Here is a 72,089-nt window from a genome sequence, read left to right as displayed (position 1 = left end):
AAAAACTGGAATGACAGGAAAACTGGCTGATCCTGATACATCCTCAACCATTTTTCCAAGTTTGTTTCAGATCCAAGCAAAATTATAGATCATCTGATCCAAAACAGGAACAAATTGGAGGTTTGTGACATTTTCATCACTTAGGAATAACAAATGAAGATCCAGATACACAACAAACGCCAAATTATCTGAGAGTCCAGTGAAAAGGGAGGGTGCAAATGGATTTTTTTCCATCTTCAGTAGTTATGGTGTTGTTAATAGAATTACAAGAAAAATGAACCTGGGGAAAAAACACTCAGGTATGTTTCAGTATTCAAGAAATCTAACAAAGTACAGCAAGTAAATATAGGTCTTATTTTTGTTGAGCTGTTTGGCGGAGGCCTGAGTGCTTTTCTAATTTCTGTCTTTTGTCTTGAGAGTTTGCATAAAAGCAGGACGGATGCATCACACAAGCGAAGAAATAAACACTACTTATAAATGCAAGGTGACACACCCATAATTATAAGTAATTAAAAGACAGAGAAAGGAGTGCACAGGCTGATAAAGACAGTCACAAAATGCCACCTGGGCGGAAAAAAATGTGTGGGAACGGCTTTAAAGCTATCTGTGGCCACGATGACATTATGCAAAACGTAAATTAGGCCACAGTGCACATGGCTCCAGGAAAATCAAGTTGGACAACTTCTTGTCAAAAGGCTAACTTGACTCTGGCAACAGTGACCTTTAAAAAGTAACTTTGAGCTCAGGTCATCCCAGTCGGTTGTGTCACACTCATGAGGAGATTTAATATAAACCAGCATAACGTGACTCAAAGTGTTGTGCACAATAAAAGCGAGCAGCTTGTGCTGGTGACCAGGGCTCAACAGGATAAGCAGCACAGGAGATGGATGGATGGTTTTGGTGATCATGACCCGAAGAACACGACTCTAGAGGAGGGTGGGGACGGAGACCGACTGGTAAACAGCACAGAACAGAGACTTCGGATTTACAGACGAGCTCCCCTTTCAGCACAATAGTCCAATAAAACGTCCAATTAAATCTCTCTCACTTGCATGTTGGGAGGAAGCAGCAGTATTTGGATTGAACCTAAGCACACACACACACACACACACACACACACACAGAACATGCAAACTCCACACAATGTGACCTACTTGCTGTGAGGCAGTAGCGCTCATCACTGCGTCACTGTGTGTCACTATTTGGCACCATATAAACACAACTGAATTGAACTGAATCACTGCAGCTGCCCATCGGTATATTTGGCAAATTTCACAATCCCTCCCCCCATCACTCATGAAAATGCTGTCATTTTATTGCGTTGACGGACGATGGATCGTAAGCAATCAATTAACCAGCGAGAAGGTTCAGCTACCACCGGGGGACAGATGATCAAGTGTGTCGTCATAATGAATTCAACATACTAGAATGAATTCTTGAAAGACATTTGATTGATTGTATGGTGAAAAAGTGCTACAAATAACCGTCCCTGGCCTTAAGGTCTTCACTGAATATGTAAGATAATACACATTGGCTCATTTTCTGGGTTCACTCATTGAACATTTTTCTAATGGCAACAGTTTTGACATAAGAATTCCTGGGTTGAGCCTTTTTAACACAACTGCTCAGTGCAAATTTAGTGAAATATAAACTCTCGGGAGAAGGATGTACTGTTCATGAGGCATTTTATTTTTGCTGAGTCAAGCAAAAAAAAAAAAAAAAAGAAGATTAGAGAAATCATAGACAAAGCAGACCGGGGTGACAAAAAAGTAAAAATGAGTGCCGATTATGACTTCACCATCATTTCAATGCAAAAACCACCACTAATGTACAAAATGTTTTTATTCCAGCCGTGACAAGTGAAAATGTCTGTTCGCTATATTCTGCATTCATACACTAAAAAAAAAAAAAAAAAAAAAAAAAAAAAAATCCATGAGGAAAAAAAAAAAGTGGTTGCCTGGAGCTGAAAGAGCTTTCTTCTCTTTTATTGGCGATGTTGTGAAGGATGATCCCGTCAGCGGCACGGACATCCAAAGCGAACTTTGTAGTTATGACATCTGTGGGATGGCTGGTCCTCCGCCCGGCAAACAAATCCCTTACTGGGACAATAGCTATAAAAAAAAGAAAAGGTTAGTACATCAGTTGAGCATTGTGTTTAATTTCACTGCCTTTAATTATTACATTTAATACAGTAAAGGAACCAAGAAGGCACTGTTGAAAGTTTCCAACATTTTTAATTTGAAGGTTTTACTATTATTAATTAAAAAGTCTCAAATTTAGATCAAATTTTAAATAAATATTTAAGTATTCGCAGTGTTAATGATTTGGAAACTTTTAAAAGTAAATGTTATAGTGATCAAATGCTGAGAGATCATAGAGTTGTTTGCAGTACGAAGGGTTGTTTTCCTGTGAAAACACTCACATATGGATGTTGTCTCCTGTGTGGATGGCTGGGGTCAGTGTGTCGACAGTAACAGCCTCAATGGCCACTGGGTCGTCGCAGATTTCGCCGGGGAAATCCACCCGCAGGTCGCTCAGCAGCTCATAGTCTCCCTTTGCAAAAGCGTTGTCTCGGCTGAAGAACCTGGTCCAGTTGCACACTGCAATGATCAAAGGACCACAGTTAGGATGATGTGCAGCAAAGTGCAGTTTGTTTTTTTTTTTTTTTGCATAATGTACGGAGATAATACCTCTGTCACAGAAAGGAGCATGGCAGGCAAAGCGAACGCGGTAATCACAGCAGCGGCCGTCGGGCTGGTCCTCATTTCTGCAGATAAATCCTTTGCTGTCTTTCCTGAAAAGAGATGTGAACAGTAAGAGGCTGGTTTTGTTTCTTGCGATGTGAAGAGATGCACATTTTAAAACATGTGTACGTGAAGAGCTGCCAGAGGCAAAAAAATTAAAAAAATAAAAATAACGGATAGAATACATGACTTACTGGAAGATGACTTCCCCCGTTGAAGCCACGCTGTTCCCCTTCACAGTGGTGACGTCAATGTCAGTCGGATTGGGGCAAACAAAACATCTCTTCTCTTCAAGGAACTGTGAATGGAGCTCCCAGTCTCCCTTTTTGTCGGGGTCATCGCGGTCGAGCCAGGGCGTCCAGCATTCTGCAAAAAAATAATTAAATAAATAAACAACTGAAATTTGAAAGTTGCAGGCAAATATTCTGGGAAGCATGCAGTTCGCTGTGCTCCACCAACAGTTCAGATGTGGATGGCGTGACTTGCTTACTGATGTTGGGTAAACAGAAGGCATCATCTCCTAAGTTGGATTTAAACAAGAGAAAACAACATGTAAGATTTTTGCACCGCCCAAAGTGAACCACTGCATACTGATGGACGTCTTCTAAATGTCAGCTAAAAGGAATTTCTTACCTAATCCGGGAGGTGGGGGAGGGAAAGGGAACGGGTAAGGGTATGGAGGGTATGGAGGGTACAGAGGATACGGAGGATACGGGGGATACGGGGAAAAATATCCTGTGGGGTAAACAATAAAACGTTATTCATAAAATGTTTTATATATATGTTGGGAATGTTAAAGAAAATATCTTACCGTCATCCCAAGGATAAGGATAGCCTGGATAAGGTCCAAATGGTCCTGTGTAAGAAAAAAAAAAAAAGATTTCTATCCATTCATGTTCAATAACCCTTTGATTCAATGACAGACATGACAAGGAAAAATGACGACGTTGCTCATACAGCCGCTCAAGAATGCGACAGGAAAAATGTTCAAAGCAACAAATATCATCTTTTACACTTATGAAAATTTAATCACAAACTTCTTACTTGAAGCCTCTATTTTAGAAGTTTCACTGTACAAAGTAAACTACTGAAATTGTTGGAATGTGTTTGAACATTACTTCAAATGAAAGTCTCACCATGAAATGGAAAAGGAGGTCCCGGAAACGGTCCTGTGTGACGACAATAAGTCAAAATTATTATGCTGATGAACACATGATTACAATCTGAACAGCACAATGCAAAAAAAAAAAAAAATGCTTTAATAACTGTGATTGCAGACCTGATAAATTAGGGATTATTCTTAAAACAGCAAGTCAAATGTTTTACTGTGTAAATTACTGAACTGTTCAGTGTGTTTTTATATGCATCAGTAGAAATTTAAACCCCACCTTCTCCTGGAAATCTTTGTCCAAATCGTGATCCTGTGTTCCAAATAGTCAGAGTAAGAGATAAATTCAGAGAATAAGCTCCCAATTACAGAAAAAAAGTGAAAGGATTTTGTTAAAAATATAAACAGCCATTATTCTCATGCTTGTGAGCTGTGGATACATTCTATAAAGCACAGCAGTGTTCAGTATTGTGAATGAGAGTATTACCTCCAAATGGAGAGTTTCTAGAGAATGATCCCGGTCCTGAGTGACAAACAAGGTAAAGGATATATTTCATCTTGAATGAGAACTCAAAAAAATGCTGAAATGTTAAAGAATCGTGTTTTTATATATCAAAATCAAGGTGTCCCCGGTAAAAGATCCATATTTGTGACAATGGCAATGTTGTTCACACAGAAAAGCAGCGTGTACTGTCAGATGTTCCAGTTCACAAAGAGAAAAGTTGCATTGCTCAGTATTTTGAATATCAGCAGGAAATATTGCCTTACCGTCAAAAGGATTTCTATGGAAAGATCCTGGACCTGGCCCAAATCCTGACCCCGGCCCTGACCCAGGCCCCAACCCTGACCCTGGTCCTGACCCTGGCCCTGACCCTGGCCCTGGTCCTGATCCAGACCCAGCTCCAGGTCCAGCTCCGGCTCCAGGTCCTGGTCCCGCTCCAGGTCCAGGTCCAGCTCCAGGTCCAGCTCCAGGTCCAGCTCCAGGTCCAGCTCCAGGTCCAGATCCCGATCCAGGACCTGTGAAAAGGAAAATTTCAATAACAAAAAGACATTTTCAACAAGCACTCAAAAACAAAGCAAAAGCATGTATAGATGTAAAAGAATACTGTTGCATATACAAAAAGCAAATAACTTGCAAGACAAAAGTATGCGACAGGGAAGATGCACATCTGTATCTACAACATGTCAGATATTATAGTTTATTAAATACAACTTGACTGTGATTTTCAGTATTGTGAATATTTCAAAAAGAAAGTTTTACCTGCTCCAGGAGAGGTGAATGGTTCTTGAACTGTGTGACAAAGGTTTACGCGTGTGTGTGTGTGTGTGTGTGTGTGTGTGCTGTACCAAGTGAAACACAACAATCGATAACAGGATAAAATCGTGTGTTACCTCCTCCTGAAAGCTGAGAAAATCGAGAAGATGGTCCTGTGTGACAAACAACAATCAGAAATGCTCATTTTTAATAAACATCTTAAAAAATCTTTGCAAAAATGTAAACATGTTTAAGAACTGTCATAGGGGTTCTGCCTTTGCTCCGATGGCCTGAAACACTGTAAAAAGTGACCAAGGAATTATTCACTGTGTAATTTAAACATAATCCAACCGTCTTCTGCAATGTTTTATCTAATCTGTGGTTTTGGACCCATTTCCAGCTGAGTCTTGGTGGAAACCAGATACAGATAGGAGAGATATCCAGTCTGTCACAGAGTAAACAATAAAACATAATAAACATTGATAATTAACCACAAACAAATGTTTTTGGACTGTGCTAGGACATCAGAAATGCACACACACGCACAAAGAAAGCATGCATAATCTCACTTTGTACTGAAGAGTAAAGATATTAAAGGTACATATTTACTTCATTTAGATTTTTTAGAGGTTTGTTTACCAATATATGCACATCAGTGTCTTTAACTGCTGCTGTTTGTGACCTTCACTGCTGTCTATTCAGAAATATGATTTGGGAAATTAAACTGTAAAAAGAAAAAAAAAAACTGAAATGTTCAGTGTTTGTGTCTTACCTCCTTTGAAGGTATAAGCATATTTTGGATATTGCACTGTGTGAAAAACAAAAAATTTGTTTAGCAACACTCCCGATGGATGGATGGATGGAAGGATGGATAGATCGATAAATTTTCCAATTTCTCACCTCCCTCTAGAGGGTAATGTTGCTTTTGGAATGATCCTGTCACGAGGAAAATTAAATATTTTGAGCCAAATCATTAGAAAAAAAGTCATATTGTGATAATAAATCTTAAAATTGCAAAAATTAAATGAATTGCAGCATGAACTGAAAATAACCTACCGAGAGCCAAGGCCACAGATGTGGCAACAATGAGCTGTAAAAGGAAAGAGAAGCTTGTTAAACTGTTGGTGCCGGTGATAAACAGCTGGGGATATCTCAAAGTGGACGAAACCTTACCAGTCGGATCATGATGGGGGTCGGATCCTGTCTCAGGAGATCTCAAATCGACGTCTCGGTCCTTTTATACAGCAGCCTTTTGGCCACACAAACCTGAGGCGCTGCATAACAGAGACCGTCTCCCCCACGCCTGAAGAAAAACACAGATATCCGCAGATGTTCAATAGACGCCCGTCGGCAAAACAAATGTTGGCTGGAGAAGGTTACACGTGGATCACATACAGGCGAAAGGTGCCGACAAGTGACCTTCAGCACTCTCGTTTTACTTTCCCGCCGTTTATTCTTAGTTCTTATAGGACATGATCATATGGAATGCTTTTGCAATTTCACTGAAAACACAATCTCAGTGTCAGCAATCATCCTGAACCAAAAAGAAAAAGGATCTCAAGTTCAGCATTTCTTCTGTCATTTAGGAAGCGTAGGACTTGTTATTGTTTTGTGGACAGTCTATCAGGCAGAATTGTTGTTTATTTTGTATTAGGCAGGCTAAATAAGAGTATTTTCTAAATTAGTGGGCAGAATTAATCTCTTCTTCTATCCTTTAGTCAGATTAAATAGCAGGAATCATGTTTAGGTTTCCAAAAAAAGAAGACCTTTGGCTCGAAATATTTACGATACACAACATTTATACACAGATGTTTACTGATCAGCATTTCCTCTTGAAAGGTTTGAAATTGCCGTTGATATGATATTCAATCATATAATGATTACACTTCTGTATAGAAACTGAGAATACCACAACAAAATAACTGCATTTTCAATACATCCAGAATAACTCTGAGTTCAATTTTCTGCAAAGTAACAGTGTAATTAAAAACACGTCTGTTAAAAAACAAAGAAAATGTGACTGAGAGGGAGGCGCTCAGGTTTCATGGTGTCAGTACTTGATTCCAGCTTCCAAAGCTCGACATGAACGGCTGCAAAGGTTTTTAACAATGTTCCTTGAAGTGGTTGACATTTCACTGCGAGACAAACCTGCCGACCAGCCGGTGGTCTCAGAGGGAAAGTCGGTGATTAAACAAAGCCAACAACAGTCAACATGAGTTTTTAGTATCAGTACAGAAGCGAGGGAAGAGACCGTCCGTAATGAGCAAAGAACAAAGCAAAAACGCGACGGACCAGTTCTGATGCTTACTTCCAAAGACGTATCACTTCACAAGATTTTTTTTTTTTTTTTTTTTTGTGTTGAGGAAACTAATTCGGCTCGGGTCAAGAAAGGACTAATCCTGACTTCAAGCTCTGAACTTGGCAAGACGACTAAAGGATTGTGCAATTCAGGCAGCTAAACTCCTCAATATTGGGGAGACTTTGTTCTTCCCTGCGGTGAAATATATGTGTTATTCAGGGGTGCTACGAGCAAGCTGAGCTCGATCCCACTGTTTGCCAATTTCATCCAGCACCACATCTCGGGCGTGGCGGGGGGCAGGCAGAGCTCGTTTCATGATCTCTGCTGGGGGTCTTCATCTAAGACACTGAAAACCACATTCTTCAAAAATTCAAAAACGCTGGTAGCTGCAGGCCCGGTTCTCACAGCAGTAAGGTTGTGGGTTCAAATACCAGTCGATCCTTTCTGAGTGCAGTTTGCACGTTCTCCCTGTTTGTGCACGGGCTTTCTCCTGTTTCCTCCTGCAGTCTGAAAACATGCATGTGAGGCCGGTGACTCTAAATTGCTATATAACATCTGTACAGGCTTTCTCTGCAAGCAGCACAGGATCACTTCATTTTGATCTATTTCGGTAACAGCCTTCGTTTTCCAGCACTGTCGTCAGTTTGTTAGGCTTGCTGAATTTCACAGGTATGGATGATTACAGAGGGTTCAGAGATCGATGCTGGTCTGAGTTTCCTGTACAGATAATTATACTTATTCTTCCACAGTCGTGCAAATAAAATTAAAAAAAAAAAGTTTCAGTTTACTCTTCTTTTTGTTTTCTAAAGACGGTGTTCTTCTTGTAACACTATCAGTTCAGCTGCAGGCGCAGAATGTTTTGACGGAGGTTGGCTCCCAAGGTTGTGTCTTGTGTTGTCTGCTGTGACACCAGTCCAGATTATTTGTTCATGTTTTCAGTGTATTATTTCTGGGTTCTGACGTGTGTGTGTGTGTGTGTGTGTGTGTGTGTGTGTGTGCGTGACCTGGTTTCCTAGCGGTCCGTCTCGCTGATGAGACATTTCTTTGCCGAGGCCTGCTGCTGGAGCGTCCTCCCTGCAGTCCAGACGGACTAAACATGCGGGGCATCGTCAGCTCCAGAGCTCTGCCTGCTGCTGGACGTCTGCATTTCTCCAGGAAGATGTATTCAGACACCAGACGCTTCACTTGACTTTCCCAAGAAAACTTTCAACGTTAAGGTGCTTTTTTTCTCACGTGAGCTTGTTTATGAGATTAATAGGTTTCTCTGCATCTGTACAAACATTTAAATTTGCTTTCTGATGAAGTTGTGGTTTCTAGTCAAAAGTCACCTTTATGTCTTTGGTATTACTGTGCATTAAATCCTAACCAGTCCTTGACTGGACTTGCACGTAATCTCTAATGTCAAACAAATAATTCAGCCGCCTCTGGAGTCCTTGTCTTGCTGTTTGTGTTCTTGGTGAAAATCGCCTGTGATTCAGGTTCAGGGTCTTGATACAGGTTGTATCATGTTCTGAGCGAGGAAATCCTCCTGCTGCTTCGTCAAGGCCGTCTTCCTTATCATGTTGTGGTGTAGGAGGAGCGGGGGGAGCAGACTGCAGCCCCAGAGGATCACACTGCTGCTCAGCCGCTGCTGCAGCTGTTCAGACGGCAGAGGAGACCTTCCAACAAAATTACTCTACTTCACTATCATGATCATTTTGCCCGGATTCATTAAAGAAACTACACACTTCTCTCTTCATGAAAGATCGAAGCACTAAATTTGGTTGAGCGGTTCTTGAAATGGAACACTGAGAACGGTCACAGTCATAAGAGACTGGTTCGTATCAAAGCATGTGACGATGTGAGCTCATCTACAGATAGCTCTGACCTTCTTAAACAGAAACTTTTGACTACACAGAAGCAGGTTCAGGTTACATGTGCACTGGGGATCATTAAAGTTGATCCCTTCAGTATCAGCGTTGGACAGGGATAACATGCAAACTGCAGAAAAAGAAGCTCCTGCACCACCAGTACACGACTCGTTCTTACCCTGAAAAACCAAACAGATGCTGACCACAGTCGAGCTGAACTTTACCCTCTTTTAATCATCCAGACAGACCATTTAATTTAGGAGGCACAGCGGTGCTTTTCCCTTTTCCCTCGTAGCAAGAAGGTCACGGGTTCAAATACTTGTGCGTCTGCGCTCTGGTTTCACCCCGAAGAAACGCACGGTCAATTGGTAATCTCAAACTGCCAGTAGTTGTGTCTGTCTGTGTGTGTGTGTGTGTGTGTTTTGCACTGTGACGGACTGGCAATCTGCCCAGAGTGTGTCCTGCCCTCGGCTGTAGTGAGCTGAGATGGGCTCCAGTGCCCTGCGATCCTGCTCTGAATAAAGCGATACTGAAGATGGATGTATTTACTGTATCCGTTTACTGGAACAGGATGCAACAAATAACCAAAATTTAAAGAAAATAAATTTGTTATGTTGTGAATCTTGCATGTCGGAGGGTTTGAAGGCAGAAAATATGCTTTGCGCAAAAGTTTGTACGGCATCATCAATTTCCTGAGGTCACCATCACACACACCACATGCACATATAAACACATGGCTGCAACTTAATTTGGCGTACAAGGAAAAAGCAACTTATCTATCCTGTGTAGTTATTGGTCACACTTTAGAGCTAAATAGAATCACGGTATTTTGAGTATGAAACATTTGTATTTTTAGCGGTGAAACGAGAAGCGCACATTTACCCAGGACACATAAGGAAACCACGTTATATCAGTGTGTATGGACTGGCACTGGTTCCCTGTGACATTTGGAAATATTCTTTTAAAAGCTCCCAGCAGGACGCCTTCAACTTGTTCCCAAATTCTAATTTTTCACAGAAGGCAATAGTGTCTTCACGGTTTGGCCCCCTTAGCTGCAGAAGTCTGTTTCCACTTCCAATCTTTCATTCAGCATAACATTCACCACATTTTACTCAGCCTCAAAGATTGGCTTTATTGATTTAACCCTTCAAACTTGCTGTTTAAATACATATTTTCAGGCGAAGTAATTTTATTATTATCACTAAGTTAAAGTTCATTTTCTTTGGCCTCTTGTAATCCTCAAATATTTTTAGGTGATTTTAAATATACACAGATATACACACACACGACTATCATAAACAATCTTTTTCTCCATATCATCTTCAGAAGAACAGTTTGACAGATGAAACTTCACAGCTGCACCAAATCCTATAATGCAGAACAACATTTGGGCTCATTTTTACCCGTTAATGCTGCTGTCATGCTTTACCTGCAGTCATAAAAGGCTGATTCAGGTGGAAGTGGAAGATAGGAATTGAAGTTCTCAGAGCAAGAACCAGCGATCGCCTGTTTAGAAACTTCTTGTATGTCGTGGAGAATTTGTCTCCAAAGTACATCAAGTATTTTCCCATTGAAGAGGTTAACTGCTTTTGCCAGTTCTTACTTCCGGAGATGGGCAATCACCCAGTCCATGTGCACGTTCCAGATTAATTATAAGCCTGCCTCTCTGGAAAAGGACACCGAACATGTGAGAGTTTGGACAAAAACAGTTTGGGAGTGTCACGAAAAGTAATTTCACAGATTTAAAACCGAAATAGTTTAAACACCTCCACATAGTAGGTGAGGAACACTGATGATTCATCCCTATATCATATGTGAATATACAGCTTGGAGCTGCTGGCTGCAATGAGGAGAAACTAAAATGTCAGAATTATGCTTTAAGGAAAGTCAGGCTGCTCTCAAAAACAGTTGAAGAGCCTTACTTTTAGAAGCATGTAAACAAATACAAGCGATTCAGGATGCAGTAGTCTTGAAATTGGACCAGCTGTAAAAATCAGACTCATTCACGCACCGAGACGCCGTTTAGAATCTTCAGTGTTGGAAATACACAGTGCCTCTGAGAGTCTTCAAATCTACTAAAACTGTGTGTGTGTCTACTTCCTCACTAGCCTTTTATCTATCTCTAATGGCTGCACTGTCTCAAGAGCGTTTCGCTGTTTCGGGTACAAAAGGGGAACGTGAACATCCGGTTTTCGGTGTTTGCCCTCTGTAAAGTGTGTGCGCACTAATTAATTGCCCTTTGAGAAGAATGCCTTCCTCCCTCTGTTCAATAGCAGCTGGGGACGGTCTCTGTCTGTTCATACATCAGCATTAAACTTTGTCATATGAAAGGGCCGGCGTAATATTTTACTCTAAATTGTGCTTTGGACTGGATGCCAAAGTACAAATGACAGCTTGGTGTAGCCTCATTTATCATCCCTCCCCTCAGCATACACACACACACACACATACACACACCTCCTTCTGTCTCTCTACTCCAATAAACCCCCAGTTGCTCTCTCCGCTTGTCTCCCTGGAAATCAATGGTGTCTCCGTTCCACCGCTGATGAAGGAGCTAAATGAGTCTCGCTGTTAACCCTCAGCCCCATTTACACAAATTTAACCCTGCAAAAACTATCTCAGTTCAAACTCCTGATAATTAACTTATTGCTTGACATTCACAGACATACATTCACAAAATGATTTATTAGTACTATGATTATATAGCAGTGACTCTTTCTATTACGTTTATCTACTGTTTCTATGATGTTTCACACTAATTTCAATGTTTTCTGTATGTTAATGTAAATGTGGACATGATTAAAGTTAATAGTTACAAGTTATACAATAATCCAAAAGAAGTAAAACTAGTGGGGCTAAATAATGGACAAATGTGTACCTAAATAGGCACAATAAACACGTGTTGATCCTGATCACTGAGGCCCAGAGTGGCTCTATATTAGTGTTTGTGTTACGTCCCCCTCTGTTCTTCCTGCTGGTTGTTGAACACCATCTTCTGAAATGCTGCCAGTAAACGATTGAAAACTGCAGTTTATTTTAGTGATACTGGAGGATTCGGGAAGCCGTTGAAACAGCAGCTGTGTTAAAAATGAATTTCAGGAGGGCATACCAAAACGACACACTTTGCATAATCCCCTTTCCAGTCGAAACGGCGCAGGAAAGTCTGGCGATTAGCGAAAGAAATTGGGACATTGCATTTGTGAAGCCAGGTTTTTGCAATCAACTAAAATCCAGCTTATTATTAGCAGCACAAAGGCACTCACACCCCCTTTCAAACTTCTGAACTAATTCATGAAAGTCAACATTTGGGGTTTTATTATCACAACCAGTTCATATCCGACTACTCAGCTACTAAATGCTCTAATTTCTTCACCATGTCAGGAGTGCCTGAAATGAAAACTGACTTAAGAAGATTGATTTGTTGCATGAACTGTATAAACCAAGGGGCTTGTTGTTGATCTACAATTCACACACAGTCAGCATAGCTGAAAACTGTCACACACTGGCCGTGACACACACGTGTTTCGCCGGACTCGCAGGCTCTCACGACACACCGCCTCTCATGAGTAAGTGACCTTCAACCTTCAAGTACTTCTTATAAAATAGTCAGTCAAACCGATGTACTTCACTGTCACATTATGAGGATTAACATCAACTTCTGTGTCTCAAACATTTCATAAAAACTTTAGAAATCGAAGCAAAATAGATGCTTCGATTAGACTGTTGTTTTTGGGTTTGTCTTTTGTTTTGTTTTTTTTTATAAAGAGTGTTGTGTGTAAATTTCAAAGGCAGCACTTCTGGATACTCGCCCGAGTCATAATGACCCAATAATCATATAATAGCTCATTGCTTCTTTATTGAAGAGGGCGAATGAATTCACATAATCTTGGCGGAGGAGTTTAAATGTCACTGAGGTAATCAGTGAAAAACAGGTGTTCCTACTCCTAATTTAAATCTCCTCGGTGTTTCAGCTCCGAGGGAACACTTGATTTTGTAATGTGCTGAAGTAACATTTCACAAGTAATAATTATGAAAACCCAGCAGGTCTGCGGTTTCATATTTGAAACAAGTCAATGTGTATTTTACAGCAAGACAAAGCCACATTGAAAGAAATAATAATAATCTGTGTTTTGCTTTTCAGCACTAATCTTTTACATCACAGAGAGAACATGAACGCCTTTCTGTGTGGGATTTGCATGTTTTTGCTCTCTGCATGGGCTTCTACTCCACTTTTCTCCAATGTTCCAAAACCGTGTGTGTGAGGTAAATTGGTTTCTCTAAATTGGCCGTAGGCGTGAATATGAGTGTGTGTTGTTTGTCTCCGTCTTTGCTCTGTGATGGACGAGCGATTTTTCCAGATATAACCTCTCTTCATCCAGAGCCAGCTGGAACAGCTGGATAAAGTGGAATAGAAGACAGATAAAAGGATGGATCGATTGCTCCTTCACTAGATAGCCATTAGAACATTTATGAACGAAGTTGGTTTGCTGTTAAGGGCGACTATCAACTCTAAAACTACTGAGTCCCTGGAGACCATGAACTGGGAGTCACGCCTGGGAAGTTGTTTTTCAAAAAAGTTGTGTTTACAGAGGTGCCAAGCACCATTTTTTTTAAGCAAACGGACATGCAAAATGCGTCAAGAATTTTCTGCGGTCACTCGAAAACATTGTCGCGTAAACAGGCCCAACTGTTTGGAGCCATGTGCGAGCCACGGAAACCAGGAACTCCATCCTCTATTCTCTATGTACACAAAAACCCTTTCGAGTGTCGTCTTCTTCTTCAGTAACCAGCAGTTAAAATCACATCCAGCAGAAAGTGTAGCCTGAGGAGGACTGCGTAAAGCAGAGGTAGGAAGATGAAAATGTGCTGGGGGTTTAATTATCCCTGGAAATTAACTTCACATTGCATGAAGGGAAGAAATGCTCAGCACTTACGAGACACCGATTTTTATAACGTTCCCTTTGAAATGCAGCTCTGAGTGTCTGCCTCATTTCCAAGTCACACATGTTCATCTGCTGGTATCTCCTTTCGCTTTGTGTTGGTATTGCTCATTACCACGTGCAAAAAAAAAGAAAGGAAGAAAGAAACCAGTGAGAAAGAGAGAGAGTCAGGCTATTATCGGAAATTACAGCAGCCTTTTCTTTTATTCCATTTTGTACATTAGTCTTTTGTGAACCTTCCTACATCATTGTTAAAAGCTACGAGGTGTAAATTGAAACTGCAGTAAATAAATTTAAAGCCTGTACAGACTCCGCAGGGTGATTTTATTGATGCATTAATTCTTGGAGAGTCCATGCCATAAAATATGCATGCATGTATTTCCAGGATGTGTAGCTGAGAGGCTCATTGATATTTTTCTCAGGCCAGAAAAAAAAAAAAAAAAAAGAAAGAAAAGAAAATGCACACAGCCTGTTCCCTCCCCCAGTGACCTGTTCTTTAATACATGCTGTACACACACGCCTGCTCCTGTGCTTACAAGCATACAAACCTTTTTACTGCCCGTCACTGTGCCTCTGAGTGAAGTGTGTCCATCAGTGCTGCTTTCATACGTCATCACTCCACTTGCGTTCTGACAGCCGTTCAATCAAACTCTGTCTGGTTAACGGATGGAGCCGTTTACCATAGGGACGGCTGTTTCCATGGTAACTGTGGAGATTTGTGACCCCTACAAGCTGAAGAGTACGGTGTTGACTTTTGTTTTTTGGAAGAAAAATAGGAAGAAAACATTCACTAAGTGGTAGTTTATCCGTTGTATTTCTGTTTCTCTCACTCATTTGCAGAAATGAGTGAGCCTCTCAAAATACTAATTGTAAATGAGGAACAAAAAGTTGCTTCAACAGGCTACTCATTGAGTGATATGATGCGTCATGGCAGCAGATGATCTATGCACACCGAGTCTTGACCTTCAGTCAGAGGAGACGGGGCAGGAAATGAAAACTAGAGAACTCTGCAGTGTGACTTGCTGTGGCAACTCCTGTAACACTGGAGCAAACAGACACTCTCAGATTAGGCTGGATGACATTTAACTGAAGCGGATTCACTTCTCCAACTGGTTTTGCCTCTTGGGCCACTGCCATTAAAGAAGATAATCTATATGTTTAAAGTCTTACACAAAACCGGTTGAACAATCTGCACACTGTCCATCACAAGCATTTGTCTATTAGGCATGAAATGATGCATTGCTGTGCTTTGCAGTGATTGGAAAAAAAACAACTGAGCAGATTTTTGAAGACCTCACGACATCAGAAACTTCCTGTCATTGGCTCAAGATATATGAGGAGTGGAATCTTTCTAAGTTTTCAGCCTAAAGAAATTTGCACGGGCTTTTCAACGATGACATTTAAAATACTCTTAAAGACATATATGGGAGTGTCTTACACTTCAGCACAAGCTCTATAAGTTTATAAAAAAAAATGTGACTAAATGTTGAGAGCAAAGATGAAGAAGTGACTGTGTTTAAAAATAAAACAGTCTCTAATTATTCTGGTGGGTTTGAAAGTATGCACCGATCTCTGCAGCAGTTTCTGCGATGCCCCTCTCCTTGCCAACTCATCTTATATTCACAGTCATTAGAACTGATTCATGACCGAGTGGCATTTACATCACACACACACAGGAAAAAATGCACAAAACATGAATAGAATCTAATGAAAAACAATCCTAAATTTTAAGATCGTGATCTATGATCACTCTTTCAGTTTGTGATTCTTTAAATTTGTGATGGTTTGCATGCAGAAAGGGTTCTTTGCCTGGTTCGGAGTCTCTCTTCCCTACAGTAGAAAGCATCCGGCATGGAGCCCACTCGCTATTTCCACTTGACATCCTCTTTTCTTTGCGGTAATTAAAGAGAGGGTCCGGGCAGGAGCAGTGACAGGAGGTCCGCCGAGATAGCCACTGGTCTAATTAGACCCACACGTCTCCATTCGCTACTGTGAGAACACCAGTCACCTCTGTTTTAGCACCAGCGGAGGTTTTACAGTCCTACTGGAGGAAATCTGTTTAATGAAACACATTCTGGATGAACAAGCTCCACTTATTTATTTCCCGGTTTTTTCCAATCTCCAGAGTTACGTCTGATATTATGATTAATCACCTTGGAATAAGATGCTTGTAGGAAAACTGAAATCACGAGCAGTGAACAATAAGCGTGCTGCGACATATGGCCGCCGCTTGCACGGAAGCTGGTCCGTCACACTGTGGCGTTTCGTGTGAACGCCGGGGCGGGCTCGACTGATAAAATATTAACCAGAAAGACTATTTATGCGTGCGTTTTCATTCATACCCGACAGGCTTGTCAAGTAGGTGCTATGAACTGATTCATTACGCTGGAGGATTATGTTTACTCAGCGCGGCTCAGTGTTATTTCTCATCCTCAGCCCCTGCGGTGGCCATGCTTGTTCATGTTGAACGATGTTATAGCGAGCTGCCAGTCTGAGCTCTGCTGTGCGGGGCTCGCCTGCTGACAAATGGCCTGAAGGAGAGGTCCAAGGAGAGGCCTGTCAGAACGAGTCAGCGTGAGGAGGGGCCACTAGCGGGCGCCATTACACTGAATAGTAACGATGCTTCTTTGTGTTCTTCTTGCATAAAAGTCCCATGATGTCCGAGGAGGACAATTTCGGTGAGACTGACAAATGTGAAATAATATTAATAAAAAAAGCACTGCACATACACACAAGAAAAACTTAATTGCCTTGGACTGAAAGTCTTGTTTGTGCAGATTGATGAGCGTTGTCCTTGTGAAGCAGGTAAACGATAATGAAATATTACTGTAATGTGCGCTTTAGAGACGGCGTGATGTTACAGTCATCTCAACAGCAGAGTGACACTAAAGCTTTCCTCTGATTCATGCGTCTTCTCTCAGCATGTCCTCAAGCGAGAGGCAGAATTCCAAAGAGACGAACGCAGAGACTGAAAATCGCACAGGAATGAAAGAGTCGCTTGGAAATAAAATGGCTTTCAGTGAGGAGGAATTCACAGAACAACTTGGGGGACGTGTCTGTTTCCTTCCCTCGCAGCTCAGTCAAGACACACGACGAGGGCCGGGACGTCCTACAGCAAGGACCCATAAAGCGCTGAGTGTGGGAGTTTCACCTTCCAGTTGCCGCTGCGCCCCGACACTGCGCAGTACCAGGCGTTTCGCTGTAAACATCCCGGAGTTCTGCTGCAAATTCCCCATTTGGATCAACAGCCCGAAGAGGCTTGTGCATCTGAGAGAGGCGTCTTGGTGCAGAGTCGTACTGAAGCTATTCTGGTGGGAAACGTCGTACACACTTCCAGCAATATCACAGTCAATGTTTCATAATAGGAACAAGGCGGAAGCGGCGCAACATCCATACCCCCCCACACCCCCTCCTGGTTCAAACACAATTACACAAGGATACACATACAAACACACACACACACACACACACACACACACACACACACACACACACACACACACACACACACACACACACACACACACACACACACACGAGTATCCCTCTTGGCTTGCGTCGTGATAGAAGAGATGTCTCACTCTAGGGGCGCAGTATTGCATTGTCAGAGGTGTGTGACAGATATTAATGTCACAGAGGAACATGATGGATGGAATTCCTTTATGATGTTGCTTTCTATCTCCGGTTCCGCCTCGCAAAATCTGGCATGCTGCAGACAGCCCTTTAATGAGCTCTGGAAGCATCCATATCCGCTGACAGCCCTTCCTCGGCAGCCTCTTTGCTTAAAAACGGCCAGACCGGCTCCCGGGGAGACGGGAAGAGCCTGAACGAGAACACCCAGACATGTCGTACTCAACAACAGGAAGCATGGCCCAGATTAAGGATATTAGTCTTTAATTATGAATGAAATAGTAGCAGTTTAACGGATGTTATGTGGTAGCCTGTGCTGCGTTTGGGGGCCTGTCTGGAGTCTGCATGTTCTCTCTTCCCCACAGCATAAAAACACGTGTATGAGGATAATTACTGACCCAAAAATGATGCGGCTGTGTGAGTGAGAGTGTGTGTGACCCTCTGTCTCTCCGTGTATCTTCAGCCCGTCCACACACAGAAGCGATGGACCTCAATTGGATAAAGCAGCATAAAGAATGGATCAATTAGGTGTAAAGAAATCCAGACAGAGTCAATGTCTTTTGTGGCTCAAGCAAAAGCATCAACTAGAATCATAAAACAGCCAATATTCCCTCTTCAGAACGCACAATTATAATCTCGCCTAAGAAACATTTATATTTGAAGTTTTAAATACACAACACCAAACTGAAAGTGCATTAAACCATAATGTAACCAGACCAGGGCCTCAGTATATCCATCATTATAGAAAAGTCATAATCAGGTCAACGCAGAAATGTGCTACAGGTCACTCACTCTCTTACACAACTCATACTGTGACATAAGAGTGCCACTTAGTGACAGCCTTTAATTATCAGTAATTGGATTTAATGAAGCCTTCTTTTGTCAACTTCGATTGAGGAAATTATACGTTGGAGATATTTTGATTTTGTAATTTTCAGTGTGGGTGAAGTGTCAGCTGACCTTCAAAACCATCGTGGAAGAATTGATCACAAATCACCTACATATGAAGGCCTCCAGGTGTGAGGAGAGGGATTATGATCGGAGGTTTTCAGGTTCAAATCCCAGTGCTGACTGGCTACCCTTTAGCGCTCCGGCCTTCGATCATCAAGGAGAAAACATGGAGACTCAGCAGGAGCTCTTCTCTCAAGCTGTCAGGACAGTGAACTCTGACCTCCAACCAGCGCCTCACAGAGACAATAGACACATGGCTGTAGGTGTAGCACTATTGCGCATCACACAGACTGCACATTGTCTGTTTGAATGCATGTCCTCATTTATTGCACACCCGCTGCATTTTGCACTGTGCACATTCCATGGGCGAGTCCGTTTAGCCTGTTTGTCCTTCTTGTATAGTATCAGTGTTCCTATTTGTGCTTTTTCTATTGTGTGTTTCTTTGTATTTTGCAGTTTTTTGCCTATTTCCACCTAGTTTGACAGGTTTTTTTGTTCGCAGAGCTCGGTGGACAGTGGACTGCATTGCATTCGTGTACGTGTATGTGATATAATGTGAATAAATGCATAATCTAATGTAATCTAATGTCAAGAATAATTACCTAATCAACCAATTTCAAAACTCTGGTTTTAACCATCTTCATGCTTTTGTATAACAGCACAAAATAGTTCTCTCTGCTTTTACTGCATTAAAACAACAGCTTCACTCTCACCACACATAACAATAAAATACTGATTTGAAAATTTGCACTGTTGTGCAATACCAGTCACTTCACTGTAATACTATTAAAGGTTCACCAGTTAATGCACAGTCATGTCTCAGCACTAAACATTTTGTATATAAAGGTCAAAGCATGATAATAAATGGAAATAAGAACATATACATAATTCTGATTAAATTTCAAAATGAACAAGTTTAGCCCAAATTAGGTTTGCACAATATTACCCACTATGAATTAATGTTTTGCACTGCGACAGAGACACGACTTATTCTTCCAGGCTACTGCTTTAATCTCTTGCTCCTTATTCTAACCCTGCTGTGGCTGGACTTTGTTTTTAGTTAGTTAGTTTTTCCATCACATGAGCAGTTTCAGCTCTCACCAGCTACATTTCAAAAACAGAAAAGTTATTGACTTTTTGTTTTTTGTCATTTTTCTTAGATTTTTTTTGCCTTATGACTTCTGATCTGAGGAATCCAGCTATGAATAGATTAAGTGTGCCAATTGCTTAAATTATTTTAAATGCGTCTATTTCCTTATTTGTATGCTTTCGGTTGTTGTTATATTTAAGATTCCGACATTTCAGCTTTCCTGAGAATCAAAAAATAATCAACTGCAGGACAGTCAGTCTTTTGCAATATGTATATTGTGCATGTTTATATGGCGGAAACAATAACTCTGCGATAAATGGTGCAGCCTTAGTCAAAATGGGAGAAGACGATTTTCTTTTGACAGGAAGAAGTGGCCGTTTCAAACAGGCGACGGCCTTGAAGGGTTGATATGATAGAACAGCACAATAACAGCAAAGACAGCGCACCACAGAAGTTCAGTGCGTTAAAAAAACAGAAAAGAAAAAAAAAAAACGCCACCAGTATTCAGAACCTATAGGAGCACAACAATAAGCAGAGACTTTAGTCCCTGAGCTGGAACTGTTCTGAAAGCTAACCACCTAACAACTGTAATTGTACTTTTGGAGAAAAAAAAAATCTTGAGCAAGTCAGCATTGTGAAAGATAATATGGTAGCAACAGGACCTTTCCTTACGAGCCAAAGAAGAACAGTCAATATGGGACAAGACTTATTCTGATTGCTGTACACAGTCACTGGAAATTATGCTTCGTTTGATCGTAAAGAATTACAAAGGCACAGTCTGGAAATGAATAAAAGCATGACGTTTGTTCCTGCTCTCTCTCAGCAGCACTGTGTCGGTGAAAGAAGGCCATCCTTGAGACTTTCTTCATGTGGGAGTCGAGGACAAACTCCCCCAATTCTCACAGTGATACAGTTCTTTATTCAAGCCTCTGCAGAGGAAACAACACGGCGTTCGGTGCCACTGTTACCACACCACAGACAAAGCTGTTGATTCATAAATCTGGAAGTATTGTGAAATTATGGTCACACGAAGAGTTTTTTTTTTTTAAACTATTATTATCATTCTTTTTAAAATACGTTCCTGTAGCCTTCATAGCCTCAAATGTCAGATGAGATGTGTCCTAATTATACATGCGAAACAGCTTATTAACTTTTTTGTTGAAAAGAAAGCAAAAAAAAACTTTGAAAGAAAAACAGCTTTGATTAACAAATAGAAAACACATAAGGGTGGAATATACAGCACAGAGCTTAGAGACTTCACTAAAACGGTCAAAAGAGCAGAAAACTAGTTCAGAAGCATTTCCGCTCTGATTCACTTTCTCTTCACTGCGTTAAAAAGCACAACGAAAACATATCAACTGATAAAGACTGATAGATATAAATAAATATAAACAGTATAAACCAACATAACGTGACAAAAAGCTTTTTTAATCCTTTTTTAAGCCTTGAGACGGACAGATGAGCTGTCAAACATGTTCACTTATTGTCTGCTGAGATAACTTAAATAAAGCTGTTATTTAGAGATGAATGGATCAGATCAATGTATAAAAAGAAAGCGGATAACAACATTTAAATGTTGTTTTGCAGTCTTTTTCAGAAAGAACACAAGACCACCAAAAACTGCCATAAACTCCTGACTCTCCCTGCTCATCGCCTCCGTCTCGAAGATAAAAGAGAAGCTGACAAGACGTCAATCACACACGATTAGGATTTGAATCCTCAGGCACCGCCATCACTGACAAAGCAATAATCGTCTTGAAATCAACCTCACCTGCCCCCAAAACCTACAGTTCGTGAAGGGATGCATTCATGAGTATGTCTGACATTCACCAGCTGAAAATAACAAGAAAATAATAGAAAACAATATGGAGCATCAGCACAAAAATAGTTTTTCATATTCAACAACAAAATCTCAGAGCCTTTTTAACCATAGAGTCACTTTTACCACATGTCTTCTGAGTGTTAAACATGCTATCTGAAATCCATAGAATTCTGAACTGTTCCATCACATTCATGCTTTCTTTAGTTTTAGTTTTAGACAATAAAATTAGCACAGACCTGCAGTACTATTGTGTATTTTTAGCAAAGGCTTTTAATTCATGCCTTCATTCAGTACCTTTGTGTACAGTTCAGGTTACCTACCCTACATATTTTCTGAATGCTGTTCCCTGGTAATGAGCAAAGCTGTCATATGTTCCTGTTTGATTCAAACATTTCACTCCTCTCTTTCAGAATCATCCAGCTGTGAAGGTTTTCCTCACCCTGTAATTGTAGTAAAGGGCAAACTGGCTCCAACTGCATTTGCACCGAAAGAGTCAACAGAGCAGAGGGTTTGTCAAAGTCATTTCAACCTAAATAAAAGCCTTGAGCTGTCTTTTGTGAAATCAAAGGTGCAAATTTGGTGAGAAACTTTCTGACATATAGCCATAAGAACTACAGAATCCTTAGTAACAAAGATAAATAAGGTCTGCATTGGTACAGCGAACATAGAGTATGACAGGGAGGCCTCCAGCACAACACCTCTCTCGCCTCCCGTTGCACCAAAACATTTATCCAGACTCCACTATAACAACTTATCGTCATCAATGATCTGTTTTGGGACAGTGTGAGGACACTGGCGCACCGACGCCCAACCCACACACAAGAGGAATAAGCAAGTTCTACAGAGTCAGAGCAACAGGACTTTAATAGAACTGGGAATCTTCTCACTGAGTGCAAGAGTGCAAAATACTCCGTCACCATATGCCCCCCTCAGGAACAGTTCATCCATCTTCATATATGCTCAGTGCTCTTAGCGCAGGATTAATGACGGAACAGCGTCAGGAGCGTTAATGAAAGAAGGCAGACGTGGGACGCACTGAGGAGAACCGTCTGTAGATAGACGTTAATCAGCTGGTGTAGCATATGATTAAAATATACATTAAATAAATCTATCCTGTAGATACTAACATATACAGAAAGACGCTGAATGGTAGAAATGCGGCTTCATTTGTGAATTTGGGAATGTGATTGCTTGTTGTTGATTTTCCAATCCTGTTTCTGTGTTTCTAACATCATGTTTTAGACTGGTCCATGAAATGTGCATTTAATATAATTGTGTGTTTTTATATAAGTGCAGCAAAGATTTTGGAATCTGAGTTTGTGCCTTTGTAAGTGTTGCTGTTAATTAAACTGATTTTATCAGTAAAAGAGGAAACGCATGCATAGAGAATATGATAAATCACTTTACTGACCAAAAAGGAGAACTGAGAAGGCAGGATCACCTGAAATTTGTTTGTATTGTATCCAAAAATCTAATCGAACTAATGTCCTTGAAAAAAACTGACCTTGCTGCACACTTTCTTTGGCATGTACAACATATCACTTGTTGGTGTTTCTGCAGTTTTAAAATACTACTGAGCTGACATCTAGTGGTGGAAACAGTTCACAGCCACTGTACAGCACTGCTTCCTTTATCTTCAGGTACTTTATTGATCCCAGCAGGGCAGTTCTCCACTTGGTTTACTTCCTCCGAGCAAACGGCGGTCGGAATTAATTACAGAGCAAGTTCCCTGCAGTTAACAAGATCCAGTGACTTGTCAAAGAGCGAATCAGCAGTTCTTTCCTTTTTTTTTTTTTTTTTTTGCAAAGGCAAAAAATAGTTTGTTCAGTCTTTCAGGGACATATTTCACCTCCAATATCCCTGTCGCTCTGGGAATTCAGCTCAAGTAATTTCAAGAGGCCCTCCTGATACGGTCAAAGATGTATAAAAACACAATCGATACAATAGAATAGCTTTTTAAATCCGACATGATTTTCGAATTAATCTAATTCAGCTGAAGGCATTTCCTGTCTGCTTACTCCTTGGACTCATGGGCCTCATGGCACCAATGTTTTATGAGGACAGTTGAGGCAGAAAGTGACAGAGTCATTTGTTGTTCATTTCTGTTTCAAACTATCTTAAAATGGATATAAATAGAACTTCTATCCAGTGAGATGAGCGACAACTGTGGGTTCTGTACTTGTCTTGCTAACTGCTGGGATCAGCACCAAAACTGCCCCCGCACCAAGCGGGAAAAATGAACCAATGATAAACGGCATACTGCCAATACAGTCCAGAGTGATGGAAAGAAAAGGGCGCAGTTTTTTAAACACAGTGGGGGCACATCAAATCAATACATTAAATATTCAGTAAAATGTCCACATAAAATACAGCTGGAAATAATCTTTAATAACACCAAAAGTTCCAAAATAAAAAACTTCTGCGGACAGTAGAGCTGATGTCTAAGATTTTACTCTCAGTGCACGTGAGCGAGAGGATGTTAAATAATTAATATTAGGTGTACAGTAAAATTAGTGAAGAGTTAAAAAGGAAAACAATAAAATTAAAAGTATTGTTTGAACTACTTTTTCAAATAGAGTGCATAAGGATCTGCTAGTTAATGGACTATTTTAATTTTTTATATAGTTGTTTGAAGGGAACAAAAAGGTTCCAGCTTCATCTTCTTTGTCTTTCATCCGCTTCCTTCCAGAGTCGCCACAGCATCTCCAGCAGCTTATACCAAACTCATCGTAACCTGGGCTCTGTATATTTATCTCTAAATTGCACATCGATGCGATGTGGTCAGTCACTGAGTGAAAACCTCAGCCTCTTCATCTCAGCCCCTTCAGTCTGCGTCTTCCAGGAAGTGCTCATGTCTCCGAGCTCCAGGCCACACACTCTCACCACCGTCATGTGAAGCTTTCCTTTCAGTCTTGCTGCTTCTTCTGTTACAAGACACTTGAACTCATACGAACTCACTATTTTTGCTGTTTACATCTTTAGCTTTCTGTCTTCCTCACCCAATAATCCATCATAAAAAAATACACGACATAAAGAGAATGTCAAGTATAAACTCCAATTGACAATATAAATGGAATATTCAAATGCAGTACAGAAATAGAATTATATACGTTCATGAAAGACCGTTATGCACATATGGACAACGCATCCTTTATTGCCACAAATGCAGCAGTACTGTTGCCGTGTTCTGTTTTGTTATATTCCACACTGAATCATTATTCTTAAATCATATTTGGTGCAGCTATGGCTTCGGCATAACAGCTGTTCTGAGACTGTTTGTTCTAGTATTCAATGTCCTGAAGCATCTCTCCCAGGGCAGATTACCTGCATATGATGGATAGCTGACATCTTATCTTTTTTTTTTCATTGTTGTTTCTGAGGAGGCAGAGCGAACAGTGAGGGTCCTTCAGGGAAGGAAGAGGGCAGCCAGCGATCTTCTGGGCTCTGGTAGCAAAGCGCTGAAAGACTCATCTATCTGCCGTGTGCTAAAATACTGTCTGTGGAGCAGCGGGAAAAGAAGACAAGCAGTTTTTATTTGACTTTTTTCCTTTTTTTTTAAGGAAACTTGAGAAATGCTGCCTCTGCTGAGAAACAGAAATGACGTTTTGGGTGTCAAATGACAGCAAATGCATGGAGTGGTGTTCTAAGCATAACTGGGACAGAGTGATCTATGACGCTGGATGAAAAAAAGATTTACAAAAAGAATGGAAAAAGTCATTCAAGCATAATCCATATATAAATAGACATATTGAATTCTCAAATTTACATGATCTGCAAGATTTAAAAACTGTATTTCTGTTCATCTGTTAAAAAAAAATAAATAAAAAAAATAAGACACTCCCCCATCCCTCTGCCTGAATGTCTAGGTGACTCCAGTGTCTGGTTGGAGATACAGAGATAAGGCGCACACAACACAAGAGGGCACTATAGATCTACTCCAGAGTCCGTCTTTCTCCCAGCAGCCTCTGCTCAGTGTTTATGAATATAAACAAAGGAGTTTTCCATCACATCATTTGCCAAAGAAAATTCTATAATTGCACGCTGCATAAAACTTTATTTTTCATAGTAGCACAAAAATAAATTTGAATTTTACCCAAGTCCTGCCAACTAATCCAAATAAAGGAGAACCAGGCATTATGAATTCCGTGTCCAAACAGAGGACGGCCCCATGCTCAGTGGAGGTCAGTCAAGATTACGAGTATTTACTTTCTGCAGGATATTAACACCTGCATATCCGTTTATCAAACCTCCCCTCCCCAACACATGAAATCACTCACTTCCTGTGAGCGCCCTCTCTCTCACCCTCTCGGCTTTAATGTCCATCTCTGATGTGTGACGGCGTGCATCAGAGAATGTCCCTGTGCTGACACATGATTGGTGGAGGCCCCCCCGCCGCGCTGCCTCCTCCAGGAAGTCGGCATTTCTGCCCAGTTCCTGTCGTCTTCTCTGACCCCGCAGTCAAACATGTACATATTTACAGGCTGGGGAGTGATGGGAGAGACACTTTAAATTCAGATAGAGGCTGAGCTTAATGGCTGCATTGAAGGGACGGTGATATCTGTTGATTTGTGTTTGATCGTGCCAGGAAGGCGCAGAGGTAGTCGAGATTACAGGAGGAGAAAAAGAGCATGGCAGGACTAGCAAAACAAGTCGATACAGTGATACAAAGAAATACAGTCTGGCTATATCGTCTTTCAACACCGAATCATGGAGCTCAGGTCTACATGTTCTAAAGCTGGAATGCAGCATTCGGCATTTTGTCAATCATTAATCCAGGAGGACAATGACAACCTTAAAATGAGTGTGAAGTCTCCCTTTAACTCCGGGCCGCATTTCTTTTTCTCTTCAGAACCGAAAGTGGGTCCATCCCCTTGTTTGTCATCTGTGAAAGAGAGGAAAGGGCCCAGGCGCTGGAGGCGGGAGGGTAAATATTTGTTTTGAGGTCCTCTCCGTTCAGCTCCAGACCTCTTAAGAAAACTTTCGCCCGCACGGGAGCAACCAGAGCAAACAGTCCCACATCTCGCCGTCTGCCTCGCTACGGACCCTCGCGTGTTTGTTTGTTCAAACAGCCGCCATGGCAGACGGAGGAACGCTGGGAAGGAGGAAAACTGCAGGATGAGAGCGACAGAAACGGGAGCATGAGAGTAGGAGGAGGAGGTCGGGGTGCGCCCTGAAACGGAGGGCTGGTGGAGGTCTACATCACAGATGGTGCGCTCATCCTATTCCCAGAAGCTTCGCTCCCGACAGAAACGGGTCAAACAGCGCTTAAAAATAATTTTTAGCATATGTTGTAACCTGCCTGCTATCTCTGCAAGACATAAGGATACGTCTAAGACATGTAGGGGAGCTTCAGCCATGCTGAAAACTTTTTCACAGTATTTTAAGGGTCATTATGTGGAGGCCTTTTGCCTCATTATGCTTGAAGTGGGCTTAAACTATTATTTAAAAAGTAGCATCTATCAAATCCTTTAGATTAAATTGAATAAATTAAGATCTTTAACCTAATTGACATACTTTATTCAGAAGTGTTTCAAGTGAATATTCTGGTTGGAAAAAAAAAAAAAATCGAAGTTAAGGCAAAGATCCATCTGCGGCTGTGTGTGGTTGTGTGTGTTTGCATCTAAATATACGTGAGTGTGTGACTTTGCTCTCCCTTCAGCTCAAAGCCATTTTGTTGTGTGCGCGGGCGGTGGAGGGGTCTGAAGGAGCAGATCAGAGGCTCGCTGAGCACCGGGGTGAGATTAGCTCTCTCACAGAGGAATCAAACTGACCTGGGAGGCATGCCATCAGAAGGACAGATGGATAAGAACTATTGACCTGCTGACCTGAATCAGATTCTCACTAACTCATGCTAATTCGCATGCAAATGGGTACAAATGTCTGCTCTGACTTTTTCCACTCGTTCTATGAGTCAATTTCTTTCCCGTTTCCTCACTTTTTTACCACCAATTTCACTTACAGGGCAAATTTATGGCACGATTCATGCATTCACACAGACACACACACACACCAACAAACACAATCTCCCTTGTGGCGTGCCCTCATGGTGGTCGGTTGCACTTCTAAAGGCTTAATCTGCTGGTCCCACCTCCCTGGTTAAGAGAACAAAGGCCCCTCTCCCCCGACACAAAGGGAGCTCACACACCCCAACACGTACGTCCGACTCCAGCCCCAGACGGACCACCCATCCTTGAAGACCGCTGCCTCACACAGAGAAAGGACGCGGCGGCAGCGGCTGTGTATCAGTGACTAGAGTGTTCGGGGCAGCTACACTCACGTCGAGCCCCGACATTAAAGTGTCTTTTCCATTATCCCCAGAGTGGGTAGTTCACACACTCTTTGTTGGAATTTTTGTTTTTGTGGCAGAAAAGGCGATCAAGGGACACCATGTTGAGGAGTCCCCTCGCAGGCTTTGATCCGAAAGTTTGCTCAGATATGTGGTCCCGGCGGTGGAGAGATTAGACCGTCTCACCGCCGAACAGAATTACTGCCATTCTTAAAAGAGAAGGATCAGATAACCAGTTCTTCTTTAAAGAGCAACTACTTATGATAACCACTTTAAAGGTCAATGGAAGCTGCATTGGAAGATGTCAGTCATGCTTAAAAGGACAAAGTTTGAATTAAAAAGCAAACCACAAGGCACTGAGTTTTCCTAGTGGCGTTTCTGTGTTGGTGTAATTGTTTTTAAACGCACTTCTTTATGCATGCTGATGTCAGGGGGAGGGAGAAGCCTCCTTTCCAGGCAACTGTCAGAAAATAACTACATCGAGTAAAGCATGGTTAAAAAACTATTCTTCCAGTGTCTCAGAGGTTCATTACCCACATACAGAGGTCATCCAAAAGCCATCAAATAACAGCAAATCGACACAGAAGTCCAGTGAAGTTTCTTGAGTACAAAAATTTGAGTATTAGCTATATTACCGAGAAGAAGAGAGAAGCTTCAAACCGCTGCCTGGAGTTTATCTAGTTACGGCCATGAACACTGGTTCAACTCGCAAAAGAACCTGTGTATTTCTGAACAAATATGTTTCCTGGGTTTCATCACTTTAAAAAATACACAACATATGGCTTCAGTTAAAACTACCCTAGAACTGGCCAACTGGCAACATCATGGTAATAAATACAGCAGACTAAAGATACCTCAGCAACTTATTGTCATATAAAACCACAATTTTAAGCATTTTGGTGAAGCAAACCTGGCACAATGCAATTAAAGACACTAAATGGGGCTGCGTGGAAGAAGTTCTCACAACCGTGGATGGAGCCAAGCCATTTCCTGTGTGCATGCTAAACTAAAAGCAAACAGCTGTGAGCTGCTAATATTCACAGCTCCAGATTGAGAGGGATATAATTGTTGAACTTTAACTCTTGACGAATACTTGTGGATTTTTCCAAAACTGTCAGGACATTCTTACTTTTCATCATCACATTTATCTTGGGGAAAACACATTTAAATTTTACAGGAGGGTCAATCAACTTGTCTGCACACTTGTGCACACACATTGACAATCATAACGCCAAATGCAAACACGCCCGACATTTACTACAGTCTGTTTCTTGCAGAAATCCACCCAACATGAATAACAGAGGGAGTTTTTGTTTTTATGTTTAAGGGTCCCAAACCGAATCCAGTTATTTCTAGATGTGTGTTTTAATGATTGGACCCACCTTCCCAGCAGAGACCCTCCTGGCCACGCAGGCTGTATATTCCCCTGTGGATCACGCTCCACTGGCTGAGTAACTGCATTTGTTTGAGCTGAGCTTTCTTCCCGTTTACTCACAGCCTCCGCCGAGTTGCCAGCCAGATCTCCATAATCCGCAAACAATTATCATATTTGCCTCAGCAGACGACTCAGGTTTTTGTTTACTGATTCAAAATTAACAATTTACACAGCTGGGTTTGTAGCGAACACCTTTCTTGTCTGGCAGCGTTCCATCTGTAATCAGAACAGGAGGCCTGATGTTTGGGACGGTGCAAAAATGATGCACAAAAGTGTGAAAAAAGAAAAAGACAAAAACAATGCAAAAACTATTACTTTTATTTTGGGAGGGGAATTAAATGAAAAATTTCATGGATATGAGAAAAACTGCAGAAGGGTGTTGAATTCACAAGTTAAGCATCTAGCAGGAAAATGAACAAGTAACATTTATTTATTTAAGGACTGAAATTCTTGTCAAAATATTAAAACAACCCTGAGAAAAAAAACTGTGAAAGCACTGTGAGTGTGAGTGTGTGTTTTATGGTGGCTGGAAAAAGCTTTGCAAAACAAATTGATTTGAGCTTTCCTTATATTCCCGACCTGCTCTTTTCTGTGTCAGCTCGTCGGTAATAATCACTTCCTTGAGTAAACCATGTCAAATGAGGCATAGTCCCAAAGGTCATAAAACTGCCAAGGCGTAAAGAAAAAGTATAAGATGACTTCTCAAACACAAGGAAAATAAGATGCATTAGCCTGCAGTGCAAACAGAGCTAGACTGGAACCAGAGCAACTGCACAGAAAGTTTGGATTAGATTGTATATTAAGTTGCAGCTTGACTGTACATTTATAAGTAGGGAAAAGTGAGGAAGAAATGAGTGAATATTATTGTGCAAAGGAAGGCTACACAATATTTGCTGGAGGGCTCAAATACATAGAATTGGTCCAGGCCCAAGGGTTGGTAAACTTGTTTGACTCGTGTAGACGTAACTATTGATGTCCATCATAATACTCAACACATAAATCACAAGAGTAGATTACCTATTCCATGTTTATTCCATCTTTGTGTCAAAGCTTGAAAGAATCCAAAGCACATTTAATGTGTATCTCTAAACTATATCTTTTTTTAAAGAAAAAAAAATCCCTCATGATATTAAGAATAGCTTACTTAGTTTGTATTGTTAATGTTGAAAATACAATGAGCTATGCTAAAGTTTATCAGCCTAAAATTAAGATTAAGGTCAAAAAAGTTGAGAAACTGACTAAAACTATAGAATTAGAGATCTTGATTAATTTTAAAAAGAAAGAAAAAGAAAATGCATTGATTTTTTTTCAGTTGAACTACCAATATGTAATGTTAAGAGAAAAAAAAAATAGACGCAAAGAGGAGAAAAATACCAAGAGAAAGAATAAACTGCAGAGCAGCTAGTAAAACTATCAGCTCAGTTGTCCTACTTACCTATTTCCTCCCTACTTCACTCTATTTCTCTTATGAGACTGAAGCCTTCTCTCCTTCTACACAGGAGCACTCGTGTTTCTCTCATTCTCTCCATTACCGGATTGCAGCGGTAATCTCTGGCGAGTCACACCGAGATCTGCTTGGTGATTGCACGGAGGAACCCATTCACCTGGAAGTGTTCATGACTGGTCATTTTTAATGACCGCCACCTTCTTTCATCCTCACATGTTCTCTCCATCCTCTAATCCCTCTCCTCCTCTCGGGCCTTTGCTTGTTGTCACTTAGGATTTGTAGATCCGGCTGAATGCGAGCGGATGGTTTGGTAACACCGTTTGGGGAAAAATGGTGCAAATGGCATTGTTGATACCTGGTACCTGAAAGTCACCACTGCAGCCTGTTAATAGTCACAAAGACATTTACATCAAGCGTTCACAGTGGGTGGATCAGGTCTTTATAAAGTAGCAAACCTTCAGTTAAGTTTCTGGGAATTTGCTCAGTGTTGAAGCTTTAATGTAAGCCTGTAGCATCACATCAGCCGAGCCGAATGAAGCTTTATTTCCTGTTGTTTGTTTCTTTATATGTGTTTAAATAAATTTCTTCATCGTCCTGAACAACCTGCAACAAATGTCAAAAAACCGAGACGTTAATCCATTATCCTGCTGGATGATGACAAATTATCAATAAATTAGATGCCGATCAAAAATCTTTGTCGGACTCCATAGTTTTATCTGGGCCTTTAAACCGATCTGACCAGAGATTACATGTCCAGCAGGAAGTCCTAATAACTACTGGTAGTCTAGATGGTATCCCGAAAAAAAAAAAAAAAAAAGGTGTTTTATATTGATTATATCCCCCGTCGTCGTCTGTTGCATCAGTGTGTCAGGAACTGAAGGAAATAATTCTCTCTCTCTCGCAACACAAATTTACTTAAATGTATATTTTTGTCACAGCTCATCCTTTTTCTGTAATTATTTAATGAAAGTAACTAATTGAAGCATGAGCTCTAACATCACACTGACATCCAAAAAGGCCCCAATTCCAGAATCAAACCCTGGACGGTCTGGCTGTGAGGCCAACGCATTATTCAAATTTATCAGTAGATTCCCAATGAGACCAAGATGTGTCTCCGACAGAAGATCGTACTAAATAAGCCAAACCCCTTCTGGTAATTCAATGGCATTCAGTGGCATTAGTAGGCTCTGACATGTGATAACTAGTCGGTAACTGTTTTGATTTGTTAACTTTTTGACGTAATCCGCCCTCACCGAGGGTTGCACACACACATAACAAAGCCACACATTTCCCCGCCGTGAAATGAAATCTAAATCTTGCAGATAAGACGTCAGATGTGTTTCACATAATAGTAGAATCTGCACAACGTTTATGTCCGGTGTGACAGTGCAGAAAAAGATTCACAGCTCTGTGGATAAACACAGATTTTAAATAGGCAGCTGGCAAAGATTCATGCTGTTTATCATGACTTCCATCCCACACACTGATTCTTGGCTGAGTTTGCACCCTGAGAGATTGCAAGATTGATTATGGAGGCTTGTGTGGGTGTCTCATGTAAATACATGCCTGTCTTCCTCCTCATCGCAGCCATGTCTAAACCCAAACCAACCAGACACTCTTTCCAGGAGTACACTCTATGATTTTCAGACCCAATTGCAGGGTTTTCATGCTTTTCGTTATTGCATTTTAGAACAAAACGAGGTGACAGAGACACATCGGTGTCTTCTATGTCTGTCTGGGAAATGGAGCATGTGAACTGCCACCACACGGTTCTGGATCCTCCAAGGCGGACGATTCATCTGCAGGCAGACCTTAATGATCAAGCTTGAGAATGCATGTGACGAGTACAGTGTGTAAACAAAATGCTCAAAGTGTTTTAAGTGTAATTTTATGGATGAATACAATTCCAAAACACTTCCACTCAGTAAGGTGAACAAAAAAGAAAATGTTCGTCTCTGAAGCTGTGACTTTGGCCAGCAAACCTTCATAAATGCTCACCGACTGATTAGTAAAACATTAAACAGTTGAAAGAAGCAGAAAATAATGAATCACTAAAGCTGGAAAAGTTCAACCGGTGTATCTTAGAGTGTGCTCATGAAGATGAGTGTTGCAACAGAGGTTTTTTTGAATATGCGGTATGAATCCTGAAATCGAGCTACTTCGTACTGCCATAATGGCTCTGTGATGGACGCAGGAGCTTAAAATACTTTTAGAGAACTTGAAAAATATAGAATTATCTCTGATTTCATAGAAATTTGATAGTTACACCCCCTCACCTCAGAGGATGTGTGTGTTACTTGATCTGGAGGACAGTTCATTTTTTATGACCTGGAACGAAACCGTCTCACCGGCTAATGACCCGAATCATAAAATGCTTTTCATGCCCTTTGACAAAGACATAAATATTATATTTGCCCACATTTCCACTATCACCCTAAACCCTAAAAGCTTTTAAGTGTTGGAGAGCTCGACTACCAGCATTCAGAGTGTGAATAGCACTTGAAACATTCTGGTGTGAGACATTCATGTTTTCATATGAAGGGAAATTGACTTTTAATATATGGTATTAACTTTAAAACAAGATTTACTCTTTGGTAATACTTTAAGCAGAGGCTTTCAGTGTTGTGCAGGCCTCCCCTGGTAAAATGTGAGGGTCCAGGAAACAGCCTTTCCGAGTTATTTGAGAAAAACCAAGATATTAAGAAATTAAAACAATTATCTATTTATAGCGTTTATTCCTGTCCGATCCCAGCTAACTATCCACATCCACAACAAGACAAGAAGATCTAACACCAAACCATGAGTTTAAATGACAAATACAAACGTTGCGGACTTTAAATAAAATAATCTGACATACACAAGAAGAATTACTTGTAATCTCACATGGTTACCAAAATAAATTAATAATGATGTGAAAAACATGAAGAGCTCAGGTAATTTTAGCATATCTGGTGTTTCCGTGATCACTTGTAAAACTTCCATGAAACGAAAATGTTGATCAGAGACCGTAAAGAGACAAAACACGTGCTGGTTGAAGGTTGAGGAGGTGGTGGTGGGCACATCCCCGATTTAAATCCCTGATTTAGAGTGATTAAATCATTACTTTCTAATAGCCTTTGTCCTCTTTGTGTAAAATCTGTTGGATTTCACACTTCGGTCGACAGAACAATGCTGACGCCACTGCTGTACAAACAGAGTATAGGTGTGACTGGAGGCCGGTGTTAGCTTTGTCAGGGAAACTGTAAGCTGGACTGTGTGTGTTCCAGTGATTTATTCAGCTCCCCCGCTGAACGCCATGTAGTGGCTGAACACCCTGCTGGCCGCAATGACAGGCTCCATAGCAATCTGCCAGGCACACAGCAGGACAAGACAAGCTCCCAGCTTCTGTTCTGCCTCTGGAACTGCATATCCATCCCACTGCTTTTCCTCCCAACATCATCGGCTTCCTCTCTCTCCATACGGTACAACATTTGCATCTTTTTAAGCAATGGATGGAGGACTGCACTGTTTGACTTTTCCAACAGCGATACATCACCATAGGCAATAACCATCATAAAGGTGACCGAGTATTGACGCATGAATCAAAGTAAACTGTGCATTGTTTTATATCCTGCGTTTTTGTTGTTTTTTTCCATGTAAAGCAGAAGCCACACCTTTCCCATCAAGTACTTTTGCCACGTTAAGGTTAGAAAGACACAAAATACACACATGAATGAAGCAAATCAAGCATAAATGCAGGCTGAAACACTCTCCGCAAACGAATTCCTTTCTTTGGTTTCTCTTTCCTTTCACCGCAAAGCACAGACACACACGGACAGTCAATTCCAAAACACTCGGGCCGCTGACACATTCATGCGAGTTTTGCCATGGAAAACATTACAGCCGCCTTCGCTCGGCACACATCCCTTTCTCCGCTGCCGGCACTCAGCCGGCCATCACTCTCCTCTCCGACGACAGATCAATCACTGCGACCATATGTGCTGATGTCATCCTCTCTGAGAGCGGAGAGGAGGGCGGCCTGTCACGTCCATCTGCTCCGCTTTGAGAAAAACATTCCTGAGCTCCAACATTTGCATGGCTGTCAGATGGACAATGAAATCTAATTACTCTCCAATGAATAGAGACAAGATGAGGCGCGAGATTAATCTAAACAGGTCTATTTACGCACGGATTTATGTGGTCGTCTAGTGTTTATGTCCGCATGGTCAATCTGCACGATTCAATAAAAGAAATGGCCCTTATAAATAAACCAGGAGATCAAAAGTTTATTGTGGAATACAGAGATAATTAGAAGGGGTCTTTGGTGAACTGTGGTTTTTAAAATGCATTGGCTGCACTGTGACATCAACAAAAAACTGAAAACTTTACAACAGGTGTTTCAAACCCTTTTTAGCTCAGACGCAGAATGTCAAATTTAAGCTGTACCTTTTTTTTCAGTGCAGTTCATTCTTCCTGGAAGATGACTATTATGTTATTGGCACTTTATAGATAAAATTCATTGAACTCAATTAAAGAACATCAAATTTTGTACTGAAAGTAGGCGCAAGCTCTTGTTTAGGCATGAGGTAGCAATCGCCTGTGCCTGCAGGCTCCAACATGTGTTCGGCAACTCTTTCTCGCAGTATGACTTTCACACTAAAACTACATCCCCAGGAAAAAACAACTGTACCTGCTGCTCTGGAATAGTCGTCGTATTGTCTATTTGCCGTTGTGTTCTGGGTCTCATCTGATCTCATTTACTATAAAAATCTGACAGTTGGGAGTAATTCAGAAATATAATCGTCAAAAGTCCAGGTTTACAGATTTGAGTCCATTGTCAAAGTTAATTTGAATTATAAACATAAACAGTGACATCATCATTGACTGTACTGTCACTGTTGTTTCACCTTCAATGCGCTATTATGTTTTATTTGTTTACACAGACACAGATTGCATTAATACACATCACTGTATGTGGGAGAAATATAAGTATGTTCATGTGATTTGTTAAGTTTAGCTGTCGTTATCTCTTATGTATATTCAAATAACAAAGTCATCATCCAAACAGCATAATTTTGGACTAATTAGGAACAGTAAATGCCTTCTTTATGTACTGAACAAAAATATAAACTAGTGCTGTCAATTTTAATCGCGATAAATCCATTGAGGTCTGCCAATTGGGTCAAAGAAAAGAACTAGAGGATAATAGTGTTTTTTTCCTGACATTGGGACTGATTTGAGGATTAGATTCTTCATTGCAATTAATCTCAACTTTAAAAAAGTTAATTGTTGACAGTTCTCCATGAATTAATCACGATTAATTGCAATCAATGCGATTAAATTGCGATCAATGCGATTAAAACTGACAGCACTAATATAAACACAACACTTTTCACTTTCAACATTGCCATTTTATATGAGCTTAACTAAAAGATCTAAGACTTTTTCCATGAACACAAAAGGCCCATTTATCTCAAATACTGTTCACAAATTAGTTTAAATCTCTGTTAGTGAGGACTTTTCCTTTGTGGAGATAATCCATCCATCTCACAGGTGTGACAGAGCAACTTGGCACAGAGCAAAATCAACAACCTGATCATCTCCGTGCCAATGAGACGCGTTGCTCTGCGTGAGGTAAAGGCCTCGATCCAGCCATGTGACATCTGACGCTCCTGCTGTGCGAGATTAAAAAAAGCTTCTACACTCCTGTAATATCTCAGAGGCTAAACAAACTATCAACACTCAGAACAATAAAACACGTTAAGATTTCAACACTTTTGTTAGCATCTTTGTTGTATAAAATGTGGTGCACACACACATACGCACACACACACACACACGCTCATGCCTCCCCTGGGATACGCCATCACAGCAGTGGGACCGCCCCAAGCAACACAACTCTTACAGCTTCTCTCCCGGTACACGTGCCGCGGAGCAATTACCACCATTAAACAACTCGCCACCTGTTAACGGCCATGTAAATATTCATTTGGAGCGGTTTTGGGGGGGGAGGAGGAGGAGGAGTGTGTCAGCCCGCTCAAAAACTGCTGGTCTAGTAAATCAGTGCAGTGACAAGTCAATGCTGGGGGATGCACAAAAGGTGAGCGAGCTTATGAAATGTAAATGCTGCGTTAACCACAGAAGCACAAGGCACAAAGGGCGCGTTGTTCCAAAGATTTGCATTGGATGTGGAGCCGGCCGCACGAGTTATGGCTCATGTTGTTACTGCTGCTGCGACACAGTTTGTTTATGTGTTCGCGAGCTGTGCAGCGCCTTGAACAAACAGTAACAGCTGATAATGAAGAACATTAAGTTCCTCCCAGAGTACAGTGTCATGTGGAAGCATTTACCTGAAGGTGAAATGAAATGGAAATGGGAGCCATACTTGCAGTCAGTGGAGGCTGGGTGTTTAGAGTGTCTGATGAGAGGAGGAGAACAGAGAAAGGTCCGTTTGTTTCCAGAAACGTTTTGGGTTTTTTTTAATGGTGTGTTAAAGGAATTGCTTTCTGACCGCATCTTATAAAGAAACAGACACCAATGGGTTTCTATTCATTCTGACAGAATACTACTGTAATAATTTGAAGAATTGTACATTATTGATTAATACAGACCATGCTGCTTTGTTTGTTTAATTCCAATTTGACATTATTTGTTTTTACATGTAGTTTTTACATTTACTTTTTTTAGAGAACATTTCACAATTGATACCTCCAGCCGACCTGAAAGCGGCGTAATTTTGCTAACTTTTCGAATTATTTACATTTTCCTTTCCAAATGTTTGTATGTTTATGTGTATAGGACTGCAACAATAATTTTTACAAACTGCAAATTATTGGAAAGACACATTCATACTCAAGACAAAGCTGATTTAATTATCTGATTCCCTTTTGAAATTAACTCCCTGAAATGACTTTTTGTTTATTTGAAAATTATTTATTTGCTAGAGTTTGCATGTATATCATTAGGCAAATAACCTGCAGTATAAACAATAACATACACAGAATTCTTTTACAGTATGAGATTATTTCCTCGATGAAAACTTCAACTATGTTGGATTAAGGTTAGCAAAAAGGAATTAAAAATTCTTATTTTATTTTAATACATTTGAGGTTTATACAACCAAAGATTTAAGAAATATCGATGGAACTATTTTACAAAACGTTGTTTGAATGAATATCTTACTCATAGCTTACCTAAATGATTTCTTTTTTTTTAATCATTAACGCTTTGGTTCCTTTTATTTGTAAGTTTCTATATTATTATTGGACACTGTTGTTTTTTTGCCGAGTTGCCTGAGCTCATAGAGAAAACAACAACGACACAGGATTGTTCTTTTCTTTAGTAACTGCAATGATTTCTGCAAGAAAAAAAAAACCCAGTTTGTTTTTTCTCACAATGAATTGTTCAGTTAATTATAATGATTTCTCACTCTTTCGTTGGTCGCAGTTGTCACAGCAGTGTGTTGTGAGATGAAAAGGCAAACAATTGTGTTTAATTGTTTTCTAATTGCACTAAACAATTTAAGGTTGAAGCTGAAAAGCCTGTGTGGCAACAGTGAACACATACATCAGGGGATGAAAGAGCTCTGCCGCCGTTCTGATGGTCTTTTTGTTACCAGAAATACAATCAGAATAATAATGCTGAGATGAACTGAAATATGCATTTCTCCATATCTTTTGGCACAAATTCCAAAACTGAACAAACAATCGATCTCACAGGTAATGCAAGGACGGCGGTCAATTTGAACACACGAGGATCAAACTGAAAAGGACCCAATTAATGACTTTATTTAAAGGTTTAAAAAGAAAAGTGTGAATAAATGATTGAAATCAGACACCCAATGTGTTGTTTCCATTTAATTAGTTTTTAGAATTGTAATAAATCCTTAAGTTTACTACCAAATTCCAAAATCCATGCTACGTCAAACCCGTTTCCATATTTCAGACAAATCTCACATAAATTACTGAAGTAGATCCGCTGTTGAACAGATACTCTCTGAAGTTTTGGGCGGATAAGAAGAGGATTAAAAATAGTCTCTGTTTCCAAAGGTCGATGTCAATTTTTAATGAATACATTTATATGTATTTTAAAAGTGTCTGTCTTTGGTCAGTTCACAGTTTATGCTTTCACTGTGTGGCTGTCTAGACACGAAGACACCTAAAACCCGCGCATGTGGCTCTAAACCGTCCACTGTCTCACGTGCGCTGCCTCTCGCTCGGCCCCCAGCTAGATTAGAAAGGGGTCGCGAGTAATGATCCGTGTCCGGGAGGTGTTTTAACTTGTGGTTTGTAAATCAATATTACATTAAAAGGAGCTGCTTTTATGTCTCTCACAACTCTGCAGCTCAGGTTTTACGGTCTGTGTGGTTTTCAGAGCTGTGGCTAACTTCTTCAGTGAAGCTGAGAGCTGCGCAGATGAAAAAGATTTCGAAAACTTTTCACAGATTCGATTTCACTTTGTGCAATTGGATATTGTCAGCGATGGCTGCTATCGAACAGAGACGAGGCTGTGCATGTTTGTGAGTGTCTGCCTGGTGTTTATATGTTTGGCCTTATTGTCCCTTTTAACATGCAGGAAGTATGTTATCTTGAGAAATGTCTCGCTCTGCCCTGATCCAGAGGTCTTGCCCCAATAATTTTTTATCCCCAGCCTTTCAGGGATGAGACCACATCTGTCTCCGGTCACTATTTACACGCTCTTTCACCATAAAGTACTTCAAGTCACACATGTACCCGTAGACAAACACACACACACACACATCCTCCTCCTATCTCATGCCTAATTCAAACCTGCCTTATGAGTCCCCTGACAGATCCACACAGAGTCGGCTCAACACATGCACACAGACATTCAATCACTGGGAAGCAGCGTGGGCCACATATAAATCCATCTAGTAAAGCATCTTCCAGACCGTTCACAATGCGAATGAGATGTCCCAAAGCCTTATGGTGTTATCTGGCCTCTGCAAAGGCAAGAATGTGATCTATGGCCTCTAATTGTTGCAGGGGGAGGTTTTATAAGCACGCCGTGGATAGGCTAAAAGGACAAATAAATCCTGCAGCTTGTAGTTTCCTTATAAATTCTCACATTCTGCCCTGCTTTCCCGGATTACATTTGCGGTGTTTTATGGCTGCAGGCTCGTCGCAGCTACTTTGCAGTTAGGAATGAAAAACAAAATGACCTCATGATGATTACCGCACAACACAAACTCCAAGAATTTACAAGTCGCATTAAATCATTTCACTCTTCAGGTGTCCTTCTCTCTTCCATCCATTCATATCGTCAGTATGGAATATGTAGCTCGCTATGAAATCTCACCAGTCCTGGCAGGTCTGCTGTCCGTGCCTGCTCTCTGCAATCGCTGGTTAGCCATGTCTGACATCTGCGGCTCCCCGCAGTCAGGGTGAGTGCCAGCCTGAATAATGCACCAGGGTGACTCTGTTGCAGGAGGCAAACGCCACTCTGCTCTGCCTCTTCTGGTTTCTGGGCCTTCGAAGTGGAGCAAGAAAAACCGTGACTTAAAAAAAAAAAGAACCCTGAGTGTCAATCTGAAGCAACAATAACCACTAGCACTTATGGTCAGTTTCAGGAAACTATTTGGGTTGTAAGGCCGCAGCTTCGCTGTATAGTTCATTCTTCCTGCTCACCTGAGTTTTAGAGGCGTTTTGACTTCAGAAAGGAGCCGAAAATAAAAAACCCTGAACCGAGCTGAAACAAGACTTACTATAGGGTGTCCAAAAATACAACTCCAGATGAACACCATAAACATCTGCTGGAAATATATCAGGTGTTTCTTAAAAATCAGAGGTCCCAGGTCATGTACTTGAGTTTTCAGTTATCCGTTAGTCCCTTCGAAATTTTTCAATGACTTTTTATTTTGCATCTTAATATCTGAAACTATCTTCAACTTTTCTTTCTCACATTTTGACAGTCTTCTTTGTGAGGATGAGCCACGGCGAAAGGGTCGGAGCACGAGATGAAAACAATCGATACAGAGAGTGTAGAAGTTAAAGACTGTAACTGAGATCAAATCATCATCGACGTATTTCAGAACTTCTTGTTCTAACAAAAGAAAAGTTTCAGATAGAATTTATGGAGTTGTATATCAGTTAATTGTCTGTTTTTTTATTGAGATAAATAATGTTTCTCACTCAAAACCATGATACAAGCTGAATCATGACCATTTACTAATGCATTATGTATCAATAAAATTACTCATTTATTGTAACCTTTTTCAGAGGATCTGAATTTCAGATGAATTAATGAATGTGACTACTTTTATCAACTCAGTCAATAAATCATTTCAACAGCAAATTACAAGCCAGCCCTTAAGGCTTATGTTATTTATTTTTATTTAAGTATTGTAATTTTCCTCAATTACATTCTTGGAGATGCTGCAACAGTCTCTGACGGTTCTCCCTTCACTCATCTTGAAAAACAAGATAAAAACATAACGCTGATGCTCCAGACAGAATCTGAAAGACGGCGGGAGTGTGAGGGCCTTACAAAACAAGCCGTTCCACGCCATGTTGGCTCACTGTCAGCGTAGAAGAATAATTTCCACCCTTCGCTTCACCGCAGGCTGCTGACCCCCCGCTGACCTCCCAGCCAGTGGCTGGGGTGTTAATGTTCAGCCGTATCAGGGTCACACTCTGCATGTTTATTTTATGACACGGGAGAAAGGACCCGAGGAGGGAGCGCGGCCTCCACACGTTGACCCCGGGGCGCTTCAGAAAGGAGGCCACTGAGGCCCTCTTCCTACGGACACATGGAGTTTCACTGGTCTGTGCTGAAGCTGCACAAGGCTACTGTCCAACCCGGTTACGTTTCTGCTCCAGATGTGGGCCACACAGTGGTGCAGCGGTTAGCACTCCTGCTCTTTCTCTGGGGAGTTTGCATGTTCTCCAGGTGCTCTGGTTTACAGTCAAAGTCCAAAAGCCCGCCTTTGAGATCAATTTCTGATTAGTAAACTGTCGTAAATATCAATGTGTGTGGCGCTCTCTCTCTGAGGGACTGGCGGCTGTTTAAGGTGTACCTTACTACTGCTAAGTTCTTGAGTTAGAAGCAGTGTAAATAATTTATCTTCAATGAACTGGATTAATAAACATTTCTCTGCACCTTTAGCATAGGGTATGTTTCCAGATAACTTTATCTAATCTCACTGAGCACCTATAAATCCAAAGAACTGGAATTTGACACCACAAAATGTTCTTCGTTTTAATTATCGGTTAGTAACTTAACCTTATTTCTAGTTGTGTGTTTTCTAACCCTGTGGCCAGGTCTGCCTGGAACCACAGCCTTTTGATATCAGTGGAACTTTCCTGGTTGAATAAAAGTCATTAAATTATTAAAGGATTTCTTCATTATTGGAGGTGACACTAATATAACCCGTGTTTACCTCAACAGTGTCTATTCTGGTCTGTCCACCTTAATGCAATTCAAATATTCCCCGTTCCATGTGAGGAGTTCTGATTTGCAAGGCAGATTTAAAAAGAAAAAAAAAAAAAAAAGGAAAAAACACATATACACACACAACAACAACAAACCACCATATTTCGTACTATGCAAACACATATCAAAGCCTGCTGAGGTATGCATCAGGGCTGCTTTGCATTTGTCGTTATGCCGTGGCGGTGAGAAGAAAATAAAAGCAAGATGGGAACTTTCAGTGTTGACTGTACACTTTGCTTTGTTTTTTTTTTTTAACACAGGCGTCAAATCCAGCATTCCAACTGCATCAAAATGTTTACGTAAATGCACATTTGCATTTGTTTGAACATGAATATAAGTGTGTGTGTGTGTGTGTGTGTGTGTGTGTGTGTGTCCGTGTGCGTGTGTCCCTGTGCGCTAGCACTGCGCACGCATCACTCGGGATAGAATCCATTGGCCATATTTCCAATTCCGCTCAATTTCAGCAAGAATCTCGGTAATCCCACTGAAGAGCCGCAGTTCTCCCACAGTGACATCCCATAATGGCACTAACACCAGAGTGGTGGGCACCCAGTTACGACTCCCGGGCTCCATTCGGCGCACGTTCCCAATCCCCCAACCTGTCTGTATGCAAACAGAGCCCCCTCGGAGGAGAACACTGATCTGGCAGCCTTTCACTGAGCCCTGTGTAGACATATTTAATGCCTCAATAACCACTGCTTAAGACAGAGTGATGAACGCCAGGGGCTTTCATTACCATGACAAGTTTTTTTTTTTTCCTCCCTTCTTCTTCTTCCTCTGAATGTGTGAGTGTGAGTGAGCGAGCAAGGGGGAGTGACAGAGAGAAAGAGACTACAGTATGTGCCAAAATATGCAATCTGTAGTTGTTTACAGATTGAGAAAGTCAAGCTGCTTTGGGGGGAAAAAAACAAATATCGCACTGCTTTTGTTGCAAAAGAATCAACATATGTGGTTCTGAACTGCTATAGCTGTTAACTAAACTACCAAATATTGATTTGGAGCTGGTATTGTTGACAACATAATACTGACAATTTGCACAAAGGTTTAATTTATGAGCAAGAGAACATATAGTTAAATGTCTTTCGAGTCTGTTTCATTTCCTGAACTCTGTTATTTTTGCTGAAATTATGATAACTATTGCGTAATAAGATTTCTATACAGTGAAAGATGAAGACGCACTGGTTTGCTGCTGCTTCCTTGGCTGAAGATGCTCCAGACATGACTGTGGAAATGGTCAGTCATCATCTGAACACACTGCAGCGTCTGATACAGCGGTCTTGAGCCGCAGCATGTGTGGGGTGAATTTATCCAGCCACATTAGCATCACTTATCACATGTGGAAAAAGACGTAGTTATGCAAACCAGCTGGAAATGCGACTTAAATATCATCAAAGCTTTTAATCCTTATGAAAAAAAACTCAAGTGTATCTAAAAATAGTACTTACTATACCTCGGCTATCTCAAGATTTTAGACATGTTGTACTGAAGATATCAATAGCCTACTTCGGTATCGATCTGCACATCACGACCACTAATGAGTCTCTGAAATTGATTTTGCTCTTAACATAATAAAGCTTGGAGACAGAAGAGAAGAGAATTTTTTTTTTCCTTTCTTTTTTCGGGTGGGTGCAGAAGCAGCAGGGTAAATACAGTCAGAACTGTGTCGCAGCATCAACACTGCAGCTTATTGGTTCCTTGCATATGTACACACTGAGAGGCAACGCTGAAACGCAGCTCCAGGTACAGTACATGCAACTAAACAAATATGCATTGATATGCATGTGAACTATTGAAGGGAGGGGAAGGACCGATAATGGGAAACCATACTGCTTACAGCACAAAATGAAATGCTTTGTTTATTTATGTAATAAAGATAGGTGTTAGCATTTAGACACAAATCCTGCTCACACACTATTACCCTCATCTGTGGGCTGTTTCTGTTTTTCTTCCACTTTGGAGATGATGACAAGAACACCCAAGGGGACAGTCTTTCCTACCCCAGACACTCATCACCCGTGGAAAAGAGAGGGAGCGAGCTCGGGGAAGGATCAATGTGCCTGCACAGGAAACTGTGTAATGTTAATCACAACTTTAATTTGGGCCGAATTAGCATTTTGATGAACTTGTGGGGCTGACTCGTGTACTCTAAGCACCTTCGAACGCAGCACGCACAGAGGAAATGGCAATGTGGTTAATTAACGCTCGCACACAGCAGATGGGCTCAGTGAAGGGCCTGGCAGAAAGCGACAGAGAGGCAGCACCGCTGAGGAAAGGAGTCACTGTTAATGGGTGGAAAAGAACACCTAAAATAAAAACCTGCAACCGTCTCCTTCTGAAGAAAACGACGGGTTCAAAAACCAACCGCTAAAGGAGGCGGGGAGCACTAAATGATTTTTTTTTTTTTTGTCTTTTAAGGAAAACAGAACACAAAGCGTCAGTAATAGCTTACAGAAAACACAACTGGCAAATCTTGGTCAAACATGCAGCCTGTTTACATATGCCCAGCCGATTCAATCTCTGAGCACAGAGTGGAACTCGACATGGTGCCCGAGTCTCATTGCCTTTCAGTCATTCTCTCAAATCTTTTGCACACTCATTTAGAACTGACTGTTGCATCTATTCCTTTTTTTTTTTCCTTTTCAAGGTTCTCCTTCATTCCTTGACTTTTTCTTGCATATTTAGTTCTTTTTCATAAAAACACGCGTCCATATCAATGAGTGCTAATGTAATAAAATACGAAGAATGGTGTTGGATTTAATCATATATGTATCTGTAGGGTGAAGAATTTATCATAAGCATGAAAACAGGGAATGATAAATGCATATGTAGATCTCCGTGACAGTCCGGATCACAGGTAGATTAAACTATGACTGTAGTAGCGTACAACGCAGACGTGTGTCCGTTGTGACTGTGATCAACACGGTGTTTTGTTGACGTTTCACATTATATCCCATCAACCTAACGAAGTTGTACACAAGTCTCACATGTTGTGCACAAATGTAAAGCAAACAAGTCTCAAAGCGGAGTTTTTGAAAAAGTTATAAACAATCAGAAACGGGAGAAAAACGCTGGTGTGAAGACGTTACAGAGAGTTTTACATATTTAAGAAGTCGGGAAAAGTGTGATGAATCTTCTCAAATGAAGTAGCTGCACTGGATTCATCTATAGGTAAAGAGACTGAAAGAAGAGAACTTTTCGGTTGCATGCTCTTCAGGAAGTTGTAAAATATGTTTAATTTCCAAGCATTTATGAGCCTTGCTCAAGGGCACCCTTTGCATAATTTGGATAACCTGTACAATTACTGACCAAGATCATGAAATTGAAAACCTTCCGCTGACATTAGACGTCTTATTAGAGGAAATGAAGCAACATATTCTCCACAGAGAAAAACTGACAGAAGCCGCATTTGTCCTCTCACTTTTTCCTGAAGTCGTTCCCCTAAATAACCTTCACTAACCTGCCCCCCCCCCCCAACCCCCCCTCCCACACCCCCCCCCCCCCCACCCCCACCCCCCCCCACCCCCACCCCCCCCCACCCCCACCCCCACCCGCCCGTACTTTCTTCTTGCTGCATGAGAGAAAATGTCAGGCCTGGCTTCCCACAGAGAAGCACGATTTGGTAAAGCACAATAAAAATGGAAAGACTGGCGAGACCTGGGCGGCATCAAAGGAGGGGCTGTAAGGACAGCAAGGCGAGCTCCCCCGCTGCGACACCCTGTAGTGGGGCATTAACAGGATGTCCAGGCGGGGTAAATCTTCTACCAGCCCCGCTCACGGCTCACGCTCTCAGAGAAGTTCCCGTGCCTCTGACAGGCTGTCAGTCACTGACAGGAAGCTGTTATTCTCTTGCATTTATTGGTGCAGAATCCGTTTAACAGTTTTATTATGAATAATGTTTCGCTCTCAGAAATGGAAAAAAAAAAAAAACATTTAAAACACAAACTGTGACAAGAGGACAGATTGTTTTTTGGGGGGGGGGAAACTCAACAAGTATGAAACTGACATTTTTTCATAGGCAAAAATAAAGTGAACAAACCATTACAATCCACTGATGAGTTCTCAAGTTCAAATATACCCCATTCAGACAGATGATGGCTGCAGTAACTTGTTGTCTGGTTTGGAGGGAGAACCTGAGGCCATCCAGCATCTGCCGCTGTCCTCTAATTGCCAATTTGTTGTTTTTATCCCGCATAAATGGGAAAGTAATAGAAAGGTATGGCCTTGCAGGGCTGATTTTGAGACGGGTAAAAGCTATTTAGAGAGACAAACGCAATCTGTCTGTCGTCATTCCCCATCCAGCGCCGCACACAAAAGGAAGGAGACGGAGATAAATCTGTTCCCAGGCACCAGGAGAGTCTCCAATTATGGCAGAATGCAGCATCAATTTAAGGGCTAATTATCTGCGTAATGAGCTCACCGTCATGCGTCCGCGCCCCCGACACGGAGCCCGCTGCTCTAACCCCCCCCCCCTCCTCCTCCTCCTCCCCTCCTCCACCACCACACACTTCTTCCACCTCCATCCCTCCACTCCTCCACCCCCCAAAACCCCCTCCTCCTCCATCTGAGCGCCCAGTAACTAATTAAAAAACTACATGCGCCGCGGCGCCTTCATCTGATTCACACCATGGAAATTAATCCTCAGATAAACGTGTTTGATGGACACCAAAACCAGCGCACGAGCTCCGGACGAGCCACGCCGCTCCCTCCAAACTGCTCTGCATTGATCTTCAAAAAAAAAAAAAAAAAAAAGATGACAATAAAACAACTCAGCAGAGAGAGAGCTGTAAATAAACTGTTAGTTCCATAAGCGTTTGAATTTTAGAATTAGAAATATCATTAGGACCGACGTGCAAAAAAAAAAAAACAAAAAAAAAAACCAAAAAAAAAAACACTCAAGTAGATAAAGAAATAGAAAGCTGATGTGCGTTTTTGGCTCAAATCTCCAAAAGTAGAGAAAATTAGAACCCAAACAGATCCAGAGGGAAACTCCACTGGAAAACAAGTGATTGATTTTCTGCACCAACAAACAGAAGAAGTCACATTTTGGATCCAGTGTGTGCTATGATGCTGAGAAGAAAAGTCAGAATTAAAATCCTATTTGGCAGGTAACAGGAGGAGTAAAGCAACAGCTACAATTTTCCTCTTATTTATTTTTCATTTATTTATTTTTTTTCCACTTCATTTGCTAAAATCCAAATCCAAGCGCCGGTCTGATTAATCACACTGTTGACCTTCTCTGGTGAAATCAATATCCATTGAATTAAAACTAAGATTTTACAAGTTCACCTGATACATTTGTTGATTTTCAGCACCTATTTTTCCCCAAAGAAAGGACAGCAGCAGCATGACGTGCACGTGCATTAAAAAAAAAAAAATCAATAAATAAATTCACGATAGAAATTTTGAACTCCCCAATCTATTCCAACTAAACAAGTCATCTAACTGCATAAATGTCCACGTGTGTTGTGAGAACTAACGTCTGTCAAACCTATAAAACATGTATTATGTGTAATAATCGCCGAGTGGAGGTGTTTAAAGCTTCGGTTCCACTTCTCACCTGCAAAGCTTTTTCCCCTGCTCTGCATTTTTATGTGGATTAATGTATTTATTCCAGCTTGATCCATGATCTCGCACGCTAATGACAAAAACACAACAAGATCACATTTAAAGCTCGCTCCGGGCACGGCCAAGTGCCGCGCATACCTCGCCGGAGCGGACTGACGCCCACGGCGCGCGGCCAATCGCGGCCCTCGTTTCGGCGCTCCCGTCCAATCCGAGCCGGGAACGCGCACGGTGGGCGGGTGCGCGGCTGCTCCGGAGAGGGACACCGAGATAGTTGAGGAGAGGAGGTTTGTTGGGCACGAATGCCACTCGTTGCGCGTCCTTATAATTTGGAGAGGTGTATGCAGCGCACGGCCCGCTCGCCTTTCCAGGTGGAAATCCAGGAGGAGCCGAGACCGATTTTAACTGGGACGACTGGTGAACCCGGATCAGGACAGGTGAAATTCCCAGCAGGCTGCATTCGAGGCCACGGGATCGATTCGGCTGTAGGGAAATACAGCGTGGCTCTGATCGGGTAGGAAATACCGCTAAATGTATCAGTCAGCCATGTGGCGCGTGTTAATATAGCCGCGTGTGTGTATTTATTTTCCTGAAAGGAGCAAGAAGAAAAATGTCGAGCTGATAAAATGTCACGGTTGTCTTTACCATCGCAGTTGTGAACGTTTCAGGAATTGTGTTGGGTCAAATGCCATTTCACTGACGCTACTGCAAGCATCAGCCACAAAGAGCTCATCATCCCCGAAATGACTAAAATAATGCAGTCGATTTAGATTTATTTGCAGCTTTTGTGCTGTTTGTGATTAATTACTTGCATATTAAATCATGTATCTGCAGTGCGTAATTCACCATTTTTTAAATAGGCTAAGCTGCTTTAATTAAAACAGATGCACCCGAGGCCTGCATGCATTGTTTTTAGATCGTTCTATGTAAGCGAGGTGTTGAATGCATAGTAGTATTACTGTTACTGTAAATACTTTTGCACTTCTAACAGTGAAATATTTCTCGTGTCCTCTATGTAAATCTTTTTATCCATTTTTCAGCTTCACGTGATGTTAAAACCATGCTGTCAATTAATCCAATCCTCTACTCAGTAAAGACAGGCCTTTTTCAGATCTGCATCAAAATAACCCGAATAGCCTGTAAAAATCGCATCTGTTGAAAAGATTTTTTATTAATATATGTGTAATATGTTTATGCATTTTGCAGGCCATGGATGAAGGCCAACGGCAGCACCAAGGAGGTTTAACTGCACAACCACTTGAACTTTAACTTCAAATCCACCAGGAACTCCGGGAATATTTAAACCTATTGGAATCCACATTTTCCTTTTTTTTTTTTTGCATCCATTTTTTTTTCCAATTCAAAACCAACGGCAATGAGGCAAAGCAGTAAGGATTCGAGCGCACAGCTGTTCTGACTGACACCCATCTCACAGCAACAAGGATACAGTTGAAAGAGGAGGCGAAAAATGAAGGAGAAATCCAAAACGGCCGCGAGGACTAGACGGGAAAAGGAGAACAGTGAATTTTACGAGCTGGCCAAAATGCTGCCTTTACCGTCGGCCATCACCTCGCAGCTAGACAAAGCCTCCATAATCAGACTGACAACCAGCTACCTGAAGATGAGGATTGTTTTCCCTCAGGGTGAGCGACGCCGGGATCCACGCGCACTTCTGTCCTCTTCATTTTTATTTATTTTTTTACATTCATAGGTGTAAATATATCACTGATTTCACTCAATTTATACAAGAAAAAGTACGATTTTTTTGGTTAAAAATTAAATATATTATTGCATTATGAATGCACAATATGAGGTTAAGTTGCAAATCGTTTATAACCACAAAATATTATTGTTTATTCGTATAAAAGATTTAAAATAAGGTTAAATAAAAATCTAAATTAGAATACAGGTTAACCCTTTTTATCCGTATAGAAAATTAAGTATAAATAAAATAGCATTATCAGGGTGCAAATGCTTTCTTTAAACTTAAACATTAAAGGAATATTACAACAGGTCCTCGTTGGTACAAGGAGTCTTTACAAATGGATTATGGTCGTTTTTTTTAATTCAGTGTGTCCAAATGAGACAATCTGCCACCATCTTTTTTTCTATGAGGCTCTGCAGGCTTCTTTGATGGCGTGACTGAGAACAAGACTCACCAATTATAAATATAAGAAGAAAAAAAAGCCCCTGCATGGCTTCTAATCAGTGAAAGCCGTGTGAGCAGGAGGCGCAGGGAATCCAAGCCAGCCGCTGTGGTGGAAGGAGGAAAAAAAAAACGCCCCAAATGATCTCCCATGAAATCACATCAGAGGCCCATAAACTCAGTGAAACATGAAGCCCTGCTCAAACGGTGGTGCCAAAAACGAGAACAAATATCTGACACTTCCCACAAAATGGCAAAAAAAAAAAAAAAAAAAATCATAGCATTTTTATTTTGAAAATACAGAGGAACATGCTCATTTTTAAGGCTCGACTTCTTTTTTTTTCCTCTTCTTTTCTCTCATCTGTTGGGGTGATATTATTCTACATGTCCCACCGACAGAGGAGAACTATTTTCATTTTCATTTACAGCAGGGGAGGCGGACACCTAATTTAGCCATGATATCCGAGCTCCACGAGACTTCTGATGGAACTGAATGAATTTTAATGAGCAGCACTGGCTACTCGCTTTGTCCCACTTACAGTCAGCGCTGCTTTTATTGGAAGAAGAATCTAAAAATGCGCAGGCTTCTTTTAGATTTCTGGAGTCACGGGAAACGCGCAGGCGACACATGCATGCATATAAAATAATATTAATAATAGCAATAATAATTTAAATAATACTATGGGTTTTTAAATGCTGACAGGTTATTTGTGGCTCCTGGTGGTGCTCTTTCTAACTGTATGTCCAGAATACACAAAGTGCTTCTTTAGCTGTAATCGGGCCTTTTAAACAGAAGCCATGGCCTCGGGATGTGTGTGCGGGCACGCGTGCGTAAAAGAGAGAGAGCTCGAGCGTGTGAGCCGCCAGCTAAATCCAGACTAATAAAAACAACAATAGGCTTAAATGGTAAACCAATATCTATCGATATGGAACTGAAATATTGTAACGCTGTATTTTTATCATCCGTATAAAATAATAAATTACGCGGCATCCAAACGGGTTTATTTGCCTCTCTGCAGGTTTGGGTGAAGCTTGGGGTCATGCAAGTCGGACAAGATCTTTGGACAATATAGGACGAGAGCTGGGATCTCATTTACTGCAGGTACAACATTCTTTTTTTTTTTTTTGCTTGATTTGTATTTTTTTTTTTTTTTTTATAACTGACTTGCCACCAGTGTGCCTTTGAGGGAAAATGAAGCCCAGAGAGGTGACGCTGTGTTTGTCGTTTATTTCCAGACACTGGACGGATTCATCTTTGTTGTCGCTCCAGATGGGAAAATCATGTATATTTCAGAGACAGCATCCGTCCATTTAGGACTCTCTCAGGTCCGTTTACACTATTTTTTTTTCTCGGTCACTTTGGCCCAACACTCACGTTGCGCCCGTGACGCCTTATAATGCAAATAAAACCTTTCCTCCAGCAGGAACTCCTTACGCGTAAATTACCTGAGCTATTCTCAACAGGTAGAGTTGACCGGGAACAGTATTTACGAGTACGTCCATCCTGCCGACCACGACGAGATGACAGCTGTCCTCACGCCTCACCAGCCCTACCACTCACACTTCGTCCAAGGTACAGCAGCACGTGCTTCCTCTCCAAAGCTCCCCGAATTCTCGTGCATGACATTTACACTTTAATCACAATGAGCTGTGTCTTCTTTAGCCTGCATGTGTTCAAGCAAACGCTGCCGATGTGTGTGTGTGTGTGATGAATACACTCGTGGGATATTTAGGCTTTTAGTCTGCACCCACGTGCCTGTTTTACGCAGCGCGTTATTCCTGCAGGATCCAGTTTGAAACCCGAAAAATCACTTTATATTTTCTCATCTACCATTTTAACACATGCTGCATTATTTTGTCGCGCAGATTTTTTTTTATTTACTTTTTTTTTTTTTAACCAACACTCATTCATTTATTGATATAAACCAATGCGTAAAAGTCTGGTAAGAGAGCATATTTTCAATTTTTGGCCACCGTCTTGTATGTTTCCTCCTCCCGAGAGGCTTTCTGATTGAACTCTATTTATAATCGCCCTTTAAAACATGGCTTGTCCTCTTTCAGAATATGAAATGGAGCGCTCCTTCTTTTTGCGGATGAAATGCGTGCTGGCAAAAAGAAACGCGGGACTCACCAGTGGTGGATACAAGGTTGCCATTAGAATTTTTGTCCATTTTTTTTTTAAATATATAAAAATCAATACATAATCATTTACTAGTAACGATCATTTACCTGCTCCATATCGTGATTGACTGCTCCACTGTCACTAAATTCACCCCTTTAGAATATTCTGTATTTCTGTAATACTGCATTTCATTCTTCTTGATTTAATTCCTTTGCAACTTCCTAAACAGACACTGAAAGTTCTTTCCTTCTGTTTCTGCATCACTGCAGGTGATTCACTGCAGCGGGTACCTGAAGATCCGCCAGTACAGTTTGGATATATCACCTTTTGAGGGCTGCTACCAGAATGTGGGGCTAGTGGCTGTTGGTCACTCCCTACCGCCCAGCGCTGTGACTGAGATCAAGCTGCACAGCAACATGTTCATGTTCAGAGCCAGTTTGGACATGAAACTTATCTTCCTTGACTCCAGGTACGAAACAAGGCAGTACCGGATGTGCTAGGAATAATGGATGCTGTAGAGTGTTCTTTTTTCTATCATTTTAAAACACAGTGTTTCTAAAGAAGTTCTCCAAACAGCTCGATGAGATAAAATCAAAGTCTGGATAAACAAAAACAGACAAACATGAAATAACGTGAATTCACTCTGCATGCTTCGAACTTCTCGATTCCTTTCCAGGGTAGCTGAGCTGACAGGATATGAGCCCCAAGACCTCATCGAAAAAACACTATACCATCACGTCCACAGCTGCGACATCTTCCACCTCCGCTGTGCGCACCACCTCTGTGAGTCACACGCTCGCTCGTCTCTACTTTCACAACACTGACCTTCTCTGATAGTCTCTGCCAGGGCAACCTGCCGCAGCCACCATGTGCAGACAATCCGACGTCTCCTCTCGCTCACTCTTAACACACGCGTGCATGGATTGAAGTATGTTAATGTATCTTTGTCTTTTTGCTTCTTTTGTCTCCTTCAGTGCTGGTAAAAGGCCAAGTCACCACTAAGTACTATCGTTTCCTGGCCAAGCACGGCGGCTGGGTCTGGGTCCAGAGTTACGCCACCATTGTCCACAACAGTCGATCTTCGAGACCTCACTGTATTGTCAGCGTTAACTACGTCCTCACGTGAGTCGAGCTTTGATCCTTGTATCAGACAGAAACTGGAGCCAGTGATAAATCCCATGTTTAAAAATAACCTTAAAGAAAAACATTATTTTATTACCAATAATAAAATGACATATTCAGAGTGTTGTTTTTTTTCTTTCTACATTTTTTTGTGCATTTGTGAGATTCTAACATTACTGTTACGCTAAATGAAATGTTATGGAACAACACTGGTTTAAAATAAAACATTTCTGGAAAAACAAAATTACATATTTTCTCAGAGACAGCACATACAATGATATCCATTATTCGTGAATAAAAAACACTTTTTTTTTGTCCATCATGTTTATACCATTGTGGCTTCTTTGCACAAAATCTCCCGAAAACAGTAGCTGCAGGACTCAGGCAGTTGTGTGTTATGAGAGCACAAAGCACACTAAGGCCCTTTGAGACAGCAAGACAAACACCAGGGTTCAACCCCATCAAAAAACCTCTACTGTCACCATCGATCTGCAGTCTAAGGAAAGCAAAATCGATCAAACAGTAAACTAGGAATCAATAGCTATCTCATAGCTCTAGCACATGTTGGATTTTCCTTGTTAGGTTTGGTTGATTCACATGCCGCATTCTGTGTGTGTGTGTGTGTGTGTGTGTGTGTGTGTGTGTGTGTGTGTGTGTGTCTGTGTGCACGTGTGTGTGTGTGTGTGTGTGTGTGTGCAATAGCAGTTTCATGTGAGTCTGTACGTGCATGCATGCATGAGGTTGCACTCCAAGTATTGATTTCCTCAATGCAGTTAGGAGAAAACAAAGTAACTATATTAAAATGACAGTGAATTTCCAAGCGCATAATTAGGTCCACCGCCGAGGTGTCAGAGAACGCACACGCGACAAAAGTAGAAGGAAAACCTTAAAAAACATAAACAAGGAGTAATCACCTTGCTGTGGCGGCATTTTAACCCGACGAGAATCCTTTAATAAATCATGCTTGGATGTTGGCCGGTGGCGTATTTCAGACATGAGGTGCTCTGACATTGACCCCGAGGTGGAATTCGGCTAACACAGCTGAGTTTGCACAAAGGCCCAACATTATTGGCTCAGACATAAGTCAAGCAGGGCACAGATAGGATGCAGAACCAGCCACCAAACTATACCTGCAAGAGCAAATAACGCTCGCATTGTGCGCTGGCTCTCCAAACATGGCCTTTCCCCAAAGGTGTTGTACATAAAGAATGGGTCATATTTGGAGTCATATTAAAGAGGCTGGCAGTGCAGGGTCAGAGATGGGCCACGAGGTTTAAAATGCCAGGCAGCTGCTATTACATACTGTTGATGTGATAAGTTAAGAATAGGCTCATGTTTGCTGAACACTTGACACGGGAGCCTTTTTACTCCCCCGACAGTGACACTTGGACTGAGTTCAGCAGCGGGACAGTGGGTTAACATGTCACACGTGCTGCTGAAGCCAGTGAAAAAGTAATCTGCACCATGCAAAAAAAATATACATACGGTGGCTTCAGAGAAAATTCACTGCAGAGATGGTCAACACGTGCATGCGGCTCTGTGTGCAGATTTACTCACGTTGCTTTCTTCTAATGGCTGCATGGCATGAAAGAATGATTGACTTTCTTCAGGGTGTTTGTTAGTTTTCCCAGAACTGGGGGATTTAATCTCAGTCATATCCTAAATGTTGTTTTCATTTCTAATTGCTGTAATAATATTCATGAGATGTAAAGCACGGTTGTGAATTAGGTATGTATGGCTCTGTATTTAATATTTAGCTGGGATGTTTGCTACAGATGAATCCCCCATTATACCACTTGATGTGAAAGAGAGACGATGCTCAAATTGTTTGGGGAAACATTGGCTTAAAGGTTTGGAAGGGCCACAAGTGGGATCAACAGTGTTTTCCAAATTCATCCTTGCGGAACTGCAAATGTCTAAAATTTTAAATAGTTACATAGATACAGGTTTTAATTAAGATGTGCTGTCTCAAGACCATTAAAGGGGGATATGCAACAGGACAATGATACATTTTTGTCTTTAGTTCCCCAGAAAATCCCAAACTGGTTATGCAAAAGTTCACTTTTATTTTCATCATTAAAATCTGGTTGTTTGTTTTGTTTTATGCCCAAAGGGATACTGAGTATAAGGGGATGCAGCTGTCCTTAGACCAGATGAGTCCCACCAAGCCAGCATTTCCATACGCTGACAGTCACAGCGAAGACAGAAAGAGCACCAAGTCACGCCTGAGCCAGTCGAAGGCCAAAGCCAGAGTGTCACCATATCCACAGGTAACCGTCTGTTTCTATAGAAGATATTTAAAAACTACGCCTGGTGAATATTTCATCAATACAGATGGATTTAAATGACTAATCTGTTTTCTTTCTATTTTCTTCTTTCTACCCAGCAATTTTCAGCTTTCAATCCAGAGCGTTCGGAGTCTGACCAGGACAGCCAGTGGGGAGGGAGTCCGCTGACAGACTCTGCCTCCCCCCAGCTGCTGGATCCCAGCGAGGCGGCAGAGGCGTCGTGCGCATATCGACTTTACCCAGACTCGGGCTCCCTGTGCTACGGCCTGGGTCTGTCTGAAGACGACATCGCCCACGCCCACTCCCATCCTCACACAACAACCTGTGACCGCGTTCGGTGTCAGAGTGGGCGCTACTTCCTGGGAACCCCCCAGTCCGGGAGAGAGATGTGGTGGGACACCACACGCTCTGTGCTGTCACTGCCAAAATTCTCGGTGGAGAGCAGCGAGGGCTACGAAATCACATCCTACCATGGCGCCATTCATGGTGAGGTGTCAGGGTTGAGAACACAACCATCTGTCTCTGAAAATAGTTCTGGCCTAGCTTCTCCTGGTAGCTGTTTTCCAAATGTTATTATGGGACATGCTAAGTTGTTTACGCCCTTTCTTGCCAGTGTGCCGATTGCTTCCATCTGTTCAAAAATTGCCTGCAATTGAAAGCCAAGTTATTTCACATTTCTCATCCTCAAACAGTAAAACAGCCCCCAAGTTGCCCTAGCCAAAATATCCAGGCAAACTGTGTTTCTTTGTGCATTTCAAGCAGAATTCTAACACCTAACATTCAGTGTTTTTGTTAAATTTCGTACAAATGTTGTTGTAAAAAATGTAACAAGTGCTTTTCTTCACAGGACGGGGCCACTGGGACGAAGACAGTGTTGTGAGTTCGCCTGACGGGGGCGGGTCCACGAGCGATTCAGGTGAGCGATACCATGGTGACCAGTTCCAAGCAAGCCCCCGAGAGCCGAGCAAGATGGAGACCCTTATCCGTGCCACGCAGCAAATGATCAAAGAGGAGGAGAACCGCCTGCAGCATCACAAGGTACCGCCGCTGGACGTCTCCGGCCTGACCAAAACTCACAGCCCGTGCTTCACCTCCTCGCTTGCCCACCACTCTCAGCTCACCATGCCCAGTGTGGTGTGCCGAGGCCCCGGAGCCCCCAGTATTGACCTCCCCTCCGAACGCCTTCATCACCGAGACAGCGTCAAAATGCTCGCGGCCCACGACAATGACGAAAACACAACCAGCCCCGCATCTTTGTCCCGTCTCAGCAGCCCCAGTTCCGACGGCATCCCCAGATCGGGCCTCTCCCTCGCCAAAGACTACATGCAGACGGAGCTGTCCCCCCATGCTTCGCAACCACAGGGGAGTCCGCTGCTCTACCAAGCTCAGGAGAGGCAGCCGCTGGACCGGCAAACGGCCTACGCCTTGACTGGGTACTCCCTGGAGCACCTGTACGACCCGGAGAACTTGCGAAGTTACTCCGGCCTGGCCTGCGGAGGAGTCCAGTACGACGTGGCGTCTCATGTGAGAATGCAGGCCGAGCAGATACAGGGACACAAGGCCACCTCAGTGATCATAACCAACGGCAGCTGACGATATCTGGTGCAGATGGGTCCTGTTGTCTAAAGGAGGATGATACCGTTGGCGTTGCGACGCTAACCAGGGGGCAAAAAGGTGGATGCAAGACAACTGTGTTAGTTTGATGTACCTTCGGTGGATCATTCAGCTGAACTCGATCGTCAGGCCTTTGCATTGTACCATTTCCCTTCTTTATTATAAGAGGCTGAATTTCGAAGACTTTCAAGGAGCTTGGTTCAGGAAGTGACATTTGATATGCCACCTGGCACAGGAAGGAGGTTTGCTCCATTAAATAGGAATATAGTGTTATTTCCATGGCGGTGAACTCAACTACCCTCCCTGCAGAGGCTGGCTAAACATCAAGCCAGTGTTTCGGTCCCAGACCTCTCACGCCCCATTGGCTGTGTGAGTTAATCTGTCCCGGACACGATTTCCAGAGGCAGTAAGAAATGTGTTGTTCCATTGCCCTTTCACCTGAGAACTCCACGGCACAGACACATAATGTTTGACACATGAAGTGCAACATCGCAAAGGAAAGCGTTTCACTATTGTAAGATGTCAATGTTTGCTGGTATTTATTTGTCAGTGGGCTGTTTTTATGTATGTTGTCTTTTTTCCCTGTCTGAGTAGAAAATGTGACATTAAAAACATTTTGGTGTTTGGATCGCACCATAATTCCAGCGCTAGAATATAAAATAAATGAAGTGGAAAAAACTGGACAAAAAAATACTCTGATATGTGAAAGTGGAAAATATGCAGATCAACTTGCAACCGCCTGAGTGTGTAGGTTTAATGCCTTTATTTAGAGGGCAAACAGCTATTACCAAACATTCGTAATGCTCTCTATGCCTTATAAATATGGGCATTGTGCACTCTAAAGCAACATAAAATTGACGCTTAAATTATATGATTTACATATCAGAGTATTGGTTTTCCTGTTTTCGCCTGTTACCATTTAACAATTACCTGAACTATTAGGACGTCAAGAGTTCGCTGTAAAATTATCAACTTTTGCTCCACTTTCAGCTGTTCTCAAAGAAAACAATGTTTTTGCTTTGTTCCATCATGCCAGTGTAAAGGGGTTAAAAGATTGATACAAACACCTAAATTAAGTTTCATGTCTTTAGTTTTTAATTTAATTTATGATGTAAATATCATCATAAGATGAATTTTTGAACAAGAAGTGACAAGTTTATTTATTAGTTGGTTTAAAAGTCTCTTAAATCTCAATACAATTGCTAACAATTATTTCTTTTTGTCTGTGTCCATTTTTTCAACTGTCAAAGCTGCTGGTGAGTGAAACACACGCAAACACACACACACCACCTCAGATAAACTCATCTTTCCTTGTAAATAAAGATATTGTAGCTTAAGTTTTTTTTTTATTTAAAAAAAACCATTTTTAATTCACTCTGAAGTTATTTTGTACGATACACCAGGAAAATATACCAAGACATTGTTGTGTCTAGTCTATTTTTACCATAAATTCTCTTTACAGAACAAAAACCAACAATATAAAGTTGTACATTTAGTTGGAAAAGGCAAAGTCATTTCTGTTTCTTCAATTTCCTTTTTGAATATATATAAAATGAGAATAACGCATTTGGTATTAATTCAAAATAAATTGCAGTGATCATAAATACGGCTTTGGAATAAGACCTCTCCCAATGGAAAGATGTGATTCTTCCACAATGTCTTTTTTTTTGGGAACAAATATGGAAACTTGTGACTGCCAAATATAAACTTTGTCAACTTGCACCAACCGATTTGATTGTTAGACTTGGAAGCACTGATGATAACTTTGGGAAACACAATGTACAAAGTGCTGTACAACTCATTAGAGCGGGAAAGTGCTCCTATGTCCACTGAGCTGTTTCTAAAAGCACTTGCAGTGACACGTTCCTGCTGTTTGGAGCGGTTGAACTTGCACATTTAGCCACTCTGACCTCTGCACGGAGGCAATTTCTCTTGCTGTGCATTTTAATATATGCAAAGTTATTCGCATGTAGCTGTGGAGCTGGGGAGCCGGAGAGCTGGCCGCCCGGACGGGCTGGGCCTGGATACAGATCTCCCATAAGAAGTCGACGCTGACGTGACCATCAGATGGTCTGCCAGATATCACTGCTGCTGTCATTTATGGAGTCAAAACTACTCCACCACTCTGCAGCTGACATCATGGAAGTTTGTGAACGCTGCATGTGTACGACTGAGCGCAGCGCTGGCTGACTGTGTTTATTGCTGAGATACTGCAATAATCAGAGACCTTTTTTTTTCTCTCTCTCTCTCTTTCTAAACACCAGGGATTTTTGCCTGATGTGCCCTGAAGGCTTTCACGTGTAGAATCAGCTACAAATGTGGCGATACTGGGCCTTGTGCCCAGACTTTGCACACATCTCCCCAGAATATCGCTTCACCCGAGACCTTCTCATTCTTGCTTTGGTTTAGAAAAAGAAGGAGGTGATTATGGAGGCGAAGAGTAAAAAAAAAACCAAAAGAAGCTGCATGGTTTAATTCCATTGAAGAGCAAAATCTGCAGCTTTCTCACATATTTCTGGAAAGTGAGATCAAGAAGGTAACTCGGAGTGTTGGAGGAGAGCTGGCATCACTTTACCTTCATCAGAATTATTATGGTGCTTCTTGGCCGGGTCATCACTGCCAATAAGAACTGGATCTCAGTTTATCTACCTGCTTAAATATAACTTCAAGAATATTGAAAACCATATATGTAAGATCCCCTCAACAGGTAAAAGTCCCATATTCAAAAAAGAATGTTATGTAACTGAACAAGAGTATTGACAACTAGTTTTGCAAGAAAAAGTATCAATTGGAATATATATATATTTTTTTAAGTTAAAATCTTAATTAATAATGATAAGGCAGGTACTAATTATTATATTAAGTTCAGATCTGAACACGCTAAAATGCTGGGAAACATTCTGAAGGTGAAATTAAATCTTAATGTTGTGTGTCATAACTTTGACTCTTTTATGGAGTAAAATATACCATGGTTTCGGCACACCATCAATCGCTGTTGCTTTCTAATAATCTCAGAATGCTTGAGGACTTCTCAGCGACCGCTCACTTTGAATCGCAGCAATGCAAATTTAAAGCAAATGTGAATCATCTAACGATGGAAATCATGGGAGAATCAGCTTTGTTTACACTCTGAAGCACTGGAGGCTTGAGAAGATAAGCATGCGTGTCGTGTTGCTTGTTGGACTCTGTGGAGGCGAACTATCGAACCACAGGAAAAACATCGCAGGGTTTCACAACTGCAGCGAAGGCGAAACCGATCCTAAACTCTCAAACCACCACAGAATACTAGGGTGCAGGTGGCAGAGCTCAGAATAGCCACCCGACGTCGAGTTGATTGATTTCAGGCCGGGATTGAGGCAGAATTGCATATTCATACGTCAATTAAAGTGTTCCTTCAGTCGCGCCTCCATAATTCAACCTGGCGCTCGAAAGAGGAGTCATCACTATGAAGCAGCTCGAGAGCAAAGGAAAATGTTTCAACATGTTTTCTGTTCCGTGTGTACTTTATGACCTCTTTGAGTGTGAGCTGACATATTCTAATTGTTTAATTCCTCTCCGCTGAAATCAGCTTGGAAATAGCAGCCCTTTACATATCCGGTCTGAAAACACAGCTGCACGGTGCGAAAGCAGGCAAACGTCTGAGTGGGCATGAAAACACTTCACAGGAAGAAGGAAAAAAAAAAGAACTTGTGCATTTGTGGAGGTGAGTTGCCTGCAAATGAGTCAACCAAGGGCAAAATAGCACAGGACCTGGGAAAATCATTCAACCGGGGCCTTTAGCGACACCTCTGCCGCAGACCAGAAGACATTTAGATGGTCTGATTGGGCGGAACAGGATATTGAGGTCATCTGGTCGATCTGATTGGCCGAGCCGAGAGAGTCTGCAAAGACTCTGAGGGGAAGTAAGGTTACTGCTTTAGGGGTTTGTGTCAAGTACAAATGCGTCTTTCAAAATAAGTTGCTAATTACAGCTCACAGTATCAAATTATGTGCATTGATGCATCATGGTCATTGTGTTTATTAAAAAAATGATTGATGAGCTGCATAAGCAACTGTTTGAAACACCAATCCATTTATTTCAATATTTTCTAGAATAGGCTTTGGCTTGGAGAGAATTTCATTAACAAAAAAAACAAAAAAACAAAAAAAAAATCTGAGAAGAACTGCGGGAGAATCCTCAGCAGCACATCTGGTGTAAAGTGAGCATTACCACCTGCAGAACTTCCTAAGTGGAACTGAGTCAAAATAAACAGCAGCTATATGGAATGAATAAAATTCTACTCCACAAAAAAACAAACAAAAAAAACCAAAACAACTAAACTGTGGCTGATTTGACTATATTAATATATTGGCTGTGTTTTTTTAATCAATTAAAGTCACTTACTAATGATAGAAAAGCAGTACTTGTGTAAAAAATGACACGTTTTTCCATTCTGTGCATGCAGGAAATGATTAATGAGCTAACATTTGGTTAGATTATGTTCAAGATTTGTAAGTATGATAACTCAGATTTAATACCAGTCATTGATGCCATCTGAGTCTGCAGTATTCTGAGATCCCACAAATCAGTGTCTGCAATTCCTTCCCTTGAAAGTCCCTACGTATTTTTAAAGCCACAAAAAACATTTAAAGCACCTAAGGCACGGGGAATAAATGCCATGAATCTAGAAAAATAGTTTGTTGTAAGTTCCTTACACTGAATGTTGTGTTTTGAGTCAGAAACGTGAAAAGGGTGTGATCACTTAAACAAATCCGAAACAAAGCCGCCTTAATTTGAAACTTGCTAATCTCTGTGCAATAAGGCTATTAAAAAGACTACAAGTACAATATCCTGAGCCTCAAACACACACACACACACACACACACACACGCACGCACACAGGCTCAGACAGTGTGAATCTAATGCCCTCCAATCCTGTGAATCCCTTTGTTCCCGATTTCACGCTTGATTTGCCCACAGCTTGAGTCTGGCTTGTATCAGCGCTCTTCTCACTGCTTTCACTCCTGCCAAATCCACAGAGTCACAGAGGATCCATGTTCTCCCTCTCCCTCTCTCTCTCTCTCTCCCTCATTGTTCCTTCTAGCATCTCTACAAAATGCTCAACACTTGCCAAGAAGTTGTGTTTGTTTGTTTGGATCTCGCTCGCTCTTACTGTAAACACCTCATCAATCTGCCAAGATCGGATCAGATCAAAGTGAATTCTGAGGCGTCAGTGTATTTCCGCTGCTCTACACTGCTCTTCATCCGCTGGACGTACAGTAGATCTTTATTAAATGACGTCCCACGGAGCTGGAGTGCGGCGGCAGCCGTTACTGCATGCACAAAACAGATTGTCCACAAATCTTAAGATTGATTTCGCTGCTCTCACGAGAGGCCCTTTCAGCCGTTGTGTTTTGAAAAACCTTGCGTTTCTCAAAGCTGCGCATCAGCGCGGCTCTTCCACTCCTTCGATCCCTGCAGCACTCGTATTGAGAAGATATTGTGACAGCTGCGTGAGGGAGGGGACAAGAGGGAGAGCGCAGGAGAAGGACAAGGAGAAAGAAGGAGAGCGGAGAGAGTCTCTGGAGAGAGGGTGCCGGTGCTCCACAGCCACAAGTCACTGCTTGCATGCCAATGAGGAGATTCCCCTGCAGCAGCAGCAGCGGCGGCGGCGGTGGCGGCGGCAGAGGCGATGAAGGCAGCGTTAGTGGAGCAGAGCAGCAGGAGGGGCCGCTGCTGACACTGTACCGCTGTAGTCCTCGATAGTCACGTTACACACTCCAACACAAAAGAGCTGAACAGCAGATGGGTTTTCAGAGCAAATCGCTGAGAAATAATCCAATGATAATTTACTGCCGAATTAAAGATTAAAAAAAAAAAAATGCTAAAAGAATCTTATGCTACATGCAGTCTATAATTAAACAATCTTCTTATATTGTTTTGTTACAGGCTACCTTTGAGTCCCAATTAAATGTATGTGAAATAGCACAAAGATCTGTATGCAGATATTTTTCTTTATGCATTATTTTGATGGTGTTTCCACAAAAAAGCAAAAATTTCTCAAAGTGAAAATGGTCATCACAACTAAAAACATTACCCTAAAATGCAACATTACCTTCAAAACATACTAAAGGAAGATTTATGTTTATTTTAAAGTCCCTCTCTAATCTCTTGATCATTTCTCTTCAGCGGCAGTAACTGCGATAATCCCGGCGCTGACGGCAGCAGCGTGAGGAAGAGCTTTAGTCTTGTGTAACCACCTCCTCGCTCCACTCCCACAGAAGAATTAATAACTAATTATGTCAGGTCACTCGCCCAGATGGTCCTATCAGATGGGCCCACCGTCTGAACCTCACCTCCGACAAGCACCTCTGACCCCGCCGTCCACGTCACCCCTGGCAACGTGCCGTCTGAGGCCGGGAGGATGGAAACGTGGGGGGCGGGGGGGGGGGGCGTTTGGGGTGTACGGGCTGGGCGTGTCCGATCGGCACTGGATGGCTGGTTTTAAAGCTCCATGAATACAAGGCTCCCCGCCGGCGCCGTGATCTCCACGGTCATGATTCTGTTATTACACGCCGTGTTGCCGCGGTGGGCAGATGGCTCCGAGCGCCGGCGCATGCATCCACACACATTCAACGCACGCCGCGCTCGTCGCATCAATGGACACAACCCGATACTCCCCTTTCTTGTCTCATTAGGAGGCTATAGAAACATAAGAACATAATAGGGGGGGGAATTAAGTGCCCGTGCGGATGTCAAAGCGGGGGCGGGGGGGGACGTGGCGGAAGATTGGGATGAGGGCTAACAAGCGCATGGTGCGGCTCCCCCAGCTTTGTGCGGTGATTAGTGCTTTCGACAGGGCTGACAGGTAAAAGACAAGCCCTCTGGGACAAAGCGGCTTTTAAACGGACACTTAAACAGCCGGGAGAGTGACAGCAGTGAGAAGCGGGCATCAAAGCTCCAGGCTGTCAGGAAAAACCCGGACCGTGCATGTCACGCCACAGAGGACAGGGGTTTAGCACCGCGGTGGAGTGGACATGTTGGTGACGTCGCTCAGAGCGCTGAGAGAAGACGGTTTCTACCATGTAGCTAGAAATAATATGAAAACAATATGTTTTTATTTATATACCAAACATAAAGACACATAGATGGATAGATGGTTATTTCCTGTTAGATTATTCCAATTCCTCAACTTTTAAGTTAGACGTTAACATCTGTTTTATCCAGTTTTTTTTTCCTCACTTCTACTTAAAGACACTGCCTCTCATTATGTCGTTCTTTTACAATTTGTCACATGAAAGCCTCCTAAACTCTTGTGCAAACAGGAACTCTACCAAAAGCTCCGCAGCACAAGTCGGCGGCGCCACATCTCCGTCTCGTATTTGAGCAGGAGACACACGACAAAGCAGCTGAGAAGAAATCAAACAAAGACACCTTAAATAGGATTTAGGTGTTTAACCACATCTCATTCATTCTGCCACATTCCCTTCTGTCCATTCAGGCCATGAAAAAAAGAAAAAAAAAAAGAAAAAAGAAAAAAAAAAACCTGGTAGCTAAAGAAGCAGGACAAAAGCGAAAGCTCCATCAGAGCACAGCGGTGGTTCTGAGCAGATCACACAGCTGATATCATTGTAGCTCCGGCTTTTATTCACTCGGCCAATCAAAGAAATTATGAATGGTGGGAATGAGATTGCCGGCTATCACTCACTCAATTATATTAAATGGGCCGACACGTGTTGATAAACACAGATAATTAGTTGTGAAAAGGTTCGTCATTATCATTACATCATTACTTTCTGGCATTCTGGTGTTAAGTGTGTAACGAGATTAGCCTGCCAGTCACGTTTCTCCTCTCAGCTGAGCAGACAACGGACAACTTTCCCAGCTGGCTGCTTTTCTGATGTCTCCCCATGAACTCTCAAATTTGGCAGCATATCTGAAGGCGTATAAAGACACTGCTGTCAAAATAAAAAAAAAAAAAAAAACTCTAGCAAAATAAAAGTAGGAATTCTGAACTGAACCCAGCACTAACTGTCCACATTTTTAGGTACAACTAATGTAACTGACTCTACATCACGGATAAATAAAATACATGGAGATTGGGGAAATTAGGTTATTTAAAATGTGTGTAAATTTATATGTTGATTGAATTATCATAGTCTGATGCATTGCAGTTTCTGTTGCTACAGTATAGTTTACTTAAATCAAAAGGTTTTAATCATATTATTCAACATATCAAGGTCAGCTTATGTCAGGAACATCCCTTTGCAAAATGCGACACAAGTGAAATTTCTATTTTCAATACAGTTAAATTAATACTGAAATACTCCTGGTGGTGAACAGTGTTAAGTCTGGACCTGAAGATTTGTGATATGAGTTTGAATCCCAGAAAAAGTTTCAAGCATCCCAGACAAGCCAAGTCTGTGGTGAAAGTTACAATGACTGAACTTTGTGAAAAAAAGAAAGCATAAAAAATGTGAAAGAAAGAAGAGGAGTAGCTGAATTTGACATTTCTGATTGAGTCAGGTTGAACTGAAAACACTCACATTGCTCTAATTAATTGCATTTTTGGGGCAGTGGTATAAGTATGGTTAAAGAACATAAATATATTCAGTCTACTGAGTACACCCACGATTTGGATCAACATTTAAGAAAAAAAAAAATCCGCATTTTTGAGACCAAAATATTTTATTTTTTAAGACAAAAAATTTGAGCTTTTTCTAAATGTGTTAACCATTGTAGGATTTCTGCGGGATGACTCCTACTAACAAAAAAAAAAAAAAGAATGCAGCTGAAAAAATTACTTGGAGTAGATTTTGAGTAATTTACTTTGTTCTTTGAATTTCTCAATCAGGGGTACTTCTACTTGAATTTTTTTCATTCATTGACAAATAAAAGAAAAATTTAAACAATCAAAATACTTAAGCATTAACACATTAGAAACTAAATAAAAGATTGTAACTGAGTACAATATAAGTCATGTCAAATTACTTGAGCTTGAGGGTAAATTTTCAGTCGTCTTTCCATCTCTACGTTGTGACCTGTGTACATGTTTAACTTTCATCCTGAGACGCTTCTTAATCTACTGAAACTATTAAAACATGCTATGGTTGTGAAGCAACAATTTCTCATTGCAAATTTCACAAAGAAAGTTTCTTTAGTTTTGTCTGAAAAAATAAAATCGTTTTAAAGTGCTAATGTGAAATAAAGGCAAAAAAAGATGCATAAAGGAATACGATGCAGGCTTTTTCTGTTTTCCAGTGCTACGGTCATCCTCTCAGCTTCCACACATGCTGCAGCATTGAACCCAGGAGCCTTGTCACTATGTTACAGCAGGAATCTGCTGATGGCCTCTTCTGAGCGGCTATCACACACCATCTGGTAGCACTATTCTTCAGTTGTTTGAAGAATCAAGAAAATCAACCCATCATCTACTGCCATGCTACCCCCTGCACTCACAAGCACACACACACACACACACACACACACGTGCATGATATTACCACGCGCACACGTTTAATTTAAGACGCACTTTTCTCCTGCACGCCAGCGGGAGTGTGATGTCTTTACAGCTCTCTGAGGCTTCCTATTAGCCACAGCCCCATAATCACTCTGGTTATATATTAGTACAATGCATTGATTACCCCATAATCCAATCACTCGCCCATTATCGATCTTTTATAGAGCACCCCCCAGACAATAAAGCCAGAGCCACAGACTGTGGGTCAATAGGCGCACGGGGAGAGGAGTCTCCTTGCAGCTAATTGGCTTATGAAATAATACAAACATTTTTCTTTCCCTGCACCAGCAGAAATCAATGCAGAGTCTAGCTGGTGCATTCAAATTATTCTTTTTCAGTCCAGACTAGATGTTTTCTTTGTGTTTCACGCTATATTGACTCTCAAATCTGTATTTTTTTCATCTGCTTTTTTTTGTACGTTATGTTAACTTGCACTCTTCTGACTTTAATTCTTCTGTTTGTCCCACTGCCCCCCCCCCCCCAGACGATTCGTCTTCCCAGTCCTGCTCCTTGCCTCTGTCCAGTCTTCAACCGACTCTGGGTTGCCAGATAAGTTTGTGCTCGCAGGGAGACCACATCTGACACCCAGCTGTGCGGGTCACGGGCTGCAACAGCAGCTGCTGGTCATAAATCACCCGGGCTGGAGGAGCTCTGGCACTCTTTCTGTCAGCCGTGAAACAAAGACATAGAGGTAGCGGGGGGTCAGAGGTATCTAACCTGGCTAACATTACGGGACCCAGTGCCACCGCCGTTCTGCTGCAGCCAACAGTTCGCTCTCATAGAGTCCTACCGCGGGACGGGGCCGAGCGGCCGACGAATATATGCAACCGGGGGTGTGAGAGGATGTGAATGCAAATCCAAGAAGTCTGCTGTAATACGGTATGCAAGCAATTATGGTTAAACAGGCAATGCAGCTTGTGAGCGGCGGGGTCAGGCAACAGACACCCCCCTTGCTGAGTTACTGTAGCAGAAAAATGCAAATAGATTCCGTCGACTGGAGGAAAAGCCTTTGTTGCGAGTCTTCAAGAGACTCATTGGTATGTATATAAAACTGCAAGAAGTCTTTCCGATGACGTGGAAAGTTTAATTGTAAGTTGTCCAGCGTAGTTCAGATAAAATCCTTCGGAACTGAGATGAGAAGAAATGTGACGAGAGGATTTCAGGTCTGACTCCAGGAAACATCCAGATCTTACAAGCGAGATGCCTTTTCATGCACTGTCATGGAAATCATTAGCTTATCAAGGAATCTGGGACATTATTACATTAATTCACCTGCTAAAACACCACGGAGGGACCTCCTCAACATTTCTGGCATGCAAGTCAGTTTGTTGTCTGATGCGATCCCGATCTGAGACGGTTGGCGTTCAGCGTCACCTCCCAGTGTTTATCCTGCAGCCAAAACAAGGCGGCACACCGATCTGTTAGACAAATCAGGTGTTTTCAGAGATAGAGAGGGGACCAAGGAGGCTGGACAGCAGGGGAAGGTCCCTCAGCAGAACCGAAGCGCTCTGCTTCAGTTAGAATCCGTCTCAAATGAGCCGTTTTGCAGCATGAAAGCTCGCAGCACAAATCATGACTTAAATCAAACAGCAGCGCCGCGCTAACGGCATGGAAAGTGTCAGTTTCCTGTTTTGTTTTTTTTTCCACCTACTTGGACAGAAATGTAATTGCCGGATAGGAAATAACAGTCGGTTGCACGTCAATGGAGAGGAAACGGCTCGGGGAAAGAGGAGCAGGTTATAAAAAAAAAAAAAAAAAAAAAGGTATAAGAGGAAGGAGAAGGATGACAAGCGCGGGGAAGACAGAAGAAGACTTCTTTGCCCTTTGGTGTGCAGCAAGGGCTGATCGATAGCGGTGTAATGAGCGTGGTATTAGCTGGGGTGCAGAGGGACTGACGCAGGACGGGGGGAGGGCGGAGGGGGGTGGAGGGGAAAGCCAGGATCTGATTCCCAACAGCAAACAACAGCAGTGCCGGAGACATCAGAACCAACACCTGAGAACACCTATTAAAGCCAGATGACCCTCTGCTAAGCTAATGACAAACCCGCTCCCATACAAAACACACACACACACACGCACGCACGCGCACACACACTATGAAAGCATTACTTGTTGGTCCAACTCTTTGACATGAAGCCAGTCCCTTGCACTTTACTCCTAATAAGCTCAACTAAGTGCACGAACCCTGACTTCCACCCTGTTGTTACTTTAGCCTGAGAACAACAGGCGGCCATTAAAAATACAGAAAATGTTTCAGGGAAAGTGAGGCATACGCTCAGGTTTCAAACCCCACACAGATGGAAAGTAAGTAAACACACACACCATATTCACAGACCTTCTGAGGAAAACGGATTGACTGACATTAATTTTGAGCAAACCTACTCTGATCTTGTCGACCTCTCCCTCTTATAAGCAGCACTGTTATAACCCCAGTTACCCTAAAATGTGTATTCGACTAAAAAAAATACTGAACTGTACCATGTATGTCAAACATGTGGACTGCAGGCTAAAACTATGTGCCTCCTGTAACGGCGCAATCTGGCACCCAGGGTGATGCAGCAAAGAGTCAAAATCACAAAAAAGATATTACCAGCCTTTCAATTTGTCCTTCAGTTTTATAAGATTATCAGAATCAGTTTCATGAGAAGAGTATTTATTGTGTTTTTTTCTGAATATCGAAATTAGATTTGAAGTTTTTGTGCTATTATTAAAATAAATCCTTTAAAAAAATGCATTAAAGCTGTGCCATCGTCTCCCTGGTCTGGCCAAACGAAGAACAAACTGGTCGAGTGTTTCACCCCTGAACTAAAGTTAGGTCCATAGCCCTGTTGTAGGAGGCTGTGCTTTGCCCAGATAATTCAGAAACGCCACCATAACGTGAGAGTTTGTCGATTTCGTTCCCAACAATAATGGATAAATTCCAAGTATGCCACCTCTAGACACAAACACACAAAATATATGTTTTATTCCATTTAAAGAGGAATAAAACACCCTTAAGTCCACCACTACATCTTACCCAACCCTAATCCTGATCCTGATTCATTTTAACTACAAGGACAAGTCCTTTAAAAAATAAATAAATAAAAAAAATAAAAAACAAAAATGTGTTGATTGGGGCTTGATAAGAGTTCTCTTATTGTATCTAAACTGAAAATGTAGACAAGCAGTGATAAATAAAGCACAAACACACACATTTTTCCACAGCATGGTTCAGCAGCCATCACAGTTGTTCTATCTCTGCCAAGCTGCTGCTGAGGACGATCGCCCAAAGAGGGCTAACAGAGAGAAACCAAGCCTAATCCTGAATTAGAAAAGGACCACACTCAACATCACCTCTCCTTTTGGGTACAGATTACACAACAATGGCTTCCACGACTCTCTTAAATCCACTACACACTGGCAATTTGTATGAGAATGATGGAGACACAGGGATCGTCTTTGGTTGGTTGAAAGAGAGAGAAGGGGGACCGGCGGAGAGAAGAGGGGGATAACCATCAGGTACACTCAAAGCCAATCTGTTGCCTCGTCAATAGGCTCCTTCTGGTGGAGTGTCATGTGCGGGGCGCCCCGGTCCCCCCCACCCCCCACCCCCCACCTCAGCCGTCACACCAGCACGTCCGAGGCAGGAGGAAGCCGGAGGGATGCGGGGAGAGATCCACGGCTGGCCTGTCTCAAAGGACGGATCAAAGCAGGGATGGAGGGACGGGCCCCTTCTCTTTGTGCTCGCGTGGCTCCCAAAACAAACGCATCCTCTTTTCTGTTGGGAGCCACATGGAGGCGGCCGGTCGCGGGAACAGATGGCGCAGGAGACGACCACTGGGAGGCACCTGTACTCTGCGAGAGTTGCGCTCAATGCGGCCGTATGTCAGATCCGTACATGACAGGCATTTGATTTCCTTACTTTATAATAGCTTATAATGATGCCGTTTTATCTTCTGCCATAGCGGGAAGTGCTGAAAATGCGGCTTCCTGAGGTTTCATATCAAGTTGAGAGCGCAATAATTCAACTGGAGCATACGTCAAAATCAAGGCACTCAGTCAAAAACGTCAACAACAACAAAAAAAAAAAAAAACTACTGAAACTGATCATCCAGGAGTTCCTGATAGGATGAAACACTCTACCAAACAATTCTATTCTTGTCTGAAAAACTAATGAAGTAATCACTTCATTACCAACATCAGAATAAACACAATCTACACACTTACAGAGACAGATGGTAAATATTTACCTCGGTGTCAAATGTGCATTATTTTCAAGTGAATATAGTTGATGTTGTTATTTCTGCTTCGGTAAGATGATTATATGAACACTACAAAGCCTGGTTATTAAGTGCAATGATGTGGCTTTTTAGGGAAAACTTGTAGGAAAAATCAAGAATCATTTCAAATTCTTTATCGCTTTTAGAGGGGAAGGATTGGTTAAAGTGTGACAGAAGAGGGACTTTGCACACTTTCAGACTTTCAGAGGTTTATATCATTCAAAACTAAAAACTTTATTAAATCCCACAGCACCTGTCCAGAGGAAATCTTGTCAATGGCATCTTCTATCTTTTTCATAAAAACGAGGATCGCTCTGCGCTTTCTCACGACTTAAAATCTCCGAACCCAGAAAGTGTTCAAATCGCCTCGCGAGTGTTTTGATGTTTTTGTTTAGAGTAAAACAATCAAAATGGCCAATTTCGCGTTATTAGCGTTATTTCCTCACGCCATGAAAAGTCACAGTCTCATTCCCTGCCAGCGAGTGGAGAGATTTTCACGAGCCCATCAGAAGCAGGGCTTCCAGTAGATATAACCCATGCTATGGTAATCACATGCTAATCACAGTTAACACCAGCGCAGGGTCCTATACTCTAGATTAATGCATCCGTGGCATATTCACGTTTCCATTAGCATAAATCAGGTTCACCCTGTCTTTGTAATTAGTGTTTTCATGTGAATGATAATAAGATATGGTGATTAGGTCAGGGTACTAGAATGGAAATGACTTGTCAGCTAAGTCGGCCTCAAACAGTTCCGCACATGATGGACTATCAATATGTGCTTCCTCAAGAAGCAATTAATGATGTTGAAAGATAATTGAAGTTTGATAGTAGGGTGTGGGAAGCAAAAGTAGACTGTTAATCCAATTTCTTCTGGACACTGTTTCTAGCATGATTCTTTTTTTTTTCTCCCCTACATGTACGCACGACGATCTCCGCTTACATGTGACATCCGCTTGCTTGTGTAAATCGTGATATTGACTTTTCACAAATCCTATAATGTGCTATGCTCTCCTAACAGTGTCTCTATGTTGCATCATTAGCAAATATTAATTACAATGCTGAACAATTCTGGATGTCAGCATGTTTACCTTTGGACGGTTTTCGTAAGAACAAAATAAAAGAGCAAAGTAAAAAGACATAACAGTGTACATCAGCGTACACAGCTAATGGTGGTATATGTTCACAC

General features: G+C 41.7%; 2 protein-coding genes across 2 annotated transcripts; one reads left to right on the top strand and one right to left on the bottom strand.

Annotated features, from left to right (window-relative positions):
- Positions 1 to 1,986: 1,986 nt before the first annotated feature.
- On the bottom strand, positions 1,987 to 6,292 carry LOC115402315 (uncharacterized). Its single transcript, XM_030110825.1, has 7 exons — positions 6,281 to 6,292; positions 6,164 to 6,197; positions 3,378 to 3,479; positions 2,939 to 3,110; positions 2,685 to 2,794; positions 2,423 to 2,603; positions 1,987 to 2,111 (listed from the first exon to the last, which is right to left on the bottom strand). The coding sequence occupies exons 1-7, from the start codon at positions 6,290 to 6,292 to the stop codon at positions 2,015 to 2,017; spliced, it is 708 nt and encodes a 235-aa protein (XP_029966685.1). The 3' UTR covers positions 1,987 to 2,014.
- A 42,973-nt stretch (positions 6,293 to 49,265) lies between these two features.
- On the top strand, positions 49,266 to 57,842 carry LOC115401831 (single-minded homolog 1-like). The gene is made up of 11 exons (XM_030110180.1): positions 49,266 to 49,492; positions 51,015 to 51,097; positions 51,232 to 51,321; positions 51,460 to 51,568; positions 52,057 to 52,142; positions 52,387 to 52,586; positions 52,794 to 52,900; positions 53,092 to 53,239; positions 55,353 to 55,509; positions 55,626 to 56,013; positions 56,375 to 57,842. The coding sequence occupies exons 1-11, from the start codon at positions 49,318 to 49,320 to the stop codon at positions 57,118 to 57,120; spliced, it is 2,289 nt and encodes a 762-aa protein (XP_029966040.1). The 5' UTR covers positions 49,266 to 49,317; the 3' UTR covers positions 57,121 to 57,842.
- Positions 57,843 to 72,089: the final 14,247 nt, after the last annotated feature.

Source organism: Salarias fasciatus, chromosome 15 (assembly GCF_902148845.1).
Source record: "Salarias fasciatus chromosome 15, fSalaFa1.1, whole genome shotgun sequence".
NCBI classification, from domain to species: domain Eukaryota; kingdom Metazoa; phylum Chordata; class Actinopteri; order Blenniiformes; family Blenniidae; genus Salarias; species Salarias fasciatus.
Note: the sequence above shows the minus strand (reverse complement) of the source record. Positions and strands in the feature narration are given on the sequence as shown.

Excerpts from the sequence above, each read along its gene's own strand:
- LOC115402315 (XM_030110825.1), bottom strand. Across the intron at positions 3,480-6,163 it reads ATCTGTGGCCTTGGCTCTCG|GATATTTTTCCCCGTATCCC; the intron begins GTAGGTTATTTT and ends TTTACCCCACAG. Across the intron at positions 3,111-3,377 it reads TCCCCCACCTCCCGGATTAG|AATGCTGGACGCCCTGGCTC; the intron begins GTAAGAAATTCC and ends ATTTTTTTGCAG.
- LOC115401831 (XM_030110180.1), top strand. The coding sequence starts at position 49,318 with ATGAAGGAGAAATCCAAAACGGCCGCGAGGACTAGACGGGAAAAGGAG. Across the intron at positions 51,098-51,231 it reads TGGGATCTCATTTACTGCAG|ACACTGGACGGATTCATCTT; the intron begins GTACAACATTCT and ends GTTTATTTCCAG. Across the intron at positions 53,240-55,352 it reads AGCGTTAACTACGTCCTCAC|GGATACTGAGTATAAGGGGA; the intron begins GTGAGTCGAGCT and ends TTATGCCCAAAG.